The following is a 72,089-nucleotide window of genomic DNA, read 5'->3' as shown; positions in this document are numbered from 1 at the left end:
TTGTGATTCTTAGCGTTACTACAGGTCACCCTCACACAAGACAAACACAATCACATCACATCACTACATTGTCTGGAATTGTGCCGTGACTGGTGTCATGTTTGCAGAAGCACTTGTCGGGGTGGGACACACAAGCTTGGCTCTGATGCTTTGATGGTAATGCCTAATCCGTGAGTTTCTGAGTGAGAAGCCAATCAAAGTGGCGGCAATTACGACTGAAAACACCAATCATTGACTCGTTGTTTTATCCCATAACTGAACGAGATGAGTGAGTCGTGTCAGGCTTAAGCTAACAACAGGTCTTAATCCATGAACGATTGATCCCGTGAGTTCAATGCAGAGCTCAGTACAAACACGTATCAATGACCCAGGCTATATATACTTAGCAGTCAGATACGAGCATCACGGCACTTGTGCTGATATTATTTGACACAACTCATTGTCAGAAATCGTTTTTGAAGACTAACTTCATTCAAGTCATGGCCTGCGCACTTTTTGAAGCTCCTGTTTCAAAGCCACTGCACTTTGCCATCCTGGGGCATAGTTTCGTGCGGCGACTTGTTCAAGTCTGTCCCCCTCCACATGGCATCCTCACTACCGTGCGTGGGATCGGAGGAGCGACCGTCGCTCGGATGAAAGCTGAGGTGGATGCCCTTGATGCAGCTTTTCAGGGCATTGTGTTCTTTCAAGTGGGAGAGAACGACGTGTCGGCCTCTACTGATCCTCGGGACCTGGTCGAAGACCTGCTGGATCTTCTGGACTACCTTCGGTGGAAACGGCCAGGCTCCAGGGCGGTGATAGGGAGTCTGTTTCCGAGGGTAAAACCAAGGAACATGACGGTCTCTGCCTACAAGCGGAAGGTGGAGGAGGCGAACCGGCGCTTGAAGAAGATGTTGCGACGCCGTCTGGATGCCACCCTTTGGGAACACAGCCAGCACATGAGGATGGGACCTGCGCTGCTAGCCAAGGACGGCGTACACCTGACACCAAAAGCTAATGGGCAGTTCTGGCTTTCAATTCGTAAGTGTATGTGTAGGTATGTTTAATCACTCTCACTCACTCACTCACTCACTCACTCACTCACTCACTCACTCACTCACTCACTCACTCACTCACTCACTCACTCACTCACTCACTCACTCACTCACTCACTCACTCACTCACTCACTCACTCACTCACTCACTCACTCACTCACTCACTCACTCACTCACTCACTCACTCACTCACTCACTCACTCACTCACTCACTCACTCACTCACTCACTCACTCACTCACTCACTCACTCACTCACTCACTCACTCACTCACTCACTCACTCGCGTGATATCAAATAAGCTGTTTTGCATCCCGCCGCACGCACAGGCTTTGGCTTTGGGTGGCTTTAAGGGTGGGAAAACATAACGGCAGCCACACGTGTCGCACATGACGCGAAAGTCAAGACACAGGGCTTCCGACCCATGTCGAAGACAAAACCCTGGGGTCGATGTACGAAACATGACAAGTACCTACAGCGTGAAAAAATTGCCATAAATCGGGCTTAAAAGCGCCCCGGCGTCGAACCCGGTAAAGATTTGTCACTTCTGATGTTACCACCAGATAGCCCTGGGGACCAGCTTCACGTCGATGTGAAACCTGTCAATAGGATGTGAATATTCAACGTTCGAGTGACGTTTAAAAGATGCTCTCCGAGTAAGGCTTTTGTCTTTGGTAAAATTACAGGTCTATAACAGATGGGAAAATGGGCGTGGACGCCCAACCAGGCACCCCATGTCGACCCCGTGATAACCCCAGGTGCTTCATGCACGTGGCCGAATTTTCATGTATGATATGTGTGCAGTATGTCTCTTTCTCCCGGGATGGGACAATTAGTGAACGCAGGATGCATAGATCAAACCCTGGTGATATCAAATCTGAGCTGTTTTGGCCTCCGTTACGCGCACGGGGCTTAGCTTTGGGTGGCTTTAAGGGTGGGAAAACATGACTGCACCCGCATGTGTCGCACATGACGTGAAAGCCAAGACACAGGGCTTCCGATCCAGAGTCAAATCAAAACCCTGGGGTCGATGTACGAAACATGACAAGTACCCGCAGCGTGAAAAGCTGCCAAAAATCGAGTTACATCGGACTTTAAAGCGTCCCGACGTCGAACCTGTCGACGGCAGGTCATTTCTGATGACACCGCCAGATAGCCCTGGAAACCAGCTTTACGTCGATGTGCAACATAGGAATGGGCCGTGCATGGTCAGCGCCCAGGCGGCCGTTAAGTGACGGCACCCTACGTCTCTTGCTCCCTGATATAGGCCTAGCTGGATTTACACCATCCCCTCAGCTATTGGCGATTATCCTGAAATTTATCCATTACTTAAAACAACAAATATTCTACGATTAAAAACTAGTAGTAGATTTAAATTGACTATGAGAGTATTGGACTTACGTACCCTCTCAGGAGGACAATAATTTTACAATACTTCAACCCCCTTTGAGGGTACAGCCACTAACAATCTAAGTTACTAATTTAAACTACCAATCATTAAAATACAACTATCTACAGAACATATCAATTACAATTCAATAAGAAAATCAATTTCTTTTAAAAATCCAAGAATTAAATGAGTACTAACTGTGCTAAAAAGATCCTTCATTGTTTTGACATTGAAATAGTTATCCCTTATGATGGAGAATTCAACACAGTCAAGCAGGTTATGCTTGACCGTGGTTCTCTCATCACAAGGGATACAAAACGGAGGTTCATCGCCTTTTAGTAAATAACTGTGGGTGTAACGCGTATGGCCAATGCGACATCGTCGCATAATGACCTCTTCAAATCTGGACTGACAGCCCAAGTGAGTGTAACCAATATAAGGTTTTATTTCATGTAATTTATTTATTCCCACTTGGGTGTCCCACTTCTTTTGCATCAGATCACGAATGTAAGTTCTAATGCTAGCTTTATAGTCACTGTATGGAATAAGAAGTGGTGTCACAGATTTGTTGAGTGCAGCCTTAGCAGCAAGATCGGCCATTGCATTCCCAGAAATACCTACATGGCTGGGTAACCAACAAAAGACGATGTCGCACTGGCCAGTTGCAAGATCATTATACAATTCAATTATGTCAATTAAAAGTGGATGTTTACAAGACAAATTTTTAATAGCCTGAAGGCAAGAAAGAGAGTCAGAAAAAATTATATACTGTACATGATTAGGATGTCTTTGAATATATTGAAGAGCCGTTAATATTGCGTTTGCTTCTGCTGTGAAAATGGAGCTGTTATCAGGTAATCGAGAAGATATTGTTCTGGATCCAATGACAGTGGCACAAGCAACTGTGCCACCATCTTTTGACCCATCTGTAAATAAGGATTTGTATGTACTATAATTATTTTTTAATTGCATAAACTCGTGTTTATATTGTAATTCGTTTGTGTCTGATTTTTTTAACTTTGTTAATGTGAGGTCAACTTGTGGCCTCACTAATTGCCAAGGAGGAGAAGAAAGAAGACGACAAGGCGCTATACTTTTCAGCTCAATGCCGGCAGCAGAAATGAATGGTTTAATTCTGTGCCCAAGAGGCGGAACAAGAGAAGGCTTTTTGTTGTATAAATGCTCATAAAGAGGATCGAAAACACAGTTAAAAGCAGGGTTGGATTCGTTAGAGTATAGTTTCGTAATATATTGTAAAGCTAATTTGATACGGCGCTGTGTAAGAGATGGTTCATCGGCTTCGACATAGAGACTGTCAATAGGAGAAGTTCGGAACGACCCAAGACAAAGTCTCAGACCTTGGTGGTGGATAGAATCAAGGAGTTTTAGATTGCTTTTACAGGCTCCACCATAAATGATGGAACCATAATCAAGCTTCGAACGGACAAGTGAACGGTATAGGTGCAGGAGAGTAGCTTGATCCCCTCCCCATTTTGAGTTTGACACAACTGTCAATAGATCAGGTGCCTTCAGGCATTTTGTTTTCAAGGATTTGATATGCGGAAGAAAAGTTAAATGAGAGTCGAAAATCAAACCTAAGAACTTGGCCTCCTTAACGACTTTGATAGGAGTGCCATTTAAAAATAATTCTGGGTCCTTATGTGGTTTATACTTTCGGCAAAAATGGATGCAATTAGTTTCTGTCTTAGAAAATTTAAAACCATTCTCAAGACACCATTTATTTATTTTGTTTAAACATAATTGCATTTGCCGTTCAATAGTTTGCATATTCTTACCGCGACAGGAAATATTAAAATCATCCACGAAAAGTGATCCATCTATTGAATCGTTTAAAACCTTGGATAAACTGTTGATCTTGATACTAAATAGGGTCACAGACAAAATGCTGCCTTGTGGAACACCCTGATCCTGATTGTAATGATCAGACAGGGTAGAACCTACCCGGACTTGAAATTGCCTGCCTTGTAAAAACTGCGATATAAAAAGAGGTAAACGACCCCTTAAACCGAAACCATGTAAATCCTTTAAAATGCCATGCTTCCAGGTGGTATCGTATGCTTTGTCGAGATAAAAAAAGATCGATACAGCATGTTGCTTATTGATAAATGCATTTTTTACAAAGGATTCTAAACGTACCAAATGATCAATGGTACTACGATTCTTCCTGAAACCACACTGAATATTTGTGATAAGGTTGTTAGTTTCAAGAAACCATGTTAATCGATTGTTTACCATACGCTCCATGGTTTTACAGACACAACTCGTTAAAGAAATTGGTCTGTAATTCGACGGATCAGTATGATCCCGGCCAGGTTTTGGAATAGGAACTACAATAGCATTACGCCAAGAAGACGGGAAATTTCCCGAAGTCCATATTGAATCAAAAATATTTAGCATTGTTTCCAAACATGATTTGGGGAAGTGTTTCAGGAGCTGATAGTGAATACCATCAGCTCCTGACGCTGTATCATGAGCTTGCTCAAGGGCAGTGTGTAGCTCATGTAATGAAAATAATTCATTATAGTCTTCGCCATTGTCTGAGGTAAAATTTATTCTCTTCTCCTGCTGTTTCTGGTAGTGTTGAAATTCAGGTACGTAATTGGACGAAGAAGAATGTTTGGCGAGAGTTTCACCAAGCTTGTTGGCAATATCAGATTTATCAGTTAATAAACGGTCACCATCCTTCAGATGATGAACAGTAGATCTGGAACCTTTGCCCTTAATTCTTTGTATCATATTCCACACCTTAGACATAGGTGTACGGGAATTAATTTTGGAAACATAGTTCCTCCAAGACAGACGCTTACTCTGTTTAAAAGTGCGTCGAGCCTTGGCATTTAAAATTTTTACTCTAAATTATGTACTGTAGGGTGGCGGCGAAAATACTTTTCCGCTTTCCTCCTAGTCTTTCTGGCCTGTTTACAGTCATTAGTAAACCATGGTTTGCGAATATGTGGAATTGCAGAGGACTTGGGGATAGTTTGGTCAGCAATGTTATTGATTATATCTGAAAACAGCTGTATAGGATCTTCGTTCTTTGCAAAAACATCAGGTTTTAAATGATCAATACAAAGTATTTTATATAAGGACCAGTCAGCCTTCTTGAAGTTCCGTCTGGATAAGGGTGGATCATCCCCAGGGATAATGCCTTTAAGAATAGTTGGGAAGTGATCACTCCCACATAGGTCATCATGCACCTCCCATTCGAATTCATTACATAAATATGAGTCGGCAAATGATATATCCAGGGAAGAATACGTTCCCGTAGCTGGATGTAGGTAAGTAGCTGAATCGTCATTGAAAATGCATAAATTATTATCCGAAATGAATTCCTCAAGGATTTTACCTTTAGTATTTGTGGTGACACTACCCCAAAGTGGGTTGTGCCCGTTAAGATCGTCCATGATAAGACATGGTTTCGGAAGCTGATCATATAAATTTTGAAGATCTGAATGTTGAATATTTGACGAGGGAGGTATATACAAGCTGCACAATGTCAGTGCCATGTGCAGAGTAAGACGAACAGCAACAGTTTGTAAATGTGTATTCAGAGCGACAGGGTTATGGATGACGCTCTGATGAACCAAAATAGAAGTGCCTCCAGTAGCTTTATCTCCTGCAGGAGAAAAAGAGTGATGATCACTGTACTGTCTCAGATTAAAGTTATCTGTATTTTTAAGATATGTCTCTTGAAGACATAATGCTGACGGTTTAAGATCTTGTATGAGTAACTGGATTTCATTTAAGTTATTCTTCAATCCTCTGCAATTCCACTGAATCAAAGGCTTAGAAGTATTCATCTCTTGGGCGGGTTAACAGGAGATCTTGTTCGCCCATTACGTTTCGGCGATAAACTTGTTGTTCTCTGAGGGATGCTCTCTGAGACATCCATCACTTCAAGTGATCCAAACTTATTATAAAGTTTGATGGGATCATCAGAACCTTTTGATACTCTACCCGTTTCATTGTTACGAGAAGAGTCAGTTTTATATCTAGATAACGAATTTTTCCCCTTCCTAGACTGTGAACTGGCTGAATCATTCTGTGCTCCTGTCGGCTGAACTGAAGTTACAGTAACAGCTGATAATGTAACAGGAACTTGTTTAGCTGAAGAAGGTTCAATAGGCGTTTGTGTACTGGACTCTGACGTGCAGGTGGGCTCGGGATTGATAGAATGTGTCCATGTCAGATCTGTTTGACAGCCAATTGAAGATGTTACTGCAGCTACTTTTCTAGTTACAGAAGCATATGAACCATTTGGATCACTGGATGGTACGAGTTTCCTAGCCTCATTATAACTAATGTTCTGAGCAACTTTGATTTTACTAATCTGCATCTCTCTTTTCCATATAGGACAATCTTTAGATGAAGATGAATGTTTACCAGAACAGTTAACGCATTTCTTAATGTTGCTGTCGCAATCTTCCGTAACATGTGTTTTCTCTGCACAGTGAGCACAAGTAATAACATTTTTGCATGAATTTACCCCATGACCAAACTTTTGGCATGTAAAACACCTCAGTGGGTTGGGGATATATTGCTCAACTGCAAGGCTGCAATAACCTGCTTTGATACTTCTTGGTGGAGACGGAGACACGAAAGAAAACAAGTAAGTATTGGTTGGAATTACTTCCGAGTTTTTACGCCGAGTAAAGCGTTTCACATTTGTCACGCCTTGATCCGTTAATTCACAAACAATATCAAGCTCAGACATGTCATCTAGGAGGTGATCTCGGTCCTTTACAATGCCTTTGCTTGAATTAAGTGACCTGTGAACTGACACTGAAACAGGGAGTCCCGCCAATGTTTCAAGAGAGAGTAAGTTGGTAGCTTGCTGTCGCTTAGCACATTCAACTAGAAGGAGTTTGACAACCATCATTGACATCATGATCATTATCAAGTTGACACTTCTTTTTCAAGGGGGTTTCAAGAGCCATGCTGAAGTTGTAAAAATTCATCACCCCAGCTCCCCACCCACCACGGAGTATCATAAAGACAATGCTATATACAAGTGGGTCTCCGACTTGCAGCACCAAGGATACTGAGTAGATATACTCCAGCAGAAGGATTAAACAAGTAATCAGTCTACCAGATTGGCCCATGAGCCATCGCATTCTGGGCACAAGACTCTAGGCAAATGAAAGAAGACATATTTCAAAATTGAATGACATTGTACAACCAAAAACACGAGCCAAGACCTAAGTCAAAATATAATTCATAAGATAAATTGTACAGATACAAGTAATAAATACCACAGGGCTTGGCATGACCAGCCGATTGGTAGAATCGGGCCCATTCTACCACCCGTCTAGGTGAAGTAAGGGGCGAAGTGGTGTGTTGGACAAAGGAACGCTATTCCTGGAACCAATGTCCTCAACCACCAGCCTACCGTCCTCCACCGACACGGGACGCAACCCACGACAAACAGGTTGCCCAATTCGATCGCTCCTTGCGACCTGCAATGGGGTGCTATGGACCAAATTGACCCGGGTCCACACGGGGGTTGGCAAGCTCTTAGCGTTACCCAGCACCCAGCACCCAGCACCCACCACGAGGAGGTGGCTTGGCACGGGTGCCGACAGAATATTCAATGTGCTAAATAAATTCATTAGCTTTATCTAGAAGGGCCACATCAGGTTTGTTGGCAGGAATTCATCTCAAGCTGTATATGGGCCAATTTCAAAGAAATTTAAAAGCATCATTTTCCTTGACGCCCTGGACATGTTAAGGGCCATTGGTGAACCTCGGATTCAAAGCAACAGGCATCGCAGAGACTGTAGGCGATAGTGGAAGCAACCATACCATCGTCCCTTTAAAGATTTGGTTTGTGCCAAGGAGGGCATTCACTGACGAGGTGTAGGAAGTCTCTGTACATTCATTACACAATCGACATTTTATGTTAATATTTTCTTTTTGAATCACATTTAAGAGAATGGAGTGGGAAGTGACTGGTCCTGAGCAGCAAATAGGAAACCCTCATTTTCACATTTGAGTCTAGTCAACTTCACCCAGGCGATGGAGTCGATTGGGTTGCTATTCTGTTCCACACACGATGCAATCACTTCTCAGGAAGCTTCACCACAAACGACCGACTCTGAGTGCAGACTGCTGCACCGTCCAGCAGTACATTGCTATCAACTGTTATTACCACTGTATTATGAAGAGTGAGTTGACGACGTCCAAAGTCCAGTGAACCACCACCTACTGTGTCCTAACTTTGATATTACATAGTCCTCACAAAGATGACATAAAGATCTGTATGCATTTATAAATCTTCATTCCTTTTGTTTACAATGTTAAAATTAATCACTTTGAATAGCGGTGAAAGAACTATGCATACTAATAGCCGTACAGACCGTACAGACCTTGGTTAAACAAGTGATTTCACGGGAAGGAGACGACTAGAAGGGAGGTCACTCTAAAATGACATGTAATTAGTGAACTGACCATAAACTGAATGAAGCACTCGTAATGGATAGCAATAAGGCCAACGAACAAGAGTTACAGCCAGGTCAGAATAGAACACAAGGGCATGTAATTAATACATACAAAATAACTAAATGGCCCTAAGAGGGGCACCACAGCATACACTCGACCAACATTGCTGAAGCAATGTTTCCATGTAGATTCTTGCGATATTAGAATCTACGTCCACACGTGGCTCTATTCAGTAAGCAAGAAGTTGTCACCCATAAAGATTTTAAATGAAATATGAATCCAACTATACTTATTTAAATTCCATTCCACGATGTTTTGTTCTTATGTGATCGAGACCTGAACTCAATACCTGCCTCACAACCGTGAAACTGTGTATAGTTGTCCCCGGGGGCCTCGAGTGGGAAGAGGGTCAGTGAGGGACGTGAGGGGACATATACACATCGAGAGAAACGCCTCAATGTTGTCAATACGATATCTTCCCATTATGACTACTCCCATTATGACTACTTCCATTCTGACTACTAATTAAAATATACATATAATGGACCACCCCTGCACTTGATAATGTACTGTACCCGTATAGCTGATTATTCCCAGTTTGGAGATCACTCCTCTACAACCCAAACTAAGGTACTTTGAAAATTTAAGATACAGATTGATTGTTTTGAACGTACCCAAGCTATGATAATCCAACTGCTCTGATCAAAGATATAGATACTCACGCTACATCCATACTTTCATTTGTTTTGAAAACCGGACATATTTGGAGATCTCTCCTGTACAACCCAAACTAAGGTAATCCCTCTACTCTGATTAAAAAATACAACGTTTTAACTACCATATTTATCAACAAGTATATAAGACCCAGTTACACGTATTTTGATTTAGCTATGGCTGGTGTTCAGAGAGCAGAGTTTGTTATATCACAGAGAGGAGACCGACAAGTGTTGCATGTTGGATTTCGGTACAAGTTGAACAAGTCTGGAAATGTGTCTGGCTACTGGAAATGTGTTGTTCCTAGGTGTAGAAGCAACTTGTCAACAACTGGAGAGTTCATCAGAGCAGTTACTGGCGAGCACAATCACGGGCCCGACAACCCAGCCACAGTTAGACTCATGAGCACACTGCGAAAAAGAGCCATAGATGAGTCAACACCAGTGCCGCAAGTGTACAATGAAGAGCTCCCCCAACTGCCTGTTGATGCTGCTGCTCTTGCACAACCTCTGTCCAGTGTAAAGTCAGCATTGTATAGACACAGAAGGAAGACAACTCCTGCATTGCCTGAACATCGTAGAGATGTCAACCTTGACGGAAGATGGACTACTACATCTGATGGTCGTCGTTTTCTTGCTGTTGTAGACGGAGATGGTGACCAATGGCTGGTGTTCTCTACAGAAGAAGCACTCTCAACATTACAGCAGGCTGATGTCCTCTTTATGGAATTTTCTATTCGTGTCCAAGACTTCGGCATCAGTTGTACGTGATTCACTCTCTCACCGGCAATACTATGATTCCCTTAGCTTTCTGTCTCATGCCTGATTGCCAACGTCCTACCTACTGTAGACTTTTTCATGCGCTGAATGATGCTGTTCAACAAACAACTGGCAGACCTCTTCTAACTCTGACTATCCAGGTAGACTTTGAGTACCCTGTTCATAAGGCTGTCTCTGATGAATTCCCTAACACATCTGTTAGAGGGTGTTACTTTCATTACACGCAGTGCTTGTGGCGCAAAATTCAGGACCTAGGCCTTGTGACAATGTACAAAGAGAATGATGACTTATCTGAGCTGTTTAGATCTGCGGTAGCCCTTCCCTTTTTACCTCCCGAACTTGTCCAAGACACCTGGCTTGAGGCCATGAATCAAGCACCAGACATCCAGGGTTGTGAAGCATTCAAGGACTACGTTGGAAGTGTCTGGGTTGATGACGATGCACGTTTCTCCATTCCTGTGTGAAACCATTCCGAAACAGATGGTCCACGGACAAATAATCACCTCGAGGGTTTTTACCACTCGCTCAATCAGAGCATCAGACACAGTCACCCTAACATTTTTTAATTCATCGAGGCGATCAAGAGAATCGAGGCCACGAATAGAAGAAGAATTGCCCAGCTGGAGTATGGAGCACCTGCGCCACCAAGGAAAAGAATGTACACAGATTTAGATGCTCGCATCCGTCGCTTGCAGGATCAGCTCCAGAGACAACAGAAGTCGCCCATTGAATTTATTCGGGGCAGCAGGCTATGTTGCAAAACAGTTTTTGTAAATACAAATTGTAAACTGAAGAAATGTTGACGCCAGAAGTTTCATTGAGTGAGTGAGTGAGTGAGTTAATATTTAACGTCACATCGGCAATATCTCAGCCATATCAACAATGAAAAAGATCATATGTACATTATAAAGAACTGTCAGCGAAGGACAGTAAAACAACTAGAATATCACAAATGGGATTAAAACTAGCGTGGAAAGTTAAAACTAACAGCACTTTTCGGATAATACAATATAAAAAACAGGCTATAGATTGCCAACAACTGAAGGTAGATCACCATACTAGGGACCTTGGGAACTTACAGTACCATTGCTACCTGCATGGACCCTAGTTGGATTTACATCATCCCCTCAGCTGTTAGCAATTTAGACAATTCTAGCCAAAAATTAAAAATACAAATATGCTACGGTTAAGAACAGTGGGAAGTTTAAATTTACATCGAATGTTTTTGAACTTACGTACCCTCTCAGGAGGACAATAATTTTACAATGCTTCAACCCCCTTTTAGGGTACAGCCACTAACAATTCTAGTTAAAATTCTAAACTACCAAACGTTAAAATACATCTATTTACAGAGCATATTACTCAAAACTCAACCATAAAATCAATTTCTTTAAAAAAAACAATAATTAAATGTGAATTAACATTTGTAAAAAGATCCTTTACAGTTTTGACATTGAAATATTTATCCCTTGTGATGGAGAATTCAACACAGTCAAGCAAAATATGCTTGACTGTGATTCTCTCATCACAAGCGATACAAAATGGAGGATCAAAAGGTATGCATGAGTATATCTAGTATGGCCAATACAACATCGTCGTAAAATAACCTCTTCAAAATCTGGACTGACAGCCCAAGTAGGTATAACCAATATACGGTTTTATTTCATGTAATGTATTTAAACCTACTTGAGTGTCTCACTTCTTTTGCATCAGATGACACATATAAGTTCTAATGCTCGCTTTGTAATCAGAGTATGGAATAAGAAGTGGTGTCACAGATTTGTTGAGTGCTGCCTTGTCAGCAAGATCGGCCATTCTTTTACCAGAAATGCCTTCGTGGCTTGGTAACCAACAAAAGACGATGTCGTATTGGCCAGCAGCAAGATTATTATACAATTCAATAATATCAATTAAAAGTGGATGTTTACAAAAAATATTTTTAATAGCCTGAAGGCAAGAAAGAGAGTCGGAATAGATTATATACTGTTTATGTTTAGGGTGTCTTTGAATATGGCTGTTAATATGGCGTTAGTGTCTGCTGTCAAAATAGAACTATTATCTGGAATTCTAGAAGACATTGTTCGCGATCCAATGACAGTGGCACACGCAACTGCGCCACCAACCTTGGACCCTTCTGTAAATAAAGATTTATAATTGCTATATTTATGTTTTAATTGATTATATTCTTGTTTATATTATAATTCATTTGTTTCTGATTTTTTAAATGTAGTTAATGTTAGGTCGACCTGTGGCCTAACCAATTTGCCAAGGAGGAGAGGAAAGAAGACGGGAGGGAGCTATATGATCCAGCTCAATGCCGGCAGCAGAATAAGTGGTTTTATTCTAAATCCAAGAGACTGAACAAGGGAAGATTTCTTATTGTATAAATCCTCATGAAGAGGATTGAAGACACAGTCAAATGCAGGGTTTGACTCATAGGAACATAGTTTTGTGATATACTGTAAAGCTAATTTTATACGTCGCTGCTCAAGAGATGGCTCATCAGCCTCGACGTAAAGGCTGTCAACAGGTGAAGTTCTGAAAGATCCAAGTCAAAGTCTTAGACCTTGGTGGTGTACAGAATCTTAAAGTTTTAGGTTGCTTTTGCAGGCTCCACCATAAACGACGGAGCCATAATCAAGTTTAGACCGTATCAACGATCTATATAAATGAAGAAGGGTAGTGCCCCTCCCCACTTTGCGTTTGAAACAACTTTTAACAAAAGAATGAAGATTTTTATGGATATCAACTTCTTTATGAGAGAACACAACGTTTCGGAGTTAATGCTTACTCCTTCATCAGGTGATTGAGAAAGGGATACAGAGGTGTATTTATATGTACAGGTAAAACAATAACAAAGTAACAAGTGGAATGAGTTAACGAAAGCTAGTATAAACAAGCACTGATAGGAAGCCGATAGTTAAGATAACAATGATGGAAGGCAATGGTAATGCATTACAGTGGATTGGATATGTTACATAACACAGATACGGGGTAAGGACGATGTACATGATTGAGGATAAGGATGGAAGCCAATGGTGATACATTACGCATGATAGGATGATGTATATAACACACGATAGGGGGTGAGCATGTTTACATGAGGGTTGATGATGTACAAACACAAGTAGGTAAGGATGTACTCGGGTAGATTGGCTATACATGAATTACATAGATAGAATGTACACAGATAGATGAGATTAATTTATCAATAAGTCCCAGGCACTTGGTAGGTACACTCCTTGGTCGCGGTTGATGGCTGGTTTCTGTCTCCGGATCTCGATGGCCTCTTGCAGTTTCCTTTGGCGCCAGTTGTTGTTGTTGGTAGATAGTATCCTAGTGTCCTCCCATCGAATTGAGTGTTCAGGGTTCTTGAGAATGTGTTCAGAGATGGCCGATTTCTGGTCGAGTTTCCTGACTGAGGTCTGATTTTCCTTCATTCTGGTGTTGATTTGTCTCAGCGTTTCTCCAATGTATAGGTCGCCACAGTTGCAAGGGATCTGGTAGATGCATCCTCTCGGGTTAGGGTGTTCACAGCTGGGTCCTTTACCGTTGGCTTTTAGGTAGGTCTTGATGGTCTTGCCACTGGAGAAGGTGACATCGATGCTGGCTTTGGTCTTGATGAGGCGTGATATTTGATGACTGATGGGGCCAAGGTAGGGTATGGTTACTCTGATGGGTGATGGAGAAGGTTTGGGGCGGGGTTCTCGGTCCTTGAGGGTCTTGTTGATGGTGGCTGTGACGAGCTGGGGAGGGTAACCGTTGAGTGTGGTGAATGTCTTTCTGAGGTGGTCCAGTTCATTGTTTAGGGCATCGGGGTGGCAGAGGGCTTTGGCACGTCTGGTAAGGGTGGCAATGATAGCTTGCTTGATCTGAGGATGGTGGCAGGAGTTGTAGTGGATGTACTGGTCGGTGTGCGTCGGCTTGCGGTAAACTGAGGTCCATCGTCTGTGGTGTGGAGGGATACATCGAGGAAGGGCAGGTGTTGGTTGGTCTCAGTCTCCATGGTGAACTTGATTCTTGGATTGTTGGTCGTTGAGGTGGTTGAGGAGCTCATTGGGGTCGTTGTCATAGGCGATGGTGGTGAAGGTGTCGTCGACTTTGCGGTACCAACAGAGGGGCTGGAACGGAGCTGTGGAGAGGGCTGCTTCCTCGAAGGAGGTCATGAAGATTTCTGTAATGAGAGGAGAAAGAGGTGAGCCCACGGGGAGACCGTGGATCTGCTTGTATATCTTACCATTGAATGTGAAGTAGGAGGTGTCAAAGCAGCTGCGGGCGAGGTTGGTGATGCTGTCTATGGTGAGCTGGGTGTCCAAGTCTTCTATCCGGTTGGCTAACTTGCTGCGAAGGATGTCCAGGGCTTCTTCTAGTGGGATGTTGGTGAAGAGGTCCACGACGTCGTAGCTGACCATGGTGCCTGTGGGGTTGGATTCTTTCAGCTGGTTGACAAAGGATGAAGAGTCGCTGATGTAGGACTTGCCATCTTTGCCAAGTGGAGCGAGGAGACGTGTGAGGAACTGGGCGGTGTTGTAGAAAACTGAACCTCTTGAGCAGACTAGGATCCGGGCTTTGGGCGGGTTCTTGTGGATCTTGATGGTGGCTCTTCCGTATGGGGCTTGGGAGTTGATAGGGTTCAGCTGGTTGAAGATGATGTCGTTGATTTCTCTCTTCTCATGCAGGTCCTTCAGGGTTTTCTTGTGTTGTCTTTCCAGTCTGGCCGTCGGATCTTTCTTGATGTTGAGGTAGGTGGTGGTGTCTGAGAGGCTGTTGTTGACGAGCTGGAGGAATTCCGAGGTGTCCATGATGACTGCTGCTTTGCCCTTGTCAGCTTCGGTGATGGTGATGCTGTCATCCTTCTTGAGTTCGGTGATGGCCTGTCTCTCTTGGTGCGTGAGGTTGGGGCGGGGCTTGGGAGCTTGCTTGATGGTGTCGGAGGTAGTCTACGTTGCCATTGGGAGCCAGTTGTTGAAGTCCACTTTCAATGCTGGTGATGAAGGCATCTGTGTTGATCTTGCCGGCGACTGGGACATACTTCAGGCCTTTAGCAAGGAGGGACGTCTGAGATGGTGTGAGAGGCTTGCTGCTGAGGTTGATGACTGTCTTGAGGTTGGTGTTGTTGTTGTCAGCTTCAGGAATGTTGGAGGTGGAAGGACATTGTAACTGGGTGAACTTGGTGATGTGGGTAGTTTTCAAAATTATTGTTTTACCTGTACATATAAATACACCTCTGTATCCCTTTCTCAATCACCTGATGAAGGAGTAAGCATTAACTCCGAAACGTTGTGTTCTCTCATAAAGAAGTTGATATCCATAAAAATCTTCATTCTTATGTATTTTCACTTCTAAATGACATTCAAAGACTTAACGTTTAACAAATCCAGTGCTTTCAGGCATTTAGCTTTAAGAGATTTAATATGAGGCAAGAAGGTTAAGTGAGAATCAAATATTAGACCCAGGAATTTGCCTCCTTTATGACTTTGATAGGAGTGCCATTTAAACATAGTTCTGGGTCATTATGCGGTTTATATTTCCTACAAAAGTGTACACAATTAGTTTTTGGGGAATTTAATAGCATTCTCAAGACACCATTTATTTATTTTATTTAAACACAACTGCCGTTGTCGTTCAATAGTATTCATATTTTTACCACGACGGATCGAAGGATCCAAACGTACCAAATGATCAATGGTACTACGATTTTTCCTGAAAACACTTTGAATATTTGTGATAAGGTTACTGGTTTCAAGATACCAAACTCATCTATTATTCACCACACGTTCCATGGTTGTATAAACACAGCTAGTGAGAGATATTGGTTTGTATTTTCGACGGATCTGTATGATCCCTGCCAGGGTTTGGTATTACGCCATGAAGGAGGAAATTCTCCAGACGTCCATAATTGGTCAAATATATCTCAAAAGTGTAATTAGGCATAGTTTAGGTAAGTGTTACAGCAGCTGGTAATGGATATTATCATCACCCGCTGCAGTGTCATGAGCTTGCTCAAGAGCTGTATGTAGCGCATGTATGGAAAACACTTCATTGTAATCTTCACCATTATTTCATTCAAAATTAAGGTTTTTCTTTTCCTGTAACTTCTGGTATCTCTGAAATTCGGGAACATAATTTTCTGATGAAGAATTTTTGGCAAACGTTTCGCCAAGTGTATTGGCAAATTGAGATTTGTCAGTAATCAAACTATCACCATCTTTAGGAGTGGGTTGTGGCCATTCAAATCACCTATTATAAGGCACGGTTTCAGAAGTTGATCATAGAGAGATTGTAGATCAGATAGTTGGAGTGCTGAAGAAGGCGGAATATACAAAAGAGTATAATGTAAGTGCAACGTGAAGAGTAAGTCGCACTGCAACGGCTTGAAGATTAGTTGTAAGAGTTACAGGGCTATGAATAACGTCTTGTTTGACAAGTATTGAAGATCCCCCAGTCCCTCTGTCGCCCGGAGGTGAAAAATAACGATATGCGTCATATTGACGTAACTTAAAAAGATCTGTTTGTTTCAGATGCGTTTCCTGCAGACATATTGCTCGTGGTGCAAAATCTTGGACCAATAGCTGCAATTCATTAAAATTGGTCCTTACCCCTCTACTGTACTTACTATATTTGTTGAATGATTCATCACTTTGGTGCATTTACTGGTGATCTACCACGCCTTAATCTAGAAGGCGATAAACTCCCTGTCCGGTGATGGATAAGTTCAGACGTGTCCATATCTTTGAGGGACCCAAACTTATTAAAAAGCTGAATCTCATCTTTTGAGCCCTTAGCAACTCTATCGCTTTGGTTGATTCTAGTAAGTTTTTGGTTTCCTTTCTCAGTTTCTGCGACTTGATTTCCAGGTACAGTTTTTGACTGACACGAATCTGATTTGGATTTGGAATGAACATTTCGACCAGAGGACCTTCTATTATCTGTTTTTGGACATACGGAATCCTGTGACAAAGGCATAGGCTGAGGCTGAGATGGCGTCATTGCTGCAGTCTGGGTAGCAGAATCTCCTCGTGGTAATAATTCTTGATTTGTGATGGGTTCAGGAGAAGTAGATTTTATCCATGTCAGCTCTGTCTGACATTCAACTGAGAGTGTGGTCGTGGGTGGTCTCTTACTAACAGAAGCATAAGAGTCATTTGGGTAAACAGAGGGAACAAGCTTCTTAGCTTCAGCATAGCTGATATTTTGAGAATGTTTTATTTTATTGACTTCCTTTTCCCTCTTCCATATCGGACAATCTTTTGATGAGGAATGCTTTCCTGAACAGTTGACACATCTTTTAAAGTAATACAGTTGGAGCAAGAATTTATCCATGACCAAATTTCTGGCATTTAAAGCACCTCAGTGGATTTGGTATATACACTTCAACTGGAAGATTGCAATACCCACATTTGATTGACCTTGGTGCCGTTGGAGAGACAAATTGCAATGAATATGTGTTTGTGAGAACTACTGTAGAATTTTGACGCCTCGTCTTTCAGTTCAACCATGATGTCAGTCTCCATCATGTCCTCTAAAAGATGATCTCGATCCCTGACAATGCCTTTACTTGAATTCAGTGTACGATGGGTTGACACTAAAACAGGGCATCCGGCCAACGTATCAATTGACAGCAGGTTGGTTGCTTGTTGTCGTTTACCACATTCTATGAGTAACGCCCCAGATCTCAGTCTCCTGATATTTTTCACGTCTCCTGCAATTCCATACACTGCTTTGGAAACAGCATACGGATTGAGTTTAATTAGTTTTTTATCCACAGATTCTATCACTAGAAATCTCGGCCAATAGTCCACCTGTTTCAATGGTCGATAACTGTCATTTGTGCTTTGGTCATTATCAAGCTGACGTTTTTTTTCTCAGGGGGGTTTCAAGTTCCATGTTAATGTATATACGATTCATCATCCCAGCTCCCCACCCACCACCGAGTATTATAAAGACAATGCTATCTACAAGTGGATCTCCCGACTTGCAGCACCAAGGATACTGGGATGATATACTCCAGCAGAAGGATTAAACAAGTAATCAAGTCTACCAGATTGGCCCATGAGCCATCGCCTTCTGGCACCAGCATCTAGGCAAATTTTATCAAATTTGAAAATTCATTTATCATACAATATATACTTAAAACCAATGATGTCAGCATTGTGTCCAAGCCAAATAGTTATTGAGCATCGAAATTTAGTGCTCAGGGCTCGGCATGACCAGCCGATTGGTAGAACCGGGCCCATTCAACCACCCGTCTAGGTGAAGTAAGGGTCGAAGGGGTGTGTTGAGCAAAGGGAACACGATTACAGGCCCGCAGTACCCTCAACCCCCAGACTCCCGTCCTCCACCGACACCGGGCCGCAACCCACGGGTCCACAACGGGGGTGAACGGCTCTCAGCGAGGAGGTGGACGTTCACGGGTGCCAGAAGTTTCATTGAGATGTCAATTATTATTCTTAATTCACTTACTATAAGGTGTACATCATGTATAGCTACATATATATTTAAACATAATTACCTATTTAATTAGCTGAATAAATGTTTATGAACCCGGTACAGCTATAGTGGTTTATAGTGCTGTTGGAACGTATGTGTAAGAGTATGTTGATGAGAAACTTGGAGTAGTCACAATGGGAAGATATCGATGGAACAGTCTACCATTGATGGAGGGGAGAGAGCTAGCAATTAAAAACCACTGGACTGGAACAAGTTGTATATTTGACGGGTAGTCAAACTGGGAGTAGTGATAATGGGAACGACATATGCCATTAATTACATACGACGTGTCCGGGGAATGGTGAGAGTGACGACATGTATGGGGACGCGTATCAAACTTTGCAGTTGTGGCATGAGTAATAGAAATGTACATGCTGAAACTGAATGCTTATTTGGATATTGATTGTTGATATTTCAAATTCATAAGCAGCCCAACTCGTACCTACAAATACCTTGAGAGTATGTGAATTAATGCATCAACGGTGACACACAATGCGCCTGTGGGTCTATGTGGCAATGTGTCTATAAGAAAAAAACCCACATTGCCCAAGTTACGTGACCAAGCGCTCATTACTCAATGAACAACGTCCCCCAAAGGGGGTTTTGAGGTCACGTGACTGATTCACATTTCACCTTGTCAACGCATTTCGTGGTCCGCCATATTGTGTTGTGAAGCATTTGAGTACGGCCCTAAGCTGTAATCTCCGCGACAAAGGCTCTAAGTCGTCAGATGTAAACCCGACACATAGGTGAAAAAAAGACTTAGACATGGCTGCCTCGCTACAGGATATTGTTTTAATATTTGCCGTTTTGTCGTCATGCACACCGATCGAAGCTGAATCGGGGGACCATCACGACCACACCCGACTCAATGTATTTGAGCAGGTCCTAGCTAAAACTCAAGTTACAAATAGTTCCTTTCTCAACGAAACTAACACAGAACGGTTTCTGGAACTATTGCTACACAACTTCAAGTGTGAGACCACCAACCCTCCTGCATGCGAAGACGCTGTGGTAAGTAGAAACAACTTTATCTACGTTTATGGTTGATAATTTTGGCGTGACAACAGGTTTGGGGTCGATTATAGTTAGCTGCCAGTATCTACAGTATGTTTAGTAGCGAGAATCTGCCACAGGTGTATGTCATTGTATGCGTGTGTCAATGCTGCGTGACGGCGCACTTTGAAACTTTGATCCGAGGTCTTTCATGGGGCGCGATTTTACCACTGTGTCAGGAACTTTACCTAGTTATATTTTCTCTGACCCGAAAATATGAAACCAGTTTTCAAAATAACAGAGTAAAACATTGTGTGTGTCAGTTTGGACTTTCAGTTTATCTAGATACATAAACTATGGCGATTCTAAGCTAAAATTCTAAGCTTTTAAAAAATCATGATTACAACATTTTTCAGTTTGGACTGTACATTATATAGATGTATAAATTATTGTGAATCTAACCAGTAAGAAATAAAAATTAAAGAACGAATAACCTCTTGTTTTTGTACTCTTATAACCATTACATATGAAAAACTTGCTGTAAGATTTAAGCGGAATTCATTTAAAAAAAAAACTGTGGGTGTGTTGCCGTTAATTGCTCCCAGTTGTCGGGTGATGGTGTCAACATGCACAGATTTCAACCAGACCCTACGGTTCGTGCTAAGTGGGCAATGTTGCAAAGCCAGTATTGTGGAAGTCTACAGTACATATGATAAATCGACCCGTGACGGTCCCGGGGTAGAATGGACCTTCAGCAACCCATGCTTGCCCTCAAAAGCGACTCAGCTTGTCGTAAGAAGCGACTAACGGGATCGGGTGGTAAAACTGACTTGGCACATGTCATCGGTTCCCAGTTGTGTAAATCGATACTCATGATGTTGATCACTGGATTGTCTGGTCCAGACTCGATTATTTACAGACCGCCGCCATATAGCTGGAATATTGCTGACTGCGGCGTAAAACTAAACTCACTCACTCACTCACCCACATATGATAACTCGGATGCCTTGACTCCAACCTAGCTTCCAAGATAGAAGATGCTTTTTAGATTTGTTTTCTACGAGTTGGAAATAAACAAAAAACCTAAACCTACTTCCTACTTCCAGTAAATCAGTGATGATCAAAATGCTTTTGCACTACACAAGTTGAAACATAACGATTTCTTCCTCGAAGCGAGGTTGTGTTCGAAGTGACTATAGTACTGGAAGTAGTATTTAACCTCGCTTCCAAGAGCGATATTGTCATGTTATAGGCTGTGTCATGCATAATCATAAAGCCAATTAATCAGATACATATTTTACTGGCAGTAGAACAGGGCACACCAACCGATCCAAATGGCTCAATAGATTGATCATGTTTTCTAGGTAATACAATCCTACTTGGATAACTGTAGGACTAATAAATGCACCGAAAGTTATGTGGAACCTGTATGTGGAACTTCCAGAATCTACAGTATCTTTAGTAGCGAGTATATTTGCCTCAGATGTCTCTAAGGTTATGGCCCGGGAAAGCGAACACTGGACGAAACCTTGTCAGATGTGGCTTTTGCTGGGATGGTCATGCTACAGAGAACACAGTGTTTCGCCAGCTCGGGAGTCTCAATACACAAGAAAAACAAAGGAAAGTGATTCGTCGTCCGACACTGTAGTCATGGCAGACATTGAATAAACATCAACAATAAATGTTTGAGTCATAAGAAAATCATTATAATCTATTCAAAAGAAAATTATGTACATGTTTATGACGTGCATACGAACGAAGAAAATCAAACGTCGGTCTTCACTTGGAGGGTTGTTTTCTGTATCTCCATGATGATAATGTTGCATCGAGGCACCCCTCACTTCAAGATTCTGGAGTTTATATAGGTGAAGAGACATCGGTGACGTAGCGTCACTAACGCAGGGGTTAAAAAATCTCATCGCCCGACTCCGGTTACAAGTCAGTTTTCATTTCGGGCAATCAAAAAATGGTATCTTACTTGTCTGTGGATAATTTCCACGTATGGATTCAAACTGCAAATAAACTTGGATTTCGTCTCATATCTGCTCATAATGTAGCTATTACATTTGTAACAAAGTCAGTCCCGTGGACCCTGGGCCAGTGACAGCAGCAGCCAGTGACAGGTCAGGGACAGGACGACAAACAAGTTGATACTCTTAGAGTGATTTACAACTGAGTGACCACAGAATGACAACGGAAGGACACTGTAAAGGGTTCTTGAAGTATTCTCTTAAATTGTAGAACAAGCAGAAAACCCTCATAAACCGCAGTGACAACAGCGGTGAAGTGTTTACCTACCAAGTGGCCACAAGATAACAGAGGGGGAAACGATGTCTTCTGTTTAATCACCTTAAGATATGCCAAGGGCACATGAATTCGATCGCCGCCAATAGCTGCAATATTGCTGATGTGGCGTTAAACAACATTCATTCATTCATTCATTCATTCATTCATTCATTCATTCATTCGAAGCATATAAGAACCCAGGACTCAGAGCATGAAACACTCGGCAGCAGTTCAGTCAGCTTCGACTCAGACTTTGCCCTACCGTCACTCTGGGCCTATGATGCGACAGATGTCCTGCTCGGAATAAAATAGCCATCTCCTTGTACTTCTGGTGTTGTCTCTTACTTTGTTACACATGTCGCAATAATAGTAATTTAGAGCTATCGTTCTTTGAAACTTATCACTCTTCGATAGATAGTCCAGTAAACATTACCATCAAACTGTGTCACAATATCAGGGCAAGTGGGAAATTAGTCAGCGCAAGTCACTTTCTTGTAGTGACTTGCCCTGTGGCAAGTCGCTTTAAAAAGAAATAACCCCTGCTAACGTCATGATCGCGCGTGAGCTGGTGATGTGGCACTGGTGACGCCATGGCACGGTGAAAACTTGGATGCAGATTGTAGGGATTTACTCCATAACTCTCACAGTAATCAATGGCACCCGGAGCCGGACGATGCATGCTCACTCAGTGTTGTTCCGGGAGATGACTTGGATCCGTGCTGACAACGTAGGCTTTGGGATAATTCATGCTCCTGCTGTTCACACAGCATGGTGGTTGCAAAGTGATTTCAAACAAGGTACCTAGGTAGAGGGGATGCAGCAGGTGATGATGTTCAAGTGTGTCGTTAAGCCAGTGTAGTCAGTCCTTAGACCACCTGAGCATTGCAGGACCCATCAATTGACAAGAAGCTTTCTCATTCGTCGTAGCAGACGAGAGTGACATCACGTGGTAGGGGTTCTGCACTGAAGTCTTGTCCGTCTGTCGTGGGGTAGTCATACCGTTCGTCTGCTTCCATATCCGTCGTGAGATCCACCACCCACACAGTGTTTCCGGTCCTGAGCTTGTCTTAGGTGAGATTGCAGGGATGTTCTTGCCACAGGTGCCCCGTGTTGCGGTACAGGTTCATGTACAACTGTATGAACGAGGTGCTGTTGTTCTGAAAGTCCCATTGGATTTGAGTGCCATGTACTTCCTGCCCATTGAATTTCAGTTTGAGGCTGGCCACATTGTTGTACTTGAAATGGAAGGGGTTCGTTTCCTTGAAGCCAGCAAAAGCATCATGGTTCTCCAGTCCCAACACCACTTGTTTGGGCAGCTTACCTCCAATCAGATGATCGTTGTGGAAATCGTGGCCCCCTCCTGGAATGTCACTAGCTGTGGTTTGTACTTGGGTCCAAAAATATTTGGCCGTGACGCCTGCTGACATGTGTTTCACGTTCTGTTCCCGTATGACAGGATCAATGTTAACTTTGCGCAAACATGGTCAGTTTTGGTTTTTGGTCAGTTCAAATCGGCACCCAGGATCTTCAGTACTCATTGTCAAGAGCACAGATGATTTTGTTTATATAATTAGGTTATAGTACAGAAAATAGATGTAGCATGGTATTGTTATAGCGGGTTATAAATCATTGAGGGGTTGTTGTTAGATTCTATCCGGTAATACTATGTGTTCGGAGGAGCGTGACCAGATATGGCCGGAGAGCTGGGGAGGTAATTCATAAACAATAGGGAGGACAATAGGGAAGTGTAGAGTAGCTTGGGCATGGGAGGTCAGTATAAATAGTGATATAGGGTAGTAATCTGGCTCCGATTTCTTGAAACAAACTTAAGTCTGAGTTTTGACTTAAGTTCAAGTATTTACTCAAATGTGAGAAAACACATTTCACAGAATGCACTGAAGTCTGTATAAAACTCAATAATAGTAGACAATTTGAGTTTGATGGATAGAGATTACTTAAACTGTTTGGGCATTTAGAGTTCAAAAATGCAGTTGGGTAAAAATTCAGCTGTTTCAGATTTTGAGTGAGTGAGTGAGTTAATATTTGACGACACCTCATCAATATTGCAGCCATATCGTGACGTGAACAGTTAACAATGAACAGGACTGTCTGTATATTATAAAAACCTGTCAACGAAGGACAGTAAAACAACTAGATTATCACAATTTGAAATAAAACTAGCGTGGAACGTAAAAACTAACATCACTATTTAGACGATGCAATATAAAACAGGCTATAGATCGCCAAAAACAGAAGGTAGATTACCACACTAGGGACCATGGGGACTTACAGTACCTTTGCTACCTGCATGGATCCTAGTTGGATTTACACCATCCCTTCAGCTGTTGGCGATTGTAAGAAATGCTAGCCACAATTAAAAGACACATCTTCTGCATCAGATCATGGAAAAAAGACCTAATAGTGGTTTTATAATCTTATGGAATAAGAAGTGGTGTCACAAATGTGTTGAGTGCTGCCTTGGCAGCAAAATCGGCCATCGTGTTACCTGAAATTCCGACATGGCTGGGTAACCAACAAAAGACGATGTCGTATTGGCCAGTAGCAAGATCATTGTACAATTCAATGATTTCAATCAAAAGTGGATGTTCAGTCAAAACCCTAAACCAAGAAAGGGAATCTGAATAGATTATATACTGTTTACATTTAGGATGTCTTTGAATATATTTAAGAGCTGTTAATACGGCGTTACCTTCAGCTGTAAAAATAGAGCCGTTACCTGGAATTCTAGAAGTTATTGTTCTGGATCCAGTGACAGTGGCCACCATCCTTGGATCCACCTGTAAATAAGGATTTGTAATTGCTATATTTACTTTTTAATTGATTATATTCCTCTTTATATTGTAAGTCATTTGTTTCTGATTTTTAAAATTTTGCCAGTGTTAGATCAACTTCTGGTCTAACCAACTGCCAAGGAGGAGAAGAAAGAAGACGGGAAGGAGCTATAGTTTCTAGCTCAATGCCAGCAGCAGATATGAAAGATTTCACTTTTACACTGAAAGGCGGAACAAGAGAAGACTTTTATTGTATAGATCCTCATGAAGAGGATTAAAAACACAGTTAAATGCAGGATTTGATTCATTAGAATATAGTTTTGTTATATACTGTAAGGATAATTTTATACGTCGTTGGGTAAGGGATGGCTCATCTGCCTCGACATAGAGACTATCGATGGGAGAGGTTCTAAACGATCCAAGACAGAGTCTTAGCCCTTGGTGTTGGATGAAATCTAATACTTTTAGGTTACTGTTACAGGCACCCCCATAGACGATGGAGCCATAATCAAGTTTGGAACGGATTAGTGATCGATATAGATGAAGGAGGGTAGCTTGATCCCCTCCCCATTTAGAATTGGAAACGAATTTCAACAAGTCAAGGGCCTTCAAGCATTTAGTTTGAAGGGATTTTATATGTGGAAGAAACGTTAAGTGGGAATAAAAAAATAGACCCAAGAATTTAGCCTCCTTGACAACCTTGATGGGAGTGCCAGCAAGAGATAGTTCAGGGTCTTTATGTGGTTTGTATTTACGGCAGAAATGTCTGCAATTAATTTTCGTTCTAGAGAGCTTAAAACCATTTTCAAGACACCATTAATTTATCTTGTTTAAACACAGTTGCAGTTGCCGTTCAATAGTATGCATATTTCTACCACGACTAGATATATTAAAATCATCCACAAATAACGATGCATCTATTGAATCGTTTAAAACTTTTGATAAACTATTTATTTTTATACTGAATAATGTAACAGACAAAATACTGCCCTGTGGAACACCCTGGTCCTGATGGTAAAGATCAGACAGTTTTGTAACCACTCGAACCTGAAATTGCCTGTCTGCTAAAAACAGCTATAAAATTAGGTAAATGGCCCCTCAACTCAAAGTCATGCAAATCTTTTAAAATACCATGTTTCCATGTTGTACCGTACGCTTTTTCCAGGTCAAAAATATTGATACAGCATGTTGGTTATTTACAATGGAATTTTTAACGAATGATTCCAACCGAACCAAATGGTCAATAGTACTTCTATTTTTTTAGAAAACCACACTGAATGTTCGTGATAAGATTATTCGTTTCTAAAAACCACACCAGTCGATTATTGACCATACGTTCCATGGTTTTACAAACGCAACTCGTCAATGAAATAGGCCTATAGTTTGATGGATCAGTATGATCCCGGCCAGGCTTCGGTATGGGAACAACAATGTCATTACGCCACGACGGAGGAAACTGTCCAGTTGTCCAAATATTATCAAAAATATTTAAAAGTGTTTCAAGACATGAGTTGGGTAAATGTTTTAAAAGCTGACAGTGGATATTATCAGCACATGTTGCTGTATCATGAGCTTGTGCTAAAGCAGTATCAAGCTCTTGTAGTGAAAATACTTCATTATAATCTTCACCATTGTCAGAATTGAAATTAAGTTTCAATTTTTCTTGTTGATTTTTATATTTTTGAAATTGAGGATTATAATTAGATGATGAAGAATGGGCGGCTAAAGTTTCGCCCAACTTATTTGCAATGTCAGATTTATTGGTTGTGATACTGGAGCCATCTTTCAGATGATGAACACTAGAACCTTTACCCTTAATTTTCTGTATCATGTTCCACACCTTCGTCATAGGCGTACGTGAATTGATCTTTGAAACAAAGTTCTTCCAAGACTGTCGCCTATTTTGCTTAAACGTACGTCTAGCTTTGGCACTATTTATTTTTACGTTATTTAAATTGTGAACGGTAGGATGCCGGCGAAAGTATTTCTCTGCCTTCTTCCTACACTTCCTGGCCTGTTTGCAATCGTCAGTAAACCATGGTTTACGAATGTGTGGTGTCGCAGAGGACTTAGGAATAGTTTCATCAGCTGTTTGATTCAGTTTATCGGAGAACAACCGAATAGGGTCAACAGCATTAACAAAGTAATCAGATTTTAATTCGTCAGTACAAAGTGTCTTAAATAAATTCCAATTAGTCTTCGCAAAATTCCACCTGGTTGCCGGTGGATCATCAGTCGGATTTATAGCAGAGAGAACTGTGGGGAAATGGTCACTTCCACAAAGATAGTCATGGACCGACCATTCAAATTCAGTATAAATATTTGGGTCACAGAGAGACAAATCAAGTTCAGAATACGTGCCTGTACCAGGATGCAAACATGTGGCTGATCCACCATTAAATATGCATAAATTATTATCTGCAATAAAGTCTTCTAGGATTTTCCCTCTGGCATTGAAAGTATTACTTCCCCATAGAGGGTTATGCCCATTTAGATCCCCCATGATGATGCAGGGTCTCGGGAGCTGGTGAAACAGATTCTGAAGATCGGACTGTTGTACGAGAGAAGATGGGGAGATGTACAAGGAGCAAAGAGTGAAAGTTATGTGTAAAGAAAGACGAACTGCGACGGCTTGCAGGTTGCATTTTAGGGACACAGGGCTATGAATGACACGCTGTCTCACCAAAATGGATGCGCCACCTGTAGCTTTGTTTCCCGGAGGTGAAAACGGGTGATATGAGTTGTACTGACGTATATCCAATTTATCCTCATTTTTGAGATATGTCTCTTGTAAAGAAAAGGCTGATGGATTGAAATCCTGTGATAGTAATTGAAGATCATTATAATTGTTACTAAGACCCCTACAATTCCATTGTATTATGTTCATATAATTATTTATGGAGGTTCAACAGTAGAAAGTGAGTGCACGGAAGCACTACTCCTACACCCTGTGTGTGAAGGAGTGATCTCCATAGCAAGCGGTTCAAATACATTTTGAACCGACACTGGCTCTTCTATATGTTGAAGAGACCTAGTCTTCTTTTTTAACTTTTTCTTTTCTTTACTCGTTAGTTGAGCAACACCCTGAATAGCTGGAGATGATACAGTCGCAGGTGGTTTTTCTGTGGCTCTTCAGTATGGGATGCTGAGGAGCGCTGACATGTTTGTGACGTCTGAGTTGTGCCATCCAACGTTATCTGAGCTTCACTGACCCAAGATATCACAGTTTGACAAGAAACTGGAGGAGTGTTTTTAACAACAGAAGTTGGTGTAGGAGAAGAAACAGTAGCTGAATACGTTATGCTGGTATTTGGTCTTGTTGGAGTAGGAACTAATTTCTTAGCTTCAAAGTATGAAATATTATGTGTACATTTCAGTTTGGGGATTTTACTTTCATACTCGAATTTTGGGCAGGATTTAGATGACGCCAGATGCTCACCACTGCAGTTTGCACACTTTATGGCATTGGTACATTCGGTACTCTCATGAGTACCACTACAGGGTGAGCACACCGACTTACCAGTGCAGGACCTCGCACCATGTCCAAACTTCTGGCAGTTGTAACACCGGAGTGGATTTGGGACATATATCTCCACTCCAATATTGCAATAACCGGCTTTAATGAACATTGGAAGATTAGTCAGAGCAAACGTAAACAGATAAGTGTTGGTTTTTATAACATTTGATTCCTGTTTCTTGATAAAATGTTTCACAGCAGTAACTCCTTGCTCTTTCAATTCAGCCACAATTTCTTCTTCAGTCATACCTGAGAGACAGCGGGCCCTGTCTCTAACAATTACTCTGCAAGAATCAGGGTTTTATGTTCCGAAACAACAACCTGTTTGTTCACAAAATGTTTTAGTCCTAGCAGATTGACTGATTGCTGCCTCCGTACACATTCTGCCAAGAGAGAACCATTCCTGAGACGTGTGACATTTTTAACCTCTCCGCAGATACCTTGAATACCCTTGGAGATGGCAAAAGGGTTGACGTTTAAAGGACTCCTGTCAGCACTTTCTATCACTAAAAACCGTGGCCAGGAATCCTTGGCAAATGAAGATATCTCTTCATCAGAGGAAGAAGACATATGTCTGCGTTTTGATGTTTTGACAGAACCAGATGGAGTGTTAGTAGCCATGGTAGATAAATATAATTCGGCAACCCTGCCCCCCACCCGCCATCGAGTGTCAACAAGAACGGTAATACAGTGGAAACCAGACTGCAGTACCAGGGCTACAGGGTTGTTATACTCCAGAAAATACAGACTTGAAAAGCCACGATATCTTAAAGAAAATGTGTCAAGCTGGTTCTGCCTGTAACAAGTTCCAAAGAGCACGAAATTCAGAGATATATATATCCAGATTGGCCCATGAGCTACCGCCTTCTGGCATAGGACTCTAGGCAAATGTATCAAATTTGTTTGCTAAATATCAAAAGGACCAATACCCATAAATATATATGTGCGAAAAGTATGCTATGCACAGGGCATGGCGTGACCAGCCGATTGGTAGAACCGGGCCAGTTCTACCACCCGTCTAGGTGAAGTAAGGGGCAAAGTGGTGTGTTAGGCACCAGGAACATAAGGTCCTAGTCCAAGTGCCCTCAACCACCAGGACCGTCCTCCACCGACACAGGGGCGCAACCCACGGCCAACAGGTTGGTGGACCAAATATTCCCCCGGGTCCACAACGGGGGGTTGGCAAGCACTTAGCGTTACCCAGCACCCACCACGAGGAGGTGGCTTGGCACGGGTGCCTTCAGATTTTGAAATTCAGTTTGAGATTTGAGCAAAAACTTAAGTTTGTATCGAGAAATCGGGGGCTGGACAATCAACAGGATCATCACTGTGTTCACCTACATGGGTTCAAGCTCTCATATTGTGTTGCATCTCGCTCTGGTTGGCGTAAGTTATTATTATGTTTTACAGATTAGAAGTGAAATGCAGCAGAGAGGGTTTGGGTGATCATGTTATTATTATTATTATTTTATTTTACAGATTAGAATTAAAATGCAGCAGAGAGGGTTCGGGTGATCCTGGCACAGTCAGGCTGGTCAAGCTCATCATCAGCTCAGGGCCCTCTCCCCCTCTACACGCCCCCTCTACTGCCTAGTCGAACCCACCAAGAACTCTTCGGAGAATATGGAGGCTCCCCAACACTGCAGCCTTCTGCATTACCCAGATTGTCAGAAGGGCTGTGCTCCCGGTGGAGAACCCGGGCACTCTCCTGTTCTGCGCCAAGAGATCAGGAGGTACCAAACCAAGGGCACCGAGAACAATGGGGAGCCTGACGACAGTGTACTGGGGATGCAAGCGAGACATTTCAAAGGCGAGGTCCGCATATTTATCATGCTTTTCCTGAATCTTGCCAATCACATTTTTGTCAAAAAGGACAGAAAATACAATGATAGGAATAATTTAATTGATTAGCACTCGGCAATATTACAGCTATATGGCGGCGGTCTGTAAGTAATCGGGTCTGGACCAAACAATCCAGTGATCAACAACATGAGCATCGATCTGCGCAATTGGGAACCGATGACATGTGCCAATCAAGTCAACAAGCCTGCCCACCCGATCCCGTTAGTCGCCTCTTACGACAAGCATAGTCGCTTCATTGATTTTATAAAATAGGACAAGATGATGTTTGTTGGCTGGAATTCGTCTCAGGTTGTAGATTGTCCTATATCAGAGAAGTTTAAAAGCATCATTTTCCAGGACGCCCTGGACATGTTCAGGGTCGTATCATGGATGGACCACGGGGTCAAAGCCACAGGCATGGCATAGACGATAGTAAAAGTAGCGAGTCATGCCATCATGTCTTTTAGGATATCCTATTTGTGCTAAGGAAGGGCATCCACTAACACTACAAAGGAGTCGGTTGGATTGCTGTTCTGTTCCACACACTGCATGTACACACGATGGAATGGCTTCTTATACAGCTTGTTCACAAAGGACCGACTCTGGGCAGACTTCGTGAAGGACTTCACCTGGTTTACTCCCATCGCTGTAAAGTCCAGCAGTACATCGCCATCAACAAAATCAACGTCAAATTTCAGATTGTGTCCAACAACCTTGGCACGCTTAAAGTAGCTGTGGAATTCCTTGCTTTCATCATGAGTCTTGACATGCATCACCAGAGGATCATCCGATAAATAGATATGTGCAAAAGTACGCAATACAATTCTATCATGAAGAGCGTCCACATTAATCATACCCCGACCTCCAGAACTGATTTGCATATATATAAATGACTAAGAGAGGAACGAGGGCTGTGTGCTCTGTTATCAGATATAATCCTTCTGGTCAAGCGGTCAAGACCCTGGATGCCTTGTTTTGTTCAATCAACTACTCCAAAGGAATAGGAGAGGACTGGCACAGCAAAAGTATTGGTGGCTTTGATCTTGTTTCGAGCATTCAGCTCTGAGCTCCAGATTTTCTTTAAACGAGATTTATACTCGGCCCGAAGTTTATCTTGAATCTGGGCATTCTGGAGCTTGTCTCGAACATGCATTCCAAGATAGGTGTATGCCTGATCTTCCACAAGATGCTCAATACCTCCTCCCCCTTGTAACCTGACCGATCCATCATTGGTTACCTTTCCACCTTTCAAATGGTCTCCCCTTTGGCAAGGAGCTCGATGTAATCCATGTAGAGGAGATGAGTAAGAGGTGTTTGGGATCTGTACTGATGAGGTCCGGGATGGTAACCCACCTCCGTATTGAGCAGAAAACTCAAAGGATTTAGAGACAGACAAAAAGGCAAAGGACTGAAAGAGTCCCCCTGGAAAATTGCCCTTATGATTGGAATAGATTCAGAAGTCTGCAGCTTTATTATTATAGTTACTTTTTCATTTTTTAAAATACCATTTCAGGTCTCAGGTATATTACAGAAGGCAAGGCGATATATATCACACCACATATAAATAGATGGATATGTAAGATATCGTGACATTTTTCACAGAGGGCGTGTGGTTACAGAAATAAGTGGAGGTGTGACGAAACAAAGGATTCACGAAACGAAATATGTTGGGATAACTTGAAGCAATATGTGTCGATTGGATTCATGATACGATATTTTATCTTTTGATATTTTATCTAAAAACGTATATTTTTATACCAAATGACCATGCACATTTGCCGTAACTATCAATTTATAGTAAAAAATTACAGTTGGGGCATTGCAAATGATTAACTATAAAACCGTGTTTTTCTGTGATGACACTCTACTCTGCTACCGTGAGATCGATTGCACGTGTATCAATAGGTCACTTGTGGCACTTGTGGCATGTGCAGTGCTCTCGCATGTGCTACGTAGGTCCGACCAGTAGACTCAATGTGTGACGTAATGTCCTTGAAAATGCATTTAAGCATAATCACAACAAGAACTCTTTCAAGAAAAGTTTCAAAACACTATTTCAAAAATAATGATTGTCAAGTTTTTATTTTTGCTGAGTTTATCTTTCTCTTTTTCTGAAATGTGTATATCTTGGAGGAATATAATTGAATATTCCTTTCTTTTCGACATTCCCATAATCTCTTGTCTTTTATTTCGCTGTGCTAACCCCCTGCAATTAGCTGATACCATTCTTACCCTATCCAGGGCCATCGTAGATGTAATTATTGCAATTATTGCCTTTAATGTGATTTTTTACAACGGAAATGGTGTTCATGTTTTTGAAACGTAAAACAATGGATTCAACTTCCATTCACCCTTAGATATAGTCAAGTAAGCATTTACTTTGTCCACTTATCGAGTGGTATAGATACGTATCATATATAATGACGTGTGAGTTTGGGGAGTTTTAGTCCTACACAACTCACAGGTTAAACCGGTAGTATTCACATAACAAAGAATATGGCTGAAACATCGTGTACAATACTTAAGTATTGAACCTTGTGATGAATACTGAACAGTTGTCTTAAGAATTGAGACTTTCAACTCTACAAGTCACATGACTTAATGATTCAATGAAATATGTTATAATTTTGTTAAGACAGACTTCAATACAACCATTTCATGCCGAATCTGCGTGTGTGATTTCAATGATTGAAATTTGAACTACTCATGTTACAATCGCAAAGTGACTCATGATAGTCACGTGCTTGATATAGTTTAGCATAATCCATCAATCATAAAGTGTCGAATATGCACATGTTATCTTAGTGGTCAAGATTTGAACAATTCTCGAAATACATTGAATACCATGATCGTCACGGTGTGTACCTTGTTTATGACCAATACGAATATATGGCAAAAGGAAAATCCATAGAGGTAAGTACAGTAAAGCAGCTTAGCGACGTGTGTACAAGTCATGTGATAGTCAGGGGATCACATAAACAAACATACAATAATTTGTTTGGCATCTAATTCAGTACAACCATATTATGCGGAATATGCATGTGTTGGTCTCAGTGAACGAAATATGAGCATCTCAAATTACAACAGCATGGTGACGCGTGATAGTCACGCGGTTGTACAATCGTGGAGACTATACCTTTCCTGACATATGTCAGTATAATCATATCGTGCTGAACGTGAATAAGTTGTCTTTGTAGTCACAATTTGAACAGTTCTTGATAGTTGTAACAAACACAGATATATGAAATATATATTGTTATATAATCAAGGAGACAAGTATTTTGTTGACAAGTCGATACAGTCATAGAATACCGCATGTACACGTTGCCTTGGTGGTAATAAGTTCTCGAAATAAATACAGATTAGAATACAGTGATAATCCGGGATCTATCCTGTTCATGACCAATACAAATACGTGAAAAGACTGGAAATCCGCAGAACTAAGGTCCCACAACATAATGACTCGTGTACGTGATAGTCACGGAGTCATATAATCAAGTAGAATAATTCAACAAAACGATATCATGCCAAACGTGCCTCAGTGATCGAGATTTAGACAGCTCGAATTACAATTTAGTGACTCCTGCACAGGTAAAAAATAATAGTGTCGTGGTGGGGAAGCACAGCAGCATAGTGACACATGCAGAGGGCACTTGATAGTAGTCACGGGATCGTGTAATCAAATACACAATTCAATACAGCCACACCATGTAGAACGAGCATGCTTGATATCATTGATCGACATTTGGACAGTTGTCAAGTTACTTAGCGGTTACACAACACCAAATGTTTTCCCATAGACTTCTATAGTAACCTTATATTTAAAAAATACCCAGGCTATCAACAGCCATTTTATGTACATATGGGTACAGCCTGACCTTTAAATTACAATAAAACACTAATTCTGTCCACCTTGTCCAGCGATTTTTCCAGCACAGGAAGCGAAACGCATCAACCCTCCATTCCGCACCAAATGTCACCTACTTGAAAATATCGGTACACACACAAGAATAAGTCATGGTGATAACAAGTGAAATCACTGAATGCTTAAAATTGTGGTCAGTTTTAATTTCTGGATGGATGTGCTTTTAAAACATAAACATTTTACACTATTTCATCCAATCACAGATGTCACAGGCGTCTGTCCGCTTGAGGCAGCTTGAGGAGCATGTGACTCTGATTTAGTGTAGTAGAACCTAGCTTACGGATGAGACTGTGTACGTGACAAATTATGAAGAATAGAACTGACGCATTCTCTTATCAGGGACTGTAACCTATGACTGGAAATAGCTGTGTTTCGATCAACATACCTTTCTGACATGTTTTTGACAGTACAAGTCCACCGAAAAAACAACAAAAGACAGACATCCCAAGCGGAAACACAACACAGTGATGAGTGCAAGTGTCATGTGATAGCCACGTTGTCGTTGTTTGTAAACAGATACACGTGGGAATGTAATCATTCAAAACGTCACAAGTGGGCTGCTGTATTTCCCTGAATCGAAGCGGTATACACCGCTCAAGCTTAAATAGAATCGTTCAGACCGATCTCTTTCCAAGTGGGGAATTTATCCCGTCGATATATATTGTAGACTGATGTCCACTCCTTCCGCTGGTATCCTTGTTTGAACGTGGTGTTGCTGTCGAAGTTCGTATCCCTTTACAGCAAGGTGCGAGCGCCTCGTGTTCAATGCGATCGGGAGGTCAGTCCATATGGCTACTTTCTGCTCGCTTAACTCCCAATTCTTGAACGAGGCTTGACGTACACCGTTTCGGTCTTGCGTCTGCATGAATTTAACCACGATCGGTTTAGGAGATTCTTCGGTGCGTTCCCAGTTACCAACTTGGGGTAGGCGGTGGATGTTGACAAACATCATCTCTCATTATCATCCATCTGATTGGCACGGCTTCCACGGCAGTCTAGACTACCAGCTGACCGACTTCCATTTGTGTGGAAGTCGTGGTGGCTGAGCGGGCAAGGCGGTTGACTTTGTGTGCTGACGATTACGTGCCTGACTCTGATGGTGCGGGTTCGGATCCCGGATGAGACTAGAATGTGTACTTTACTAAGAGAGTCTAATCCTAAATATAACATATGTTACATTTGACCACTTTCTAAATGGCATTGTGTAATCAAATTACTGGATGCAGTCTGAGTGAGTGGGAGTGACTGGATTACATAGTTATCTGACTGAATGTATGAATTTGATGGGTTAGGGAAATATGATTTGTTCAGATTGCCTGAATTTGAAGAGAGTCACTCAATGACAGCTGATGTGTGAGGGGATGAGCTATCTGCATTACTTAGAGTGTCCGAAGGCCTGTGCTCCCTGAGGTCATCCTGGACGCTCTCCTGATCTGCGCCAGAACAATGGGGAGCCTGTCGACAGAGTACTTATGATGTAAGCGACACATTTCAGTGGCTTTTCTTCTTCATTCATCTTCATTCTTCTTGTTGACAATGTTAAAATTAATCACTTTGAATAGCGGTGAAAGAACTATGCATACTTATAGCCTACACACCTGGAGTATGAACGGGAAGCAGGCGTCTAGAGGGGAGGTCATTCTAAAATGACATGTAATTAATGAACTGACCATAAACTGAATGAAGCACTCGTACTGGATAACAAAAAGACCAACGAACGAGAGCTACAGCCAAGTCAGAATGGAACACAAGGGCATGTAATTAATACACACAAAATAACTACATGGCCCTAAGAGGGGCGCCACAGCATATACTCGGCCAACATTGCTGAAGCAATGTTTCCATGTAGATTCTTGCGATATTAGAATCTAGATCCACACGCAGTGGATCCTGTTCAGTAAGCAAGAAGTTGTCACCCATAAAGATTGTAAATAAAATATGAATTCAACTATACTTATTCCGTACCTCGATGTTTTGTTGTTATACTATCGAGACCTGAACTCAGTACCTGCCTCACAACCATGAAACTGTATTTGTGTGTACATGTATATTTGTCCCCGGGGGTGTCGAGTGGGAGGAGGGTCAGGGAGGGACGTGAGGGGACGTATACATCTGGAGAGAAACGCCTCAATGCTGCCAATTCCGACATGTGTCATTAATTACATACGACGTGTCCGGGAAATGGTGTGAGTGACGGCATGTATGGGGACGCGTATCAAACTTTGCAATTGTGGCATGAGTAATAGAAATGTACGTGCTGAAACGGAATGTTCGTTTGGATATTGATTGTTGCTATTTCAAATTCACAAGTAGCTGAACTCGTATCTGCTAATAACTTAAGAGTATGTGAATTAATACATCAACGGTGATACGCTATGCGCCTGTGGCTCCATGTGTCGATATGAAAAAAACACATTCCCCAAGTTACGTGACCATGTGGTCATCACTCAATCAACAACCCCCCACCCCCCCACCCTATGAATGACAGGAGTTTTGAGGTCACGTGACTGATTCACATTTCACCTTGTAAACGCATTTCGTGGTCCGCCATATTGTGTTGTGAAGCATTTGCGTACGGTCCTAAGCTATAATCTCCGCGACAAAAGCTCTAAGTCGTCAGATGTAAACCCGACACACAGGTGAAAAGTCAACTTAGACATGGCTGCCTGGTTACTGGGTATTGTTTCAATACTTGCCGTTCTGTCGTCATGCACACCGATCGAAGCTGAATCGGGGGACCATCACGACCACACCCGACTTGATGTATTTAAGCAAGTTCTCGCTATAACTCAAGTTACAAATAGTTCCTATCTCAACGAAACTAACACAGAACGGTTTCTGGAACTATTGCTACACAACTTCAAGTGTGAGACCACCGACCCCCCTGCATGCGAAGACGCTGTGGTAAGTAGAAACAACTTTATCTACTTTTATGGTTGTTAATTTTGGCGTGACAACAGAATCGGGGTTGAGTATAGTTAGCGGCCAGTATCTACAGTATGTTTAGTAGTGAGAATCTGCCACAGGTGTATGTCATTGTATCCTGCCACAGGTGTATGTCATTGTATGCGTGTGTCAATGCTGCGTGACGGCATGGGGCGCGATTTTACCACTGTTTCGGGAAGTTTACCTAGTTATATTTTCTCTGACCCGAAAATATGAAACCAGTTTTCAAAATAACTGAGTAAAACATTATGTGTGTCAGTTTGGACTTAAGTTTATCTAGATAAATAAACTATGGCGATTCTAAGCTGTTAAACAGCCATGATTACAGCATTTTTCAGTTTGGACTGCACATTATATAGATGGTGACGGAACAAATTTTATGGATGATCAACTTCTTTATTTTCACAATAGCGACGTTTCGGTATGGATTCTTATACCGTTTTCAAGCATATGGGAGGACAAGGTGCAACAGTTTATATACAGGTACATGAGATATTACTGAGGAGGTAACAAAAACATCAAAGGATATAACTTGAGTTGTTGACATTACTAGTAAGTAGTGTGAAGCCAGGGGGTGTAGGTAGGGGATTACAGCTTGAGGAGACCAATTAATAGAGGATTAGTGACGGAAGCCAGAGATTAACATTTCTTGATTAAAGTGTCGAATTGGTTAGGTAGAAATATACCCTGATCCCTGTTTATAGAAGGGTTGTGTCTGCGGATGTGAATAGCACATTATGTTGTTGTTATTGTTAATCTCCTCAGCAACATCTCATGTACCTGTATATAAACTGTTACACCTTGTCCTCCCATATGTTTGGAAACGGAATAAGAATCCATACCGAAACGTCGCTGTTGTGAAAATAAAGAAGCTGATCATCCATAAAATGTGTTCTGTCACCTTCAGCTCAGCAACTTCTAAAATGCTTCTGAAACAGTACATTATATAGATGCATAAATGAGTGTGAATCTAAGCAGTAAAAACCAAAGATTAAAGAACGAATAACCTCTTGTTTTTTGTACTCTTACAACCTTTACATATGAAAAACTTGCTGTAGGACTTAAGCAGAATTCATTAAAAAACTGTGGGTGATTAAAAGTTGTCAAAAAGTCGTCTGCTTCTCTCTCGCGCCGACGAAACCACAGAGAGGTTACGCGACTCACAACAGCGAACCGCAGTGACGTCATATGAGGACGGCTTTTCAGTTAGTTACGTAGAAAATGTGTACGAAGCTGGTCATTTCTCGATGCCAGCAAAGACGAGCCGAATCGTTGTGTTACTGTTAATTGCTCCCAGTTGTCGGGCGATGGTGTGTCACCATGCACAGATTTCCACCAGATTTCAGGGCGTAAAGTCAGTTTGAGAATCAGTTACAATCCTACTTATAGTTAAATATGTATAATAATAATTTGAATCATGACCAAAATTTATAACAATTATAACAAGGGATTTGATTTATAACCAAATTAACAAGAGATTTCGGCCAGAATCGTCGATGACAACATGTTGTAACTCGGATGCTAGGCAAAGCAGGTGGCAATATTAAATGATAGTAGATTGTGAAAACATAAAGCTTTCGTTTTCCACAACAACTGTCACGAGACAAGCTTGTAAGCAAGATAATTTACTCATGGAAATGTGGATGAATTCTACACAGTGCCCCACATAAGCATACCTCACTTTACATCACGGAGGCACGTTCCTCTGAATACTTGAAATTTCGTTCGCGGGAGAGAATTTTGCATTGTTGTCAAAAAGGTCGATTTACGTTAACTGAGTGTCGAAATGAGTAGTTTTAATGGCGGGGTTCCATTTACAACGATGTCAATAAGTGATTTATGTTTTTGTACCCCCCCACCCCCCCCTCGACTACACGTGATCTTTAAGCCATGCATGTCTAAGTACCAACTCTAGCACAGTTAAAGTACGAATGGCTCAAAAGATTGATTATGGTTTTCTAGACAATACAATCCTGCTTGGATAACTGTAGGACTAACAAATGCACGGAATGTTCCAGAATCTACAGTATCTTTAGTAGCGAGAATAACTGCTGCAGATGTCTCCAAGGTCATGGTCCGGGAAAGCGAACTCTGGACGAAACCTTGTCAGATGTGGCTTCATCGGACTTAAAACAAATATCGGCAGGGGTCCCCCAGGGATCAGTCTTAGGGCCGTTACTGTTCTTAGTGTATATAAATGATATTGTACATGGCATCAATAACAACATTCGACTCTTTGCTGATGACACTTCAGTATATGTAATTGTAGACGATCCAGACAAAGCAACAAGTATTTTGAATAATGACTTACTAGTAAATCGTATTTCTGACTGGGCCGATATGTGGCAAGTGAATTTTAATCCAACAAAAACTGAAACGATTTTTTTCTCTCGCAAAGTAAATCCCCCTGTATGTTCACCCATCGAAATGAAAGGAACTCAAGTAAATGAAGTATATTTCCATAAACATTTATGTATTTATCTTCAAAAAGATTGTTATTGGAAAAAAAACAAATTGAAGAGATAGTTAAAGTTGTATGTCCTATGGTAAACTGTTTAAGAAGCTTTAAATATAGATTAACTAGACATACATTAGAATGTATGTATACTTATTATATACTTCCACACTTTGATTATTGTTCCCACATATGGGACAACTGTACGACAGAACAATCTATTATTTTAGAAAATTTACAATTAGACGCTATAAGAACGATTTGCGGAGCCGTGAGAGGAACCAGTCATGAAAAAATCTACAATGAGACAAACTTCATTCCATTAGTTAAGCGTAGAGAAATCAAGAAACTTACTTTATTCTACAAAATGAATAATAATCTTACTCGAGCCTACTTATCAGATTTAATTTCAGAACATGTTTCAGTTTTAAGTTCCTACAATCTGAGAAATACTGATAGTATTCGCACAATTCGTTGCCACACAGAGTCGTATGCTCGGTCCTTTTTACCAAACACCATACTCTTATGGAACAATTTACCACTTGAAATAACTAACTCAGAATCAGTAAATTCATTCAATAAACGACTGCAGACCAAAGAAAGACATGTTCTCTTTGTCCAAAACTTTGGATCTAGATTTTGTCAAATAATTCATGCTCGTCTCAGATTGGGGTGTAGTGACTTGAACGCTCATCGCTTTGATAGACATATTTCAGATAATCCAAATTGTGCATGTGGGTATTCATGGGAAGACTCTCTCCACTACTTCTTTTCCTGCCCTTATTATGACTCAATAACATCAGATCAATTTTTCTACACTAATGGCTTTGACTTAAATTCAGTTCTTCAAGGTAATCAAGCTTCAAGCAACAGAATTAATCAACTTATTCTTGACACTGTTCATAAATACATACTGCTTTCAAATAGATTCAAATTCTTCTAGACTACAATTACTATGAACCCTTTTAATGCAACTTGTGTAGACGTATTTCCCGAATGTTAATGATCTAATGCCTTTGTGGAAATAACTGTTTCTTTTGCTTTTTATTTTCTGAAATAATTCGTTGCCTCTGTACTGTGTAATTTTTTGATTGCATTATATTATAGTCAATGGAGAGGCACTTTGGCTTGTTGTGCCAATCCATATTCATGTTATTTATGTTCATGAATAAAAATATGTTTACAAAAGTAAAAAGATGTGGCTTTTACTGGGATGGTCATGCTACAGAGAACGCAGCGTTTCGTCAGCTCGGGACTCTCAATACACAAGAAAAACAAAGAAAAGTGATTCGTCGTCTGACACCGTAGTAATGGTAGAAATTGAATAAACATCAACAATAAATGTTTGAGTCATAAGAAAGCTATGAACTTCCCTCCGTTGTAGTAACTTGAATGCTGGTAGGTTTGATAGACACATCATTGACAGCCCCGTTGTCATGGGATCATCCAGTCGAAAATGTTGTGCAAGAAATACTTTGAATTAAGACAAAAATCGTATTGCTATTTAAAAGGCAATAGTGTCAACGAAATTCTTCAAAGGCATTTAGAAGTTGGTGAGGTAATACAAGACACTATTATGGATGACAACTTCTTTAATTCTTTTAACACGACGTTTCAAGGCTAATTCTTGCCCCTTCGTCAGGTGGATAATAAACATAGGTAACATTGCAGAATATATACAGGTATACATGAAGCCAGAGAGGTAAGATGTATATACAAGCACATAAATGTAATTAGGTATGTACAATCACAGAGGAGAGATGAAAGGAGGAAAGTTTTAACAGTACATAGTTGTTTACACAGCTGATAGATTGAGAGTCTATGAGTCCTTGTTGACACACCAGGCAGAGGGTAGGTACACGCCTTGATCTCTATTGATCTGAGGTTCTAATCTTCTGATGTTGATTGCTTCCCAAAGCTTCCTTCTCCGCCAATCACTGATGTTGGAAGCCAAGATCTCGGTGTTTTTCCAGTTGATGGAGTGGTTTGGATAGTTGACGATGTGTTCAGAGAGGGCCGATTTCAGATCTAATTTTCTTACTGAAGTTTGGTGCTCTTTGAGTCTGATGTTGAATGGTCTGCAGGTTTCACCTATGTAGCTGCTGTCGCAATCACAGTTTATCTTGTAGATGCAGCCTCTGGGGTTGGGGGTTGGTTTGATCACTGCCTCCTCTTCCATTTGCTCTAAGGATGTTTTTCAGTCTTATCAGAATAAAAGGTCACATCAACACTGGCAGAGTTTTTGAGGAGTCGGCTGATTTGATGACTTACTTTCCTTGGTATGGAATGTTGACTTGGATGGGTGCAGGCTCAGGTTTAGGGAGGCGGTCGTTCTGATACTCGAGAGTTGTGGCTATAGTCTGGTCAACGAGCTGTTTTGGGTATCCATTGAGGGTGATGAAAGTTCTCTTGAGGTGGTCAATTTCGTCTTGGAGGTGGGCTGGGTCACAGATGGCTTTGGCACGTCTGGCTAGGGTGGAGACTATGGCTTGCTTTATTTGTGGATGGTGGTTGGATAGGTAGTGGATATACTGGTCAGTGTGGGTGGGCTTTCGATAGACAGTGGGAACGATGTTTTCAGATGAGTTGTCAAGGGATACATCTAGGAATGGCAGCTCTCTGAACACATCGTCAACTATCCAAACTGCATATTCTGCAATGTTACCTATGTTCATTATCCACCTGACGAAGGGGCAAGAATTAGCCTTGAAACGTCGTGTTAAAAGAATTAAAGAAGTTGTCATCCATAATAGTGTCTTGTAATAGTGTCAACACTGTATACTGTGGCGATGTGCATCCCTCACGAGCAATAGTCTACGCAAATCATTAAATCTCTGTGAAAAGAAAATTATGTACATGTTTATGCCGTGCATACGAACGAAGACACTCAAAATACTTGTCAATTCATTAGAAGAAATATTTTTGTAAGATTGCTGCTCGTAGTATATCGCTATAACCATGTGTTGCAAACTCAACCTTTACGATGAAAGACTTGAAACTAAAATATTGAATCTTTAATTACAATATTTTGTTTGACCTTTGTTTGACGTTTAAAAAAGCTCAACTTATTCATTTATTGTATTCGTAAGAAACATTGCTATTCAGCATCGGGGTTGCGCGTTAATCTTAAGTACGGGTATCCGATGTTTCCATACCCGTTGTTGGTAGGATTACCGGTTCTGCCGCTGCTGTACCCGCTTCCATCTTGACGTCGGTCTTCACTTGGAGGGTTGTTTTCTGTATCTCCATGATGATAATTTTGCATCGAGACGGGGTGTTCTCAGCCAGCTCAAAATATCTTTTAGGGGGATTAAGAGATTAGGACTGGGGCATTATAGTCTGTCACTGAAATATGTTCACCTAATTAGGGTCAGCTAAAGATCCCATAGCTCAATTTTGGTGAGCTACAATCACATGTGAGTGAACTGTGTTTAATGAGCGTCATGAATAGTTGAAGGTTTTCAGTGAAATCTGGTTTGCGAATATTACTTTGATTAAAACCAATTTAATGGTCCATAAAAAGGCGTGACATCATCAGTTAGCATGTCAAAATGGCAAACGCCAACGTTCAGGTACGGTTGTATCCAACTTCTAATGGTGGTCGTATGTTAGGTCATGCTGGTTTCGAGTACACCAAGAAGAATGGCTACAAAGATACTATCTACTGGAGATGTAAGCAACACACACATGGTTGCAGACAAGAATAAATAGCAACCTTAAACACCAAGAATGACATCTCAGTCAAGTTTGGAAGACCACATAATCATAGTCTGACCACCATACTCCAGACATCCAGTCCTTTTTTTTAAAGAGTGAAGAACCGTTGCAGAGAAGAAGTAACACCCATCCCGTCCTTGTACAATGAGGAACTCGCAGGTATGTTAACTATGTAATTATTACTATTTAGAAGAATTAGAAGTTCACATCTATATATCTACACACAACACACAAAAGTTTTAAAGATGAAAATGAAAATGTATTCACTATCGGTTTCACATTACGATCATCATGAGAATAATCTATATCTTTCTCTATCTTTTTTGCTTGACATTTACAATTACTTATTTTTGTCCACAGGTTTGCACAACGAAGAGTGCACAGTTGACTCTCGTGAGATCATGCAGAGGACTCCACCTCTGTATTCTGCGAAATCATCCCTCTACCTAGGACGACAGAAGCTACTGCCTGATCTTCCTGCCAGACGTGAAGACATCAACCTAGACGGACCTTGGCGCCTGACCTCATCCGATTAGAACTTTGTTCTCAAAGAAGATGGCGACAACTACAAGATCTGGTATTTGCCACATGTGGCAACTTGCGACATCTGAGTGCTGCTGACACCTGGTTCTGAGATGGCACCTTCCAGTCAGCTCCATCCCTGTTCTGCCAAATCAGTGAAATGTTCATTAAACTGATGTGTGTCCATATGTGTAAATATTGTATATTAATAATGAAACTGTATGAAACATTATTTTGTCAATGCCATATACATGTGGAATAAACTATCGTGAAGTGATTTATATCCTTTATTGCCTTCTTACTGCTACGGTCCTGTGGGGGAAGCGGTCCTGTACTACCTAAAAGTGTCGACATAGACTATAACTAATCCTCCCATTGAATTTCCAATTAGTCCCATCAGTCACGGTCATGTGTCCATTACAGTTTTGAGCTGACTGAGACCAAACCATTGAGACACCCCCCACTTCAAGATTCTGGAGGTTATATAGAAGACGAGACGTAGCGTCACTAACGCAGGGAAAAATCTCTTCGCCCGACGCCCAGGACAAGTCAGTTTTCCTTTCCTTTCAATCAATAAATGGTATCTTACTTGTCTGTGAACTACTAGATAATTTCCATTTATGGATTCAAACTGCAAATAAACTTGGATTTCGTCTCATATCTGCTCATAATGTAGCTATTACATTTGTAACAAACTCAGTCCCGTGGACCCTGGGCCAGTGACAGCAGCAGCCAGGGACAAGTCAGAGACAGACCGACAAACAAGTTGACTACTCTCAGAGTGATTTACAACTGAATGACCACAGGATGACCAGGGAAGGACTCTTTAAAGGGTTCTTGAACTATCCTCCTAAATTATAGAACAATCAGAAGACCATCATAAACCGCAGTGACAACAGCGGTGAAAGATAAGATGACAAACAAGTGTTCACGTACCAAGTGGTCACAAGATAACAGAGGGGGAAACGATGTCTTCTGTTTAATCACTTTTTGATATGCCAAGGGCATATGAATTCGATCGCTGCGAATATCTGCAATATTGCTCACGTGGCGTTATTCATTCATTCATTCATTCATTCATTCATTCATTCAAAGCATATAAGAACCCAGGACTCAGAGCACGAAACAGACACAGTCTCGGCAACAGTCCAGTCAGCTTGGACTAAGGCGTGTTCCTAACACTCTGGGCCTATGATGCGACAGATGTCCTACTTGGAATAAAATATCCATCTCCTTGTACTTCTGGTGTTGTCTCTTACTTTGTTACACATGTCGCAATAATAGTAATTTAGAGCTATCGTTCTTTGAAACGTATCACTTCGATAGATAGTCCAGTAAACATTAACATCAAACATTGTGTCAAAATATCAGGGCAAGTGGAAAATTGGTCAGGGCAGGTCACATTCTTGAAGTCACTTGCCCTGTGGCAAGCTGCTTTTTTGAAAAAAAAGATTGAACCCCAGCTAACGTCATGATCGCGCGTGAGCTGGTGACGTAGCGCTGGTGACGCCATGGCACGATGAAAATTTGGATGCAGATTGTAGGGATTTACTCCATAACTCTGACAGTAGTCAATGGCACCCGGAGCCGGACGATGCATGCTCACCCAGTGTTGTTCTGGGAGATGACTGGGATCCGCGCTGACAACGAAGGCTTTGGGATAATTAATGTCCCTGCTGTCCACACAGCATGGTGGTTGCAAAGTGATTTCATACAAAGGTACCTAGGCAGAGGGGATGCAGCAGGTGATGTTGACGTTCAATTGTGTCATTAAGCCAGTGTTATCCATCTTTAGACCACCTGAGCATTGCGGAACCCATCAATTGTCAAAACGCTTTCTCATTCGTCGTAGCAGACGAGAGTGACATCACGTGGTAGGGGTTCTGCACTGAAGTCTTGTCCGTCGGCCGTGGGTAGTCATACCCTTCGTCTGCTTCCATATCCGTTGTGAGATCCACCACCCACACAGTGTTTCCGGTCCTGAACTCGTCTAAGGTGAGATTGCAGGGATGTTCTTGCCACAGGTGTGCCCTGTTGCGGCACAGGTTCATGTAGAGCTGTATAAACGAGGTGCTGTTGTTCTGAAAGTCCCATTGGATTTGAGTGCCATGTACTTCCTGCCCATTGAATTTCAGTTTGAGGCTGGTCATATTGTTGTGCTTGAAATGGAAAGGGTTCTTTTCCTTGAAGCCGGCAAAAGCAACATGGTTCTCCAGTCCCAACACCACTTGTTTGGGCAGCTTACCTCCAATCAGATGATCGTTGTGGAAATCGTGGCCCCCTCCTGGAATGTCATTAGCTGTGGTTTGTACTTGGGTCCAAAAATATTTGGCTGTGACGCCTGCTGACATGTGTTACACGTTCTGTTCCAGTATAACTGGATCAATGTTGACTTTGCGCACGTAAAACTCAGTTTTGGTCAGTTCAAATCGGCATCCAAGATCTCCAGTACTCATTGTCAAGATCACAGATGATTTTGGTTTAAATAATTAGCTTATAGTAAAGTAAATAGATGTAGTATGGTATTGTAAAGGCGAGTTATAAATCATTGAGGGGTTGTTGTTAGATTCTATCCGGTAATACTATGTGTTCGGAGGAGCGTGACCAGATATGGCCAGAGAAATGGGGAGTTCATAAACAATAGGGAGGGCAATAGGGAAGTAAGGAGTAGCTTGGGCATGGGAGGTCAGTATAAATAGTGATAGAGGATATTAATCTGGCTCCGATTTCTTGAAACAAACTTAAGTCTGAGTTTTGACTTAAGTTCAAGTATTTACTCAAATGTGAGAAAACACATTTCACAGAATGCACTGAAGTCTGTATAAAACTCAATAAAAGTAGACAATTTGAGTTTGATGGATAGAGATTACTTAAACTATTTGGGCATTTAGAGTTCAAAAATGCAATTGGATAAAAATTCAGCTGTTTCAGATTTTGAAATTTTGAAAACTTAAGTTTGTATCGGGAAATCGGGGGCTGGACAATCAGCCCGAGTCACCTCTGTGTTCTCCTACATGGGTGCAAGCTCTCATATTGAGTTGAATCTCCCACTGGCTGGCGTAATGTATTATTAGTATTTTTATTACTTTTCTATTTTTAAAAAGATCTGTTTCAGTTCTCAGGTACATTACAGAAGAGAAGGCAATAAATATCACATCAGATATAAATAAATGGATATGTAAGACATTGTGGCATTCTTGATAGAGGACATGTGGTTACAGAGAAAAGGTAGAGGTGTGACAATATATATCCTTCAGGTATTTGGAGATATAAATAAATATATACATTGTGGCATTTTCCACAGAGGGCATGTGGTTACAGAAATAGGTTGAGGTTTGACGATACAAAGGATTCACGAAACGAAATATGTTGGGATATCTTGAAGAAATATGCTTCGATTGGATTCATGATACAATATGTTATCTTTAGACATTTTATTTATAAACATGTATATTTTTATACCAAAATAGCCATGCATATTTTGCCGTAACTATCACTTTCTAGTAAAAAATGACAGCTTTAAGGTCAACGATGTACATCATGATATGAAAAATATCGATATATTTATCGTCTGATAAAGTAACGCAATTACGGATACCATAACATATCGTCACGGCTCCAGATATAAGGTTAGGTGAGTGAATACATTGGGAAGAGGTTGGAATCATCAGTTGATAGTAGAGGGGTGCTCACTACTCAACAAAGACGTCAGGTAAGTGTTTCCACTTCTTTACGAAGGGATCTAAATTATTATTTTTCATGGCTATAAACCTATGGGATTTGACCGTATCATCATAATGCCTAGAATTTGAACTGTAAGAATAAACAGATAAGGTGAAAGTGGATCTTTTTGACTACATCCCCGTTCCTGGTGGAAAAAGGGAGAGATGTGCCAATTTTGTATCACCGCTGCTGTATTATTACTCGTCAGGATATCAACCCATTTGATGATATTGGGCCCAAATCCAAACGCTTCCATTACCTGTATCATAAATGGTTTTGACATAGTGTCAAAGATTTTTTATTTCAAAGCCTATCAGTAGTAATAGGCAAGGCTTATTTAACATTCCTGTTTCAAAAGCAATATCATAGTCTTATATTTTCACTCCTACATCTCCCAGCCGAGGTATAAAACCTGTTTGATTCTCATGTAAAATTGTATCTAATGTTGATTTAGCCCTGTTTGCTATACAAGTGCTAATTATTTTGTAAAGAGAGTTTAGTAAAGAACTACGTCGCCAGTGTTTTTTAGAAATTTTCTATCTGTGTTAGGTTTAGGCAAACATGTAATGATTCCCCTGTTCGTTGTAATAGTTATTTCGTTATTTGTAAATGTTTCTTCTATAAATCTGTAAATCCATGGTCCGAAATCTCTCCACTAATGGGGTAGCCATCTTTTCCTGGACTTTTGTCATTCTTCCTGGAAAGAACAACTTTATTAACTTATTCTAGGCTAATCTCTTTTTCTAAATCCTCAAAATCTTTCTTCGTTATCAGTGGGATGTATTTAGCTCTTCTTAGAAATTGTATTCTTCTTCCTTGATTTGTTCCAAAAGTTTTTTCTTAGTAGTTAGTTCAGTTAAATATTTTTCACTTAAATTGTTAAAGTCGTTTCTAATATTTTCTTTTAGAATTTGTATCGTCTCTTCGAAGTCTTTTCTATTTTTTCTCTCTGTTTCTTGGTGTATGTGGAAAATGAAATTCTTTTTCCTCTCAAATTAATTTGCATACCACTTTCAAAAGGGTTGCTGAATTCATCTTCACTGTCGACATTTCCTGCATATTCTATCACAGTATCATGTAATGTAATTTCAACAATTTTAATGTAGTCTTCATTGTGCAAGATTGAGGTGTTGAATTTCCAATAGCCACGGCCTCTTTCATTACTTAGCTTATTTGGCAGTGATAATATAACTGGAGAGTGGTCTGATTTATAACCAGGGACAATATCAGTTTCATAAGATATGTTAAACAGGTCTTGCTTGCAGTTTTGGGTTTTTCCACCATGCATATTTCTTACATCTACTATTATGTTCCCTCGAAATGTCTAAGAGACCTAATTCCTCATCCTTATTTGGGTCAAACAGGCTAGTAACATTCAGTCCATTCATCCGTTGTTATATCAGCTATTATAAAATTACCATTTTCATCAATTAGGTTGATTATAGACAAGTAAGCATTTACGACTTATCGAGTCAAGTGAGTATTTATCGTCACATCGGCAATATCGCAGTCGTATCGTGACGATCGACTTATCGAGTGCTATAGATAAGTACCATATATATTATGACCATGTGAGTTTGGGCAGTTATAGTTCTACACAACTCACAGGTTAAACCGGTAGTATTCAATTAACAAAGAATATCGTGTGCAATACTTAAGTATTGAACCTTGTGATGAATACTGAACAGTTGTCATAAGAATTGTGACTTTCAACTCTACAAGTCACATGGTACTAACGGGGTTATGTAATCAAATATGTTATAAGTTTGTTAAAAAACACTTCAATACAACCATGTCATGCCGAATCTGCATGTGTGATTTCAATTATTGAAATTTGAACTACGCAGGTTACAATCGCAAAGTGACTCATGATAGTCACGTGCTTGATATAGGTTAGTACAATCGATGAATCATAAAGTGTCGAATATGCATATGTTACCTTAATGGTTAAGATTTGAACAATTCTCGAAATACATTGAATACCATGATCGTCATGGTGTGTACCTTGTTTATGACCAATACGAATATATGACAAAAGGAAAATCCATAGAGGTAAGTACAGTAAAGCAACTCAGCGACGTGTGTACAAGTCATGTGATAGTCACGGGGTCATATATACATATGGAAATTAATTAAGCAACACCAAATTCAAAGACACATAAAAACTTAACAAAGTTTAACGAAGTAATTTTGATGATTGATTATTCAATTTTGATGTATTGACATACAGCATGAGCTTTTCATGGGTTGATATGACGCGCGTGAAGCTTGCACAGCGCACGTGCATTGCTTTAACCTCAACTTTCGAAAAATGCACTTTTTCCCTGGGGTGTTTACAAGCGCAGGTTGTCGATTGCATTCGGTTTTTCATTCATTTCAATGTCATGGCACGTAGGAAATTATCAGAGGCCACTCGTTGGCAAATAATCGGCATGAGGAATGCTGGTATGTCTCTAAGACAAATCGGGACTCAAATCGGACGACATCATTCCATAATTTCAAAACTTTTGAAAAAATACCGGGCCACTAATGAAGTTAAAGACCTGCCTAGACCAGGAAGACCCAGGAAGACCACAGTCCGGGAGGACAGAGCTTTACTGAGACTTGTACGGCGCAGGTCCTTCGACTCGAGCTCTCGGTTGAGACAGGAGTGGCTTCCAGGGAGACCCATCTCGAACAGGACTGTTCGGAATCGTCTGAAAGCTGCAGGATACCGGGCAAGGAGGCCAATCAAGCGACCCAGACTGTCTCCAGCCCATAAGGCAGCCCGACTGGCCTGGTGTAATGACCGTTTGCACTGGAACATTGCCTCTTGGAGGAAGGTCCATTTCTCAGATGAGAGCCGGTTCTTGCTGCACATGGTGGACGGTTGTACTCGGGTCTGGAGGCAGAGGAACACAGCAATGGCTCCACGGAACATCCAGGAGACTGTGGCCTTTGGGGGAGGTTCCGTTATGGTATGGGGGTGCATTTCCATGAACTGCAAGTTGGATATCATTACCATCCGTGGCAACCTTAACGGTGTTCGTTACCAACAGGAGGTTCTTGACAGGGCTGTGGTACCTCATTTTGAGAACCATCCTCTGGCAACGAGACCCATATTTATGGACGACAATGCTAGACCTCACAGGGCGCATGCTGTAAATGATTTTTTGCGGCAAAATGCAATTGACAGAATTCCATGGCCTGCCATGAGCCCTGACCTCAACCCCATTGAACATTTGTGGGACTTTATTGGCCGTCGTGTGAGGCAGAGAGACCCACCAGTCCATAATCTCAACGAATTGACGGCTGCCCTGCATGAGGAGTGGAACAGGATCCCCCAGAATCAGATCCGGAGACTCATCCAAGGAATGAGGAGGCGTCTGGAATCGGTGGTGCGTGCGCAGGGAGGACACACTAGATATTGATGAAAGTCGGTGTGCAGACTCTCAGATGACTGTTCTTTCTTTCCATGTGACATTTGTGTTAATACACCTGACAACAACGTCTGTGGATGAATAGTAAATTGTGTCCATTTTTTCATGAATTTAAGACAGTTTTAAGAATTTGGATTTCGTTGCAATAAAGCAAAGTCTTGATACTTTTTCCCTTTAAGTTGTTTGTCAGAGATCGTCTGTTGAATAAAAAAGTGTCAAACTATATCAACCCGGCATATTTTGATTGTCAGAACACTTCAAAGTTGCTCCAATAGAAAAAATTGGGGTGTTGCTTGATTAATTTCCAGGTGTATATAATCAAGCATACAATAATTTAGTGGGCATCTAATTCAGTACAACCATATTATGCGGAATATGCATGTGTTGGTCTCAGTGAACGAAATTTCAGCATCTCAAATTACAACAGCATGGTGATGCGTGATAGTCACGCGGTTGTACAATCGTGGAGACTATACCTTTCTTGACATATGTCAGTATAATCATATCGTGCCGAACGTGAATAAGTTGTCTTTGTAGTCAAAATTTGAACAGTTCTTGATAGATAGAACAGACACAGATACATAACATATATATTGTTATATAATCAAGGAGACAAGTACTTTGTTGGTATACAAGTCGGTACAATCATAGAATGCCGTGTGTACACGTTGCCTTGGAGGTAATAAGTTCTCGAAATAAATACAGATTAGAATACAGTGATAATCCCGGGATCTATCTGTTCATGACCAATACAAATACGTGAAGAGACTGGAAATCCGCAGAACTAAGGTCCCACAACATAATGACTCGTGTACGTGATAGTCACTGAGTCATATAATCAAGTAGAATAATTCGATAGAACCGTATCATGCCAAACGTGCCTTGGTGATCTCAGTGATCGAGGTTTAGACAGCTCGAATTACAATTTAGTGACTCCTGCACAGGTAAAAAATAATAGTCTCGTGGTGGGGAAGCACAGCAGCATAGTGACACATGCAGAGGGCACTTGGTAGTAGTCACGGAATCGTGTAATCAAATACACAATTCAATACAGCCATACCATGTAGAGCGAGCATGCTTGATCTCATTGATCGACATTTGGACAGTTGTCAAGTCACTTAGCGGTTACACAACAGCAAATGTTTTCCCATAGACTTCTATAGTAACCTTATATTTAAAAAAATACCCAGGCTATCAACAGCCATTTCATGTACATAGGGGTACAGTCAGGCCTTTAAACTACAATAAAACACTAATTCTGTCCACCTTGTCCAGCGACTTTTCCAGCACAGGAAGCGAAAGGCATCAACCCTCCATTCCGCACCAAATGTCACCTACTTGAAAATATCGGTGCACACATAAGCATAAGTCATGGTGATAAAAAGTGAAATCACTGATTGCTTAAAATTGTGGTCAGTTTTAATCTCTGTGCTTTTAAAACATAAACATCTTACACTATTTCATCTCATCACAGCTGTCACAGGCGTCTGTTCGTTTGAGACAGCTTGAGGAGCACGTGACTCTGATTTAGTGTCGTAGAACCTAGCTTACGGATGAGACTGTGTACGTGACAAATTATGAAGAATAGAACCGAAGCATTCTCTGATCAGGGACTGTACCCTGTGACTGGAAATACCTGTCATTCGATCAACATACTTTTCTGACATGTTTTTGACAGTACAAGTCCACCGAAAAAAACAACAAAAGACAGACATCCCAAGCGGAAACACAACACAGTGATGAGTGCAAGTGTCATGTGATAGGCACGTTGTCGTTGTTTGTAAACAGATACACTTGGGAATGTAATCATTCAAAACGTCACAAGTGGGCTGCTGTATTTCCCTGAATCGAAGCGGTGTACACCGCTCAAGCTTAAATAGAATCATTCAGACCGATCTCTTTCCGAGTGGGCAATTTATCCCATCGATATTGTAGACTGGTGTCCACTCCTTTCTCTAGTATCGAAGTTCGTATCCCTTCACGGCAAGGTGCGAGCGCCTCGTCTTCACTGCGACCGGGAGGTCGGTCCATATGGCTACTTTCTGCTCACGTAACTCCCAATTCTTGAACGAGGCTTGACGTACATCGTTTCGGTCTTGCGTCTGCACGAATTTAACCACGATCGGTTTAGGAGATTATTTGGTGCGTTCCCAGTTACCAACCTGGGGTAGGCGTTGCAAGTTGACAAACATGATCTCTCGAGCGCGCGGTAACCTAAATTTTGTGAACAGCTCACGCGTGGCTGTCTCCGGATCCTTGTCGTCTGGAATACCGGCGTCCCCTGATTTCGTTGTCGATTTTGGTTCGTTGGAGTTTTCAGTGGCCGCAGCCATGGGTCTTGTAATATATTCTGCCAAAGTTGACTGACTTTCTGTACCCTTCTGGTGTTTGTTTCGGCCTTTATTTGTCGAAATTTTAGTAAGATTTGGGCGGATTTAGGGGAGCGATGTTTTAACGTCCTACATCCATGGAGCGCTGACCATTTATTATTAGTTTTGTATTTATTGACTGAGTAGAAGTAGCATGAGATTTTTAACTGGTGCAGTATTTCTATGTATGTATGTATGTATTGTAACATTATATAGCCACGTAGTGAAGATGAAGTTACCGTTCCACATAAACTGTTCCACTTTCATAAATGTAAATCGGAGTAAAGTGTTAAGCAATAAGACATTGACACATTCCCCTATAAGGGTAAGAGTTCCGCCCGTAACAACATTGTATATGACTACCACCTACCTCTTTCCTACAAATAACACCAAGTAATGTGCCGCCTCTACAGGAACAAGAAAGATCTGTCTAGTCTCCCTACAAATACCACCCAATAGCCACTGGCCCTCTACCATCCAGCCTCTATCATACTTACGTTTCCCATATTTAGTTTCATCAATTTCAACCACTCATCAAGAAGAAATCACTCTGACTGTGAATCAGTTCTAGTTTCATGGGCACTCCATCCACCAAGCACCAGTCTTGAAGAAACTGGTCCCAGTGGAGATGACCTGTCAGTTCCACTTCTCGGGTGGGCAGTATGAGATCCAACTATGCTTTGAAACATTCACAGGCGTGCCGGCGCATCATCTGATCAACTGATCTGCACAACAGGCCCGCACAACAGGTTTTCAGAACAGGTCTGGACAGCACTGTGTCTGGTGTTGAACTGAACCCTTAATTGTCAACCCTGGATGGCCGTTGATACTGCTTGGTCAGTATTGGGTTTTGGTGTACCGTTTTCAAAGCATGCTTCTTTACATTCTTCTTCCTCTTTGGCCACCAGCTGTATGTAGTGTTACGGTTAGAAATTGCCCTGACAAAAGGTGTGAGAAATGCCCCTCGGCAAAATGTATGACACTGAGAAGTTTGATATTTTCAATATGTTTGTATTCGTAGAAAACAATGGCAAGATACAAAGAAAAATACACAGATTCACAATAGAGGTTTCCTGTACAAAACTACTGAGTCAGTTCTAAAGTAATGGGTCACAATATAAACGTCAACTCACCGAAGTCTTGATGTTAGAGTGAGAAACAGTTATTCAGATTGTAACAGGCAGTGGTTATGCAGATCAAGCGCTGACGGAGGGGCAGATGTATACTCAAGTAGTCTGTGTGTTTTCGTGTATTTCCGTGTCCGACAACACGGCAACTTGCCTTTATATGTATAGTCATCAATTCCTGACGGTTCGAGCACTTCCGATCATCGCCATGAACGTGGAATCTTCTAGCCGTCTCCCGTACAAATAATCCAAACAAACTCAAGAGGAGGTAAATGTAAAGCACTTCCGGAAAGCCTGCTGCCAAAATACTGAAAGTGCTGAACATTTATGATACGAAATGTGACCCATAACAATTTTCATTCAAAACACTAAACGTTGTGACCTAATAATAATAATTATTATTTGAAGGTCACATGCAACCAAAAATTCAAAAATAATTAAAACACAAGCATCACTTATTAATGACATATAGTATACATTGCTGCTTGTAAAAAATGAAATAAACAAAATTGTAAGCGTACAATCACGATTCAAAAGTGCAATATTGTGTACTTAATTAATTGACTCCAGTATAACTCCAAGTGTAAGTCCGTGTGCGTGTGTCCCGTCAACACAATAACCGGCCTTTATATATACAGTCACTGCTTCCTGAGCATTCCAGCGAAGTATGCAACCCTCGGGATCGGCCTCGTGTTTACCAACAGTCAGAGCACACTCTCACTTTGAGACACCCATTCCATATCGGGGTCATCTAAAGCATTCATTCCAGTGCATTTACGTGTGCACTGTCCAATGACGTGACAACTGAGAACAAAGCTTTGTGTTTTTTGGTGAATCCAAATGTTTGTTTCCGTTTTCTTTTGTGCGCTTGGGATCCCGATGGATGTTGTTGTAAGGTGTCGATTAAGGCTGATTTTCCCACTGTTGTGAAGATGGGCTGAACGCCCCAAGTTCCTCAAGATGTTTCCGAGAAAGTTGCTGTAATGTCGGTTTGAAAGCGTCCAGCTGAAATGACATGCTGCAGGCAGCTAAGGATATTCTTCCATGGTGTGCTGACCGAGCTTATACCATATTTATGTTTCATCAGTTGTTAACATGACTTGGTATACTTTGACCAATGTCTCGAACCACCGACCATTGACTCTCCAAGTAGATACCACAGCAAGTTCATGTTGGTTCATCTTGAGCAATATTTTTCTTGCCTTGTTGTCAGTGTATCAACGTCTCTGGTCTGTTCACCGTCGTGGGTGCCGACACCAGCGTGGGTTTGAACGAGGAACAGTTTCACAACGCCACGATTGTCATCTTCTACTACATCTACAACATCACCAACTACTGCCGGCAGAATGTCAACCCGACCATCAACACGTTTGAGTATTATCGGGAGAAGGTTCAGAGCATTCTGTTCGAGGAAGGTCATGGTGACATAGAGACGAAACCTATTGAGCACGCGCTGGAACACATCGCTGAGTCGATCAAGACAGCAGCAGACCACACAGGGGAGACAAACAACCACAACCACAACCACAACCACAACCACAATCACAATCACGAACACAACGGGGACAACGTTCCAGTCATTGATACCGAGGTAAATGTTCAACCTGTTCTATATGAACACATATAAATACACATTAAGACCTCTATAAACCCGAAGATGTGTTCATAATGTTACGGGAAGAGTATTGTTTGCCTTTGTCTCTGCCCATCTATGTATAAGTAGATATAGCTGTATATCAATTTAGATGGAATTGACATCGAAGGAGATACAAAATGTATCCAGTACATGGATACACATTTATGCCTTCTCGCCTTTGCAACCAGCCATGGACATTGTCAGATGTTTCCAAGAACGTATGTCAGCTCCAAACCAAGAATGTTTGCCAGTGTATCTCATTCATCACTGAATGTTAAACCCTTTACAAAATCTGGTAAAAAAACTGTTTATACCTCTGTCTCCAGTAATGCATATCCGATGGTATGGTAATGTGTCTGTGTACATGTGCACCCAGGAATCTCTCTATGTAGCTATGCTTCAAGGAATGAATGCCTTTTCTTTTCCTTAAGTGTTTGAGTCCGGACGCCGTGTTCTATCAGCTGGAAGAGGAGGGGGAGCACATTGAGGGGGACAGACTTAAAGATGTCACCTCCTTCATTGTCTATCATCTGCTTGAAGGTAGGTCAGTCCGTCACACATAAGACGTTATCAATACATGGTATTACGTCTCAAAGGTATGGCGTTACTACCTCTTACAAACATTCGTTTGAACATGACCATCTGTGACATGTATACTTTTGTCTGTGTTCTATAAATAAAGAGGCATTATGTGTTTTCCATGTGTCTTTTAACGCCATCCTACACAAAGAGAAAAAAATGAATATTTTTACATGTTGGTATGTTAATTTGTTAATGTAATGTAGGATCACCGATCAAGGAAAAGTGCCGTCTTCTTCCTACTCCAAGCAACATCATCAACGACCTGCTCTCCCGCCTTGACGCTTTCAACGACACGCTCACAAACACAGGTATGTCTTCCATTATTCTGTGGATTATTTCTAACATGACACCCCCCCAAAAAAAAAAAATAAAATAAAAAAAATAAATAAAATGAAAAAATAATAAAAAAAATAAATAAAAATAAATGAAATAAAAAATAAGAAAAAAAATATATACAAACAAATAAGAAATATATATTCCAGGATATCAAGACCTAAAGAAATGATTCTGTCTGAAACTATCCAACATCCCCGCCTCTTCCATACAATATACAAGACAGTCGACTCCCTACAAGACAGACTCCGTGGTATATCTTGGTGGTGTGATTTTTTCTTCTTTGTAGAGATGAGTGCACTGATGGTCAAGCTAAAGCTCACTGGTACCGAACATGAAGATGACCACTCAGGACACGACCACAGGAGGAGGAGGAGTGTCGACATTGCTCCACGAGTGAAGCGTCAGACTCACAGCGGTCACGATCACGGCACCGTCACGGTATGTGGAAGACTCCTCAGATGCCGGTTGTATTAAACTCGCACATTTGTTGGTATCAGTCCATTATTCAGATAATGTCCAAGAATCAGTTAAGATCACGAAGTATGTTACGATGATGAAATACGTTATTGTGTTGAAATACGATATGCTGAATAATAATATAGGCTGACGGGACATCTTGGGAACGACCAGCGAGTCCTAACATGACACACAGAAGGGAGCAAGCTACAAAGACATATTTTATATTATTGGAAAAATCTCGAGGAGATGAACGCGAAAAGTTCATGTACCAGTGTGTTCACATGTTGATAAGCTCACAAATTGAATCTGAAAATGCATTTCTGCAGAAATTTCTGGCAGAATTTTTTATTTCACTACCAGAAATATCTTAATTGAATAAAATTACAGATCTCAGGTATCTTTGGATACCTTATTATGAACTTCCTTTAGATAGTGTGTTCTTGATAGTTTTATGTCTATGACTAGGGACTATCCAGAGAAATGCCATTCTGTGTAAATACCTGCAATAGCTAAATATCTGGAAGAGTGTGTATTGGACCGTCCTTTCACTTGTATCAGATAATTTAGGACACATGAATTCATGATCTGAATTGTTGGGCTTGGGGTATTTTTACATCAGAATACGAATATCTGATTCATCATCAGGAAACTAAAAATACACAGTATGTACACTTCTGTGTGTATAAAAGTATCCTTATGATGTTTTGCATGTATTTGTAATCACAAAGGATGATGATGATGATGATGATGATGATGATGATGATGATGATGATGATGAAGATGATGATGATGATGATCGATGTTAATACCTCCAAGACCTGTATGAGGAATTTGAACAATTCATATCATTATACCATTAGATGCTTTGGTTCAGTTCTGTGTTAGACTTGTTCCATACACTGTTTCAGGCGTACCTCTTGGCAAAGAGGCCAGATGAGGCAGACTTTATCAATCAGCACCCGTTCGTTTACTACTGTTTTTAGTACTTAATGACTCCTGATTATTTGCTTCATGGCTGCGCTGTTTGTTGTTCTTAGTTCCCACCTGGCCTGATCCAATTATCTACTCCTTGTTATTCAAGTACATGATGTTTGTCACAGCATTCAATAATTCTAATCACTTGGTTGTTGTCACTGTTAGCTTGAACATGGTGTAAGAACCTATACAGAAACGTTGTTATATGCAGTTAACACGAAGTTGTTATGAATAAAATCTGATACCGCGTATGCAGCTCTTACATTCTTAACGTAAGTTGAAAAAAACAAACTAATGAAAGTCTTGCGCTGTGCCTGAGTTGTGAACCGAGGATTAAGTTGCCATTACATCGGTGATGGTTAAAAAGACCTGCGGAGTAACACGATACTGTCAGCCGTCTCATTCGGGGACGGACAAAATCCCATTCAAGAACATGGTACAATATCCCGTTCATATTTGTTATTGCTATCCTTTTTCACCAAACCCCAAGTGAGTGAATTATCGTCGCATCATGACAGAAGCTAGTGAGATAAGTTGATTGGCATGTTTTCGTAACAAAGACCAGCGGTTGAAATGTTAAATTGTATAAATGTGTCTGTGATGATGACAGTTTATATATGGCACGAGCCATATATCAATGTAGTTTGTTTATGGTGTATAGCCTGATAAGTGTTAAGCTGGTCAATGATTGAAGTTATATAACAATGGTGTTTAATCTTATTCAGCTAAGATAATTCTGGTAGCGAAACAAAATATCAGATCAGTTGATAACGTTGAGAGCTTATTACTTGGAATAAACATGAAGCTACCACTCACGCAGGGGTGTCATAAATTACAGTCTCTAATTTTATTCAATTAGATAATTCCGGTAGTGAAAGAAAATTCTGCCAGAAATTTCTGCAGAAATGCATTTTCAGAGCCAACTTGTGAGCTTATTAACATATGAACTTTTCGTGTTCATCTCCTCGAGATCTTTCCAATAATATAAAATATCTCTTTGTAGCTTGCTCCCTTCGGTGTGTCAAGTTAGGACTCTCTGGCCATTCCTAAGTTGTCCCGCCCGGCCTTTGATAAACTACGTTGAAGTGAGGGCATAGGTTAGTGTGTTGAAATGGGGCATACTGTTGAAATATGTTTCTGTGCTGAAATACATTACATTGATGAAATATGTTACGTTGCTCTTGTCATATGTTACCAGATTCCCAGAGATTGTTACTCTGTCGATGAGATCAAGGCCATCCACGGCGTGGGTCATGATGATGTCGTCACTAAGACTAAGTTTGTAGAGATGTCTCCTACTCTGGTGTATATGCAGGTAGCAGGGTCATGTGTCCCTAACACCACCGCCACAGCAACAGCCACTCCAAGCACGGCCGAACGTGAGTCATATTCTCCGTACTCCTCATCACATAACAGTGTAGTGACTAACGGTGAAAAATCGATGCTTGCTGGAATATATATAGCATGAACTTTTGAAAAGACCTGGGGAATATCACAATAAAACATATTTTGGGGGGGGGGGGGAAATGCGCGAGATCGTATTGCGGTCCACTTTCTGAAATATCCAAGATGGCGTCCAAGATGGCCCTTGAAAAAAATCAAGGATTTCCTATTCTATCACTACGTGACCTTTTCCCACTGAATTATTTTAGAAAACCCTGACATTGCTTGGGTACATCAGGATAAAAAATAATTTTGGGGTGTGACCGATATTTTAGGCCTATTTCCCCCCAAATCCAAGATGACCCCCCAAAATCAAAGAGTGCTGAATTCCACTCAGAATGGTCGCCGACTATACAAAAATCTTCATTTGTTGCAATAAGTTTCTTTGAAAGGGCTATTATTTCTAATGCTTTCAATCTATCAGATTTATATCTTGCTAGTAAAATGTATAACGCCAACACCCTCCCTGCAGAACACATGGTTTCCATGTCAGTGCAAACAAACAACCTAAATATAAACACCCCCATAACAGAACGTCAGCCTGGATCTCATCCCCAGTGTGGCACAGAACACAGACTTACGTCACCGTAGAACACGTATCCAGCTTTAAGTTCCTGCAGATCTGTTGTTACGAGAGGAGGAAATTTCAGATAACGAAAATTGTTTTGAATCTCCATATTGATGAGGGAGTTTTCGAACAAGATGTTTTGGAAATGGTTCAAGAGGAATATTCAGACCAATTGGAAATGAAAAAAATAGAGTGAAAAGGTTTGAAATGGCAAAAAAATGAAAAAAAGTTTGAGATGGAGAAAGAAATAGAAAAAGAAATAGAATTGAGAAAATTGGAAGTTGACAGAGAAATTGAACTGAAAAGACTAGACTAGTCTTCTCCTCCATCAAATTCTTCCTCTTTTGACATTACAAGGCATGCTAGGCTGGTAACCCCTTTTAATGAAAAAGAAGTAGACAAATATTTTCTACATTTTGAAAAAAAAATTTGCTGAAAATCCCAAGTGGCCTAGGGAGTCATGGACTATGATTCTGCAAACCGTTTTGTAGGGTAAAGAGCAGGATGCTCATTCAGCCTTGTCAAAACAGCAAAGCTGAGACTATGATCTTGTTAAGAATACACTTTTGAAGGCTTATGTGTCAGTTCCTGTGACTTGACAAGCGACACTTCATTGATACACCTGTGTACTGATCTTGTTGTTCCTACATATCAGTGACTAGAGAAGCGACACTTCATTGCTATACCAGTGTACTGATCTTGGTGTTCCTGGAGATCTGTGACTAGGCAAGGGACACTTCATTGCTACACCAGTGTTCTGATCAGAGTGCGTTATTAACAGCAGCCTGTACCAGGTATACACATCACACCAAATACAGGTATAGGCATGGCGATTGTTGCTCTAAATATATTTGTTGCCACAGAATATTGTTCTATTTATCCATCAGTATGCATTGTTGTTGCACTTTAACGGAAGACCCTAAAGATAAAAAGAGGGTCATCCAAACACTTCCTGTTATCCCTGTTTCAGGATTCGGATACGGGTCCCTGGCAACGCTGATCATCTGCCTGTGCTCTATACTGGGCGCTATCCTTTTCCCCTTCCCCAAAGGCCTCTGTTACTCAGCGTTCATGGCTATCTTCCTGGGTCTTGCTGTCGGAACACTTTTCACAGACGCTATCTTGCATCTCATACCTCAGGTCTGTAGTACACATGGATACCCGGTAGCAGGACTTTTCTTAATCATGTTCAACATCTAGCATCTTCGGAATATCACATATCATCCATCTGTCTACAGCCCACATCGTCTGGATAAGCATGGGTTGCAGGAATGTTTTTCTAAACTGGATCATCGTGGGTAGATCAATCTCATAATTCTTAAATCAGCGTCGCTTGTAAGGAAATGCAATAAATGACCAGCTACTAGTACAGGGACCACTTTGTCCTTGTGTCATTGCAGGCACTTGGTCTTCACAACCATGGAGAAAGCGGAGACGCGCATGCGCACGCCGAGACACCCGGTCCAGTGATAGAGGAATACACGTGGTACGCTGTGGTTATAGCTGCAGGTGAGATAGACATCCACATGTCAAGGCAAAGGTGTTGGTTTGTCAATAGAAAGCCCAGGAGTCATGAAAAGTATCCCTTAAAACACCGCCATAAAATGTATACTTTAATAATCATGGACATGGTTAAAATCGCGATGAGTTCACCTCACGTCAGCTGACAAAATTTTAGTATCAACAATGAACACGAAACGTATGCAAAATTATTTTGCCTTTGAAATTCCTAATCCATAAAAACGACAACAATATAAGTGGAGACAGGAGGTAGGGCCATGAACGACATATTTGTTCTGTGAAGGCTGTTCACAGCGGACATTGATCTATGTCGTCTCCAGGTACATATGGATTCTACTTGTTGGAAGCTCTCATGATGCTCCTTGGCTCCGGTCATGGTGTAAGTAGCTTTTCATATCCAGGTAGCGTTACCCAGTTCGTTATGCAGAAATAGAGCGTAATACACAGCCACTCAATATATATTTGACAACAAACAAAACATGGTTTACTAGCACACTGGACCTCGTACTGAACAAACACGTAGAGAACACCTCGTTACGGACTGACGCCGGTACATCAGTCACTAAGGACGTGATCCTTGTTACTGACTAAGGCCAGTGCATCAGTCAGTTTTGACGTGATCCTTGTTACTTTCTAAAGAAAGTTGGCAAATTCCGTTTCAAAAAGACCACTGTCAGTTTCGAAGAAGATCACATGGTGTACGACGTTGCGGAATGCCTACACTGTCTGTTGTTGTTGTTGTTGTTGCAGCACTCACATGGGAACTCGTCTGTTGGAATCTTGGAGATAGACGGTTCCAGAAATGTCGTGAGTGATATCCTTATGTTGATATGGTTTCTAACATTTAAGTAACTGGATCCCTGTTACTGAGGCCAGTACACCCGTCAGTAAGGATGTGATCCTTGTTACTGAGGCCCGTACACCCGTCAGTGAGGACGTGGTCCTTGTCACTGTCTGACGAAAGTTGACATTTCCGTTTGAAAAAGACAACTGTCAGTGTTAAAGCAGATCACATGGTGTACGAGGTTGTGGAACGTTGTGGAATGCTTACACTGTGTGTTGTTGTTGTTGTTGTTGTTGCAGGACTCACACGTGAACTCGTCTGTTGGAACCGGGGAGATGAGCGATTCCAGAAATGTCGTGAGTGATATCCTTATGTTGATATGGTTTCTAACATTAAAGTAACTGAATGTAGTAACTAAATAACATGAAGTAGTCGCGACGTTAAACCTCACTTTCGTGTCATGTTGAGGTCGCTAGGATTTCACATTTGGTATACCGATGGATCCTGCGTATAGGTTATAAAATTTCTTTTCAGAAAAATGAGCCACATGACTGGGTCAAGAAAGAAGAGAAGAAAACGTCGAGTGGGTAGACGTAACCACACGTAGGGAGTAACGCTCCCTAGGTCACTGACCAGCTCATTTCCTATTCACTTACACGACTTGACTATTATGAATGAGCGAAAACAACCTACTTTAAGTTATTGTTTTGAAAATCCAGGCTTGGAGTGATATTCAAGGTCATGAAAGATGCACCAGTGTAAGACATCGTGAGCTTCTCTATGTCCAAGAGATAAGGCATGATTTATTTACCTCAAAGGTTTGAACACTGGTTCCTAAGAAAAAATATCCGAATCTTTAGAATATGTCCGTCTTTTGAGTCAAAACTTGCTAAAGCCATGACTCAGCAGTTTTTCAAACACTTCCCTACTACTGGAAATGTTGACTATATGAAACACAAGGAGGGGTGACATGTTATATATCATAAGGACGTGATCCTTGCAAGCCAACACATCTGGCTTCAATAAAATCAAAGTATGCAATTACTTCCCAGTGTAACCTTCTCCATATCACTAGGTATCATACGCATGATAACCACAAGTATGACAAGCTACTGGCTAATTCATGTCTATCATGTCTCAAATTGGGTTTCACGTCCCAACAGGTATGAACATAATGTCTGCATTGTCTAATAAAGTGAAGGTGGTTATGTACCTGACCAAAAGCTTCCCGTGTTTTAACGAACGCTCATTTGTCGCTGGTACAGAATTCTCGACACTTGCCTTCATGGTGATACTAGGAGACGCTGTTCACAACTTCGCCGATGGTCTGGCTGTAGGTGCCGCCTTCAGCCTGAACGTCACAAGTGGCATCACTACCAGCATCGCAGTCTTCTGCCACGAACTGCCACACGAGCTGGGTAAGTACCACGGTTTTTATAGCAGTGATACATCAGATAGCAAGTATACTCATAGTGTGTTTGGTCTGAAAGCTGAGACAGGTGGTAAAGGAAACAGAAGGAAAGGTAATTTGGAAACTCCGTCATTGTTTATTTTTGCTTGAAGGGTCAGTTCCATTCAAGCAACGGTAGGAATGGTAACCAAGGGCTGGATAACAGAAATAAGTAACACCGACACCGAATATTTGAACGTATTTCCATCTTCTTGACGGCCTTCGCTTGATATAACCCTGCTTAATGTCAGTGTTATAATGCCGACTTCTTTCTTCTGTCTTAGGGGACTTTGCAGTGCTGATAGCGAGCGGGATGTCCTTCAAGAAGGCGCTGTGTTGGAACTTCGTGTCTGCCCTGACGGCGTTTATAGGACTCTTCATTGGACTCTCTATCTCGACAGACCCTTTGGTCCGACGGTGGATATTTGCCGTCACTGCGGGAATGTTCATCTACATCGCCCTTGTCGATCTGGTAACTTGCATTAAGTACCTATCGTTTCCTGCGTTGTTACCGCTTCCCATGTAGCGGATATCCCAGTAGGTGGGCATGACTTTAGTTTGAGTGGGCGCTTAGTACTGGTAGTTTGGACTTTCTGTTGGAGTTGAACTGATGCACCATGACTTTAATTTAGTGAGGTATTTTCTGAAGCTGTGCTAAACCCAACCTAGTTCCTCCCACGTTCCCCGTCCTCGTCATACCCAAAATAACGCTCACAATATGGTACTTGTTGGTCCGTGACTGAGCGCTTGGCTTTAATGGGTAAAGCAAGGACAGTTGTTGGAGGTGTGTTTTTTTCAAGAGTTTGTAATCCTTTTTTTTTTAAAAAAAGATGACTTCGAACACAGCAGGTTTGTCTCCCATATCGTCTTCACATTCGCTCACGTTCATCTCAAACTGAAAAGGAACGTGTGTGGAAATGTGCTGGACGTGTAAATAGATAGAAGGTGAAGGTTGGTAGAGGATGGGTTTGGATAATTGACAGTGAATCGATTACAGCGTAAACTACTTTAATCTGTGATATCTGTGATGTCCCTATTATCTATATACGTGGTAATGAATGTATTCACGATTAATATCGTGTGTGTATTTACAGTTGCCGTCTCTTATCAACAACGGCACCATACACCGGAAGTTGTTGTTTGTGATGCACAACATTGGGATACTGACTGGTTTCCTCGTCATGCTGGTCATCGCCATGTACGAAGAGAAGATCACTGTCTGAGGTGAGAACGATATCAGTTTCATAATGTCTTCACGAGTGCCTAATTGTGGTTCTGTTACAACCGCATTATGCTGCTGCTGCTACTGCTACTGCTACTGCTATTGCTACTGCTACTGCTACTGCTACTATTTATATATGTGATATGCGAGTTTCTCAGGGTCTTTTTCATGACGTGGAGTCCCGCCGAAACGGATCTTTGCTCACAATATGTAACAATGGATCAGCACCTCTACCTGATGCGTTAAGCAACACACAGGCACAAAGTCACACACACAAGACGTTCAAACACGCCGACGCATACACATACACTGACACAAGCACACACTGATACACAGAGACACTGAATGACCAAACAGCCTTCTCATACCTGAGGCGATAAACACCACACAGACACACAGACAAATCCAGACACATACAGACACAGAAGGAAATACATTGACACAGAGATGCACAGAGCTCCACGATGGCTTCGCAGACCAAATCGAAGATGTCTCAGGAAGCGTTGTACGGGCTCTTCTCTCATCGTTCTTTATTCCACGGGACCCCAAAGTGTTCAACGAATGTGGTACCGATCAGAACTGTTATCTTCCACTGTCAAGAATATTGTCCCCCCTAGACATAGTACTCGTCCATGCTTATATGTGGTGTGTTTTTGAAGAACTGAAGAGCAAACGTAACTGAACTGGACCTGGCTTATCCTATTTAGATATATTGCATCAGCTTGTACACACCTGATGAGCAGAAGGAATCTTTTGAATAACTGCAATAATTGTGGGTTCACTGGTACATAAATAGGTTGGTCAAGCATATCTTACTTGACTGTGTTGAATATTCCATCACAAGGGATAACTTTTTTAAATCAAGAACTATGGAGGATCTTTTTAGTAATGTTAGTGCTCATTTAATCATTGCGTCTTAAAAAGAATTACACCTGTTACATGACTTGTAAATGGATTAATATTGTACGACTGGAAGTTGAATTAGCAACTAAGATTGTTAGTGGCTGTATCCTCGAAGGGGGTTAAAGTACCGTAAAATTATTGTCCTCCTGAGAGGGTACGTAAGTCAAAAAACAGTTGAAGTCAGATTTAATCTTCCGCTTTTTTAGTCGTAGAATATGTGTCATTTTGAATTGTGGCGAATCTTGCATACTGTCGCCAGCAGCTGAGGGGATGGTGTAAATCCAGCTAGTGTCCATGCAGGTAGCAGAGGTACTGTAAGTCCCCATGGTCCCTAGTATGGTGATCTGCCTTCTGTTGTTGGCGATCTATGGGCTGTTTTTATACTGTACTCTCCAAATAGTGATATATTAGTTTTTAAGTTTCCATGCTAGTTTTAAATACTAACTGTGATAGTCTAGTGGTTTTACTGTCCTTTGTCGACAGGTTCTTCATAATATGCATATGTATTCTTTTTTATGTCACGTATGTTCTCGTCACGATATGGCTGCAATATTGCCGGTGTGACGTTACATATTAACTCACTAACTTGCTCATATAAATAGGTTGGAATATAAGTGTCATAAATAAATCAGTTGTTAGTTGTTAGCGTGACACTTTATGTAACAACTTCGTTAGATATGTAGCGGGTAAAGTGTTATTGTATCTCATATACTTGACATTATTATGTTTTGTTGCAGATTAGATAAGAGGTTGATCCTGGAACGTGGATGTCGTGGCATGTTGTGCTGTCCTCAAATTATAACGTACTAGAGAGTGCATCAAGAGGAGACAACTCCGGTGAACAATGTCATTTGGTTATCTAGAACCATAGCAATCAGCTTTAAGACCACCAAATTACAAACACTAGTGTGTACGGAGTATTTGACCATTGTAAATAGGTCTCCTACTTGCATAACCGTATCGTGTGATAATGGCTGTTAGACACCACCGCGAGGCGCGTTTTAATGTGTATATGTGATCTTAACTAATTTATGTTGGAAAGTGTTTCATATCTTTACTGATCCTTTATATTTTCAACTATGATTTCTCAATAAACAAGTTTTCTTTAGAAAAAAGAGGCCAAAGTGTTATTTGTTTTGAATTTTCTGAATTATGCTTTCTGAAGGACAGTTGCATTACACAAATATGTAGATTAAAAGAATTTGACCGATATTTCCAGTTTGTGACACTCGATATCTACAGAGAGGCGATGTCAGTTGTCCATGACACCGGTGTCAGTAGTACCCTATCCGTTGGCTCGTGGACGTGACAGTTTGGACCGGTGCCGGTTTAACTCCTTGTTTCATCCACCTGATTCCGAGCGCCAAAGTAGTCAGTGCCACGGTTTGACGGAGTTTGGTGACCTGTGACCAAACATCGACTGCCAACCTTCAGCTCTTCGGGAAGAAGTTTTATAGCCTACACCATGAAAACCAGGGTAAATCAAGTACACCAAGGACGACCGTGCATACTTCATGGGACTTGACGTATCAGGTATCCTTTTGACAAGCATTTGCCTCAAGAAATATTCCATAAAGTTTGAAGGATTTATTACATAACCACATTCAACAACACTCTAGCCTATCTATGCCATACATTTTCACCAAACTCTAGTCCCTGCGTGGACGTCATAGCCGTGCTTCCTAGCCCCGAGCCCCCCACATGTACGTCATCGCAGTGTTTCCTTAACGCGAGTCCCCCACATGTACGTCATAGCCGTGTTTCCTAGCCCCGAGTCAACTTCATGTACGTCATAGCCGTGTTTCCTAGCCCCGAGTCACCTACATGCACGTCATAGCCGTGTTTCCTAACCCCGAATCCCCTACATGTACGTCATAGCAGTGTTTCCTAGCCCCGAGCCCCCACATGTACGTCATAGCCGTGTTTCCTAACCCCGAATCCCCTACATGTACGTCATAGCAGTGTTTCCTAGCCCCGAGTCACGTACATGTACGTCATAGCCGTGTTTCCTAGCCCCGAGTCACGTACATGTACGTCATAGCCGTGTTTCCTAGCCCCGAGTCACGTACATGTACGTCATAGCCGTGTTTCCTAACCCCGAATCCCCTACATGTACGTCATAGCTGTGTTTCCTAGCCCCGAGTCACCTACATGTACGTCATAGCAGTGTTTCCTAGCCCCGAGTCACGTACATGTACGTCATAGCCGTGTTTCCTAACCCCGAATCCCCTACATGTACGTCATAGCCGTGTTTCCTAACCCCGAATCCCCTACATGTACGTCATAGCAGTGTTTCCTAGCCCCGAGCCCTCACATGTACGTCATAGCCGTGTTTCCTAGCCCCGAGTCCACCACATGTACGTCATAGGCGTGTTTCCTTAACGCGAGCCTTAACTTGATAGTTTTTGGCTGTACCTTCAAAGGGGGTTAAAATACCGTAAAATTATTGTCCCCCTGAGAGGGTATGTAAGACCCAAACCTTTCAAAGAAAAATCTAAAGATACCAAATCTTTAACTGTTCATTTTTGTTATTTTAATTTTCGGCTAGTTTTTCCTGCAGTCGCCAGTAGCTGAGGTGTTGGTGTAAATCCAACTGGGGTTCATGTAGGTAGCAAAGGCACTGTAAGTCCCCATGGTCCCTGGTATGGTGATCTATCCTCAGCTGATGGCTACCTATGGCCCATTTTTACATTTTTTTTCCAAACTGATTTTTCCCCTTTTAAGATATTTGCTACCTAGTTTTACCTTAACCTGTGATAGTCTAGTGTTTTACTCTCTTTCGTTGACAGGATTTTATATATCATATGTCTATCGTATAAATTTGGAACTAGTTTTAGTCACGATATGGCTGAAATATTGCCGATGTGACTTTAAATTTTACATCACTCACTCTCTCTTCTTAACGTGAGTACCCCACATGTACGTCATAGCCGTGTTTCCTAGCCCCGAACCCCCCACATGTACGTCACACCGGTGTTTCTTTAACGCGAGTCCCCCACATGTACGTCATAGTCGTGTTTCCTTAACGCGAGTCCCCCACATGTACGTCATAGCCGTGTTTCCTTAACGCGAGTCCCCCATATGTACATCATAGCAGTGTTTCCTAAACCCGAGTCCCCAACATGTACATTAGAGCAGTGTTTCCTTAACGCGAGTCCCCTACATGTCCCCCACAATATTTCTCGGGCACAGTTTAGTAAAAGTGACAAGGGCGGTAGTTCTTTGTGATTTTTAAAAGTTTTGCTAGAAACAAAAGTGACGAGGAAGGAACACATTTATATTTTCTGTCAGAAATACAGCTTTGGGTGTTCAGCAGGTCTCAAAAAGTTGTCGATTCAGTCACACTCATTCTTACAGACATTCATTCTTATAGCAGACAAATGGATGATCGGGACGCGGCATAGTCAACTTTATTTTTTAAAATGGCAATAGAAATTGTTACGCACACAAATAAAAGTGACGCGCCGATGCTCGAGAAACATTTTGACATTTTTCTGGATGAACGACTCTTCTATTACAGTGACAGTGACGTTTCACGGTAGGCTCTATAACACCGTTATCAAGGAAGTCCTGACACAATGAGAAAGGAGAGGCATATAACTTAAACACGAGTGATGAAATGTTTGTACAGTACAATGGGGATTAGAACAATTATCTCTGGACACTTGTACATATGTCACCCCACATGGATCTGGTGTCATCTGCCATGACATGGCTGGAGTATTGCTAACAGCGGCGTAAAACCTTACTCACTCAATGTATACACGTCTCTCATTCCCTATTCTGTCCTGCTAACGGTGTTAGAACCTGCACCGGAATGTAAACAACGTTAACGTCGCTCTCTCTGAAATACGGACATTGTTCATCCATATATTGCTATCCTTCATTACTATCCAAGTTCTAAATACATATCAAAGAATACAACTAAACAATATCAACAACACACAAGCAAATATACATTAAGAAACAAAGATTAAATAAGTGTAATGTTAAATATTTCCTTTTTAATTATCATTCTCTACAGATCGATATTCAAAAATCTACACATGACCAACCAACTCAACATGGCTCATTTTTGTTTTCCGTCGACAATGAACATGCGATCAAGGTTTCAAGATTAGGAGACTGGCATCTATGTACAGTCACATCATACAAGCATCGTTTCGGGCTTGCTTCCAACGCCCAAGCGATGTGTCAGAACTGGAACCTCTGGTAATTTCACGATCTTTATTCTAAATAGTTTTCTGCATTCTAGCTTGAATATGTCATATTTCCGAGGCACCAAATGTCCTTTAACCCAGGTGACAGGGGCACTCGCTAATTAAGCAGTAGAAAAAACACGGCGTGACTTACCTTCGAAACGGAGATGGTACACTTGAACACTGATATAAACTGTCATCATCACAGACACATTTATACAATTTAGCATTTCAATCACTGGTCTTTGTTACGAAAACATGCCAATCAACTTATCTCACTAGCTTCTGTCATGATGAGATGCAACCCATGCTTGCCACAAAAGCCGACTATGCTTGTCGTAAGAGGAGACTAATGGTATCGAGTGGTCAGGCTCGCTGACTTGATTGACACATGTCATCGGTTCCCAGCTGCGCAGATCGATGCTCATGTTGTTGATCACTGGATTGTCTGGTCGGACTAGATTGTTTACAGACCGCCGCCATATAGCTGGAATATTGCTGAGTGTGGCGTAAAACTAAACTCACTCGTCACGCACTCACTCGTCACGCACTCACAACTGGTGGTTTTCGTCTGTGAACCCATAATAATCCTGAAAACTCCAGGCACTGTGACGTCAGATTCATTCGATGGCGACCCAGGAGTAGATACCAACTGACGACTGTGTTACTATTGTCACATGAATCAGACTGTTTCGAGAGCACAATTGTAAAACACCCACACAATGCACAGCGGGTTTTAACAATTCGGGACATTTTTCAGATTTATCAGCACATTATTTTATGGAACATATATTGCAGTTTGTAGGAAATATACTGTTTTTTGCACTGAATAAAATCATCACACCTGAGCATTGGTCTTTGTTGCATAATGCATAACTCTAATAATGGGATAGAACGATCAAGAAACTGCCAAGGTAGACACCCATGACTCAAACAGGCAAGGCTTATTTACCGGAGTTGGCAATCGATGTCAGCTATATTTATACATCACTTCATTTGGTCTCGTTATAGAAGCACATCCGCCATAACGCGGGTGGACGTTAAAATGATGTTTTGGTGTTAAGAGAGCAATTTTCTATAAAGCAGTTACTGCAGACAGTTTCGGTGACCCAAACTAACTGACGACTTATACACTTCTGGAATATCACACCTTGCCATCAGTATTATTTACATGTACATGTGTTTGATGGTAGACTGTGTGGTAGCTGAGTGAATACACGGCGCTACATATACGTTGTTCTCAGATTCAACACTTACAAAAGCATGACTGATCTCCCCAATGCATGTTTTTAAGGTGGCAAACAGGGTGGGGAGGTCAGGTTGTTTACTTTGTTTCCCACTAATGTAAAGTTTAGATCGATGCTGATGATGAAAATCTCTGACTTGTTTGGTCCAGAGTCGATTACGTACAGATCAGCGAAATATTTCAATTGAATCGAACAACCACAAAAGTGGCTACCTTATCTTTCCTATAATAATATTATAACAACGTGCCTCGCTTCACAACAGT

The 72,089-nt window shown here is 41.3% G+C and overlaps 1 protein-coding gene across 1 annotated transcript; it reads left to right on the top strand.

Annotated features, from left to right (window-relative positions):
- The first annotated feature begins 36,807 nt into the window (after window positions 1-36,807).
- Window positions 36,808-67,495, top strand: LOC137298308 (zinc transporter ZIP4-like). The gene is made up of 16 exons (XM_067830507.1): window positions 36,808-37,127; window positions 55,715-56,092; window positions 56,569-56,677; window positions 56,923-57,027; window positions 57,342-57,493; window positions 59,688-59,868; window positions 61,471-61,640; window positions 61,901-62,009; window positions 62,342-62,400; window positions 62,772-62,828; window positions 63,105-63,161; window positions 63,340-63,388; window positions 64,071-64,223; window positions 64,540-64,727; window positions 65,350-65,479; window positions 67,118-67,495. The coding sequence occupies exons 1-15, from the start codon at window positions 36,882-36,884 to the stop codon at window positions 65,476-65,478; spliced, it is 2,142 nt and encodes a 713-aa protein (XP_067686608.1). The 5' UTR covers window positions 36,808-36,881; the 3' UTR covers window position 65,479; window positions 67,118-67,495.
- Window positions 67,496-72,089: the final 4,594 nt, after the last annotated feature.

Source organism: Haliotis asinina, chromosome 10 (assembly GCF_037392515.1).
Source record: "Haliotis asinina isolate JCU_RB_2024 chromosome 10, JCU_Hal_asi_v2, whole genome shotgun sequence".
Taxonomy (NCBI): domain Eukaryota; kingdom Metazoa; phylum Mollusca; class Gastropoda; order Lepetellida; family Haliotidae; genus Haliotis; species Haliotis asinina.
Note: the sequence above shows the minus strand (reverse complement) of the source record. Positions and strands in the feature narration are given on the sequence as shown.

What these genes read in the sequence shown, in the direction of transcription:
- LOC137298308 (XM_067830507.1), top strand. Translation starts at nt 36,882, where the DNA reads ATGGCTGCCTGGTTACTGGGTATTGTTTCAATACTTGCCGTTCTGTCG. An exon ending in ACGATCACGGCACCGTCACG is followed by an intron (nt 57,494 to 59,687) that starts GTATGTGGAAGA and finishes ATATGTTACCAG; the next exon opens with ATTCCCAGAGATTGTTACTC. An exon ending in ACATCGCCCTTGTCGATCTG is followed by an intron (nt 64,728 to 65,349) that starts GTAACTTGCATT and finishes GTGTATTTACAG; the next exon opens with TTGCCGTCTCTTATCAACAA.